General features: G+C 44.4%; 1 protein-coding gene across 2 annotated transcripts; it reads left to right on the forward strand.

Moving 5' to 3' along the window:
• The first annotated feature begins 11,459 nt into the window (after positions 1-11,459).
• Positions 11,460-38,401, forward strand: LOC110513298 (protein mono-ADP-ribosyltransferase PARP14). 2 transcript variants are annotated; one of them, XM_090194236.1, is made up of 17 exons: positions 11,460-11,799; positions 14,845-14,948; positions 22,047-22,080; positions 27,071-27,406; positions 27,529-27,753; positions 27,840-29,554; positions 31,215-31,445; positions 31,668-31,889; positions 32,052-32,127; positions 32,548-32,694; positions 33,578-33,640; positions 34,239-34,415; positions 34,650-34,922; positions 35,128-35,733; positions 36,053-36,192; positions 36,540-36,714; positions 36,996-38,401. In XM_090194236.1, the coding sequence occupies exons 1-17, from the start codon at positions 11,616-11,618 to the stop codon at positions 37,277-37,279; spliced, it is 4,992 nt and encodes a 1,663-aa protein (XP_090050362.1). In that variant the 5' UTR covers positions 11,460-11,615; the 3' UTR covers positions 37,280-38,401. The 2 variants fall into 2 exon arrangements, with proteins under 2 accessions (XP_090050362.1, XP_090050363.1); XM_090194237.1 differs by having other exon boundaries at positions 34,242-34,415.
• Positions 38,402-61,503: the final 23,102 nt, after the last annotated feature.

The raw sequence follows: 61,503 nt of genomic DNA on the forward strand, positions 1-61,503 counted from the left end.
ATTCTGACACTCTAGAGTGAATTTACAAACGCCCAGAGCACACTCTGAGTGCATTCTGACACTCTAGAGTGAATTTACAAACGCCCAGAGCACACTCTGAGTGCATTCTGACACTCTAGAGTGAATTTACAAACGCCCAGAGCACACTCTGAGTGCATTCTGACACTCTAGAGTGAATTTACAAACGCCCAGAGCACACTCTGAGTGCATTCTGACACTCTAGAGTGAATTTACAAACGCCCAGAGCACACTCTGAGTGCATTCTGACACTCTAGAGTGAATTTACAAACGCCCAGAGCACACTCTGAGTGCATTCTGACACTCTAGAGTGAATTTACAAACGCCCAGAGCACACTCTGAGTGCATTCTGACACTCTAGAGTGAATTTACAAACGCCCAGAGCACACTCTGAGTGCATTCTGACACTCTAGAGTGAATTTACAAACGCCCAGAGCACACTCTGAGTGCATTCTGACACTCTAGAGTGAATTTACAAACGCCCAGAGCACACTCTGAGTGCATTCTGACACTCTAGAGTGAATTTACAAACGCCCAGAGCACACTCTGAGTGCATTCTGACACTCTAGAGTGAATTTACAAACGCCCAGAGCACACTCTGAGTGCACTCTGACACTCTAGAGTGAATTTACAAACGCCCAGAGCACACTCTGAGTGCACTCTGACACTCTAGAGTGAATTTACAAACGCCCAGAGCACACTCTGAGTGCATTCTGACACTCTAGAGTGAATTTACAAACGCCCAGAGCACACTCTGAGTGCATTCTGACACTCTAGAGTGAATTTACAAACGCCCAGAGCACACTCTGAGCCCACTCTGACACTCTAGAGTGAATTTACAAACGCCCAGAGCACACTCTGAGTGCATTCTGACACTCTAGAGTGAATTTACAAACGCCCAGAGCACACTCTGAGTGCATTCTGACACTCTAGAGTGAATTTACAAACGCCCAGAGCACACTCTGAGTGCATTCTGACACTCTAGAGTGAATTTACAAACGCCCAGAGCACACTCTGAGTGCATTCTGACACTCTAGAGTGAATTTACAAACGCCCAGAGCACACTCTGAGTGCATTCTGACACTCTAGAGTGAATTTACAAACGCCCAGAGCACACTCTGAGTGCATTCTGACACTCTAGAGTGAATTTACAAACGCCCAGAGCACACTCTGAGTGCATTCTGACACTCTAGAGTGAATTTACAAACGCCCAGAGCACACTCTGAGTGCATTCTGACACTCTAGAGTGAATTTACAAACGCCCAGAGCACACTCTGAGTGCACTCTGACACTCTAGAGTGAATTTACAAACGCCCAGAGCACACTCTGAGTGCATTCTGACACTCTAGAGTGAATTTACAAACGCCCAGAGCACACTCTGAGTGCATTCTGACACTCTAGAGTGAATTTACAAACGCCCAGAGCACACTCTGAGTGCATTCTGACACTCTAGAGTGAATTTACAAACGCCCAGAGCACACTCTGAGCCCACTCTGACACTCTAGAGTGAATTTACAAACGCCCAGAGCACACTCTGAGTGCATTCTGACACTCTAGAGTGAATTTACAAACGCCCAGAGCACACTCTGAGTGCATTCTGACACTCTAGAGTGAATTTACAAACGCCCAGAGCACACTCTGAGTGCATTCTGACACTCTAGAGTGAATTTACAAACGCCCAGAGCACACTCTGAGTGCATTCTGACACTCTAGAGTGAATTTACAAACGCCCAGAGCACACTCTGAGTGCATTCTGACACTCTAGAGTGAATTTACTAATGCCCAGAGCACACTCTGAGTGCATTCTGACACTCTAGAGTGAATGTACAAACGCCCAGAGCACACTCTGAGCCCACTCTGACACTCTAGAGTGAATGTACAAACGCCCAGAGCACACTCTGAGCCCACTCTGACACTCTAGAGTGAATTTACAAACGCCCAGAGCACACTCTGAGCCCACTCTGACACTCTAGAGTGAATTTACAAATGCAAATCTCTTACATTACAAAATCTTCTCATTGTGTAGGAATTTTAGCATTTCATTATCACCTTTTAAGATAATAATCGAAATATGAATACATTTAGCCCAAGCTTAACCCTAATCAAAGATAATTTAATAAATGTTGCTACTTATATGGCAGGCAAAAACCTGAGAAAAAAATCCAAACAGGATGTGGGAAATCTGAGGTTTGTAGGTTTTCAAGTCTTTGCCTATTCAATATACAGTGTCCATATTGCACTTCCTAAGGCTTCCACTCAATGTCAACAGGCTTTAGAACCTTGTTTTAGACTTCTACTGTGAAGGGGGAGAGAAGAGCTGTTTGAATCAGGTGTCTGGCAGAATGCCATGAGCTAAGTCAGGAGTGCTGCTGTGAGAGTTAGCTGCGTTCCTTTTCATTTCTAAAGACAAAGGAATTGTCCAGTTGAAACATTATTGAAGATTTATGATAAAAACATCCTAAAGATTGATTCTATATATCGTTTGACATGTTTCTACGAACTGTAATATAACTTTTTTTTAACTTTTCATCTGAACTAAGTGATCACACATTGAGCATTTGGATTACTGGGATAAACGTGCAAACAAAAAGGAAGTATTTGGACATAAATGATGGACTTTATCGAACAAAACAAACATTTATTGTGGAACTGCGATTCCTGGGAGTGCATTCCGATGAAGATCATCAAAGGTAAGTGAATATTTATAATGCTATTTCTGACTTTTGTGACACCTCTCCTTCTTTGGAAAATGGCTGTATGTTTTTCTGTGGCTAGGTGCTGACCTAACATAATCACAAGGTGTGCTTTCGCCGTAAAGCCTTTTTGAAATCAGACACTGTGGCTGGATTAATGAGAAGTTTATATTTAAAATGGTGTATAATACTTGTATGTTTCAGGAATTTTATTTATGGGATTTGTTGTTTTGAATTTGGCACCCTGCAATTTCACTGGCTGCTGACGCTAGCGTCCCACATATCCCAGAGAAGTTTTAATGACTCCAACCAAAGCGTATGTAAACTTTAGACTTCAACTGTACATACCTATTTGAAGGTTTGTGTCGAATTTGAATCGGGTTTTTAGGGCGGTGCTAAAGTGATCTTCAGAAGTAAACAACGTATTTTGAGAGTCATGATAGCTTGCATTGATGATGCAAAAAATGACTAGGTATCCCCCTTACCCTGTCCCTGTCTTTTTCTTGTTTTTAAATGGTGAGAGAAGTGCTGCACCTGGTGGAGAGAGGCTGTAAGACAGAATTAGTTGCTCTATGCGTGCTGTACGTTACGCCATGACACGTCACGATGTAACATACATCGTTGGAGGGGTCAGTTTTTTTCAACTTTTCTCCAATACTATAGAGCCATTACCATGTTAATCAACGCTTGAATAGAAACATAGAAACCTCAGATTTTGATGTCAACATAGTCGCTACAGTCCCATTAGTTTTCTTTGCAGCCTAGTTTGAATGTCGCGGTTGCGCACATTTGTACGGAATGGGGTTAGCGGATGTTACTGAGTAAGAGCAAGCGTAATTAGCTATACAGCCTGATAGTACCAGTGATGGTGTAGACCTAAATCAGCATGTTGTTTGTGCAACAGTATCTTCTAAATTAAAGAGGTAAATGCAAAGCAAGTATATGTTAACTACATGTAGCCAAAGTAGCTAAGAGAAAACATTCAATGTAGCCAAAGATTATCGGGTCCCTTAGGAAACACTTATCAACACTTTAGTTCCTACCCTGTCACAATAACTCCTCCCTGGCATTTTCATTCGTTGTCATGTCAAACAACACTGTATTAAAAGTGTCCACTATTATATTCAAACTATATAATTAGAATATACATTCTATTTTCGTGATTCCAACAGTTAACCCAAGTGTTTTGCTCTAAATCGCAAGTCAAATTGCAACATTTGGTTAAAAATAAGGCACAGATTGCTTGCCCATATCGTGCAACCCAACCCAAGTGTAGAAATGATCTCATATGCAGAAAATGATGAAAAGTATGACTTTTTGGGGTTGAAGTTGAATTGAACAGTATGAAACAATCAGAATGGAGAAACATCCATTGAAATCACTTAGAATGTATGTGTTGCCACCCTAGGGTCACGCACTACTCAGGGCAGATTTAGAAATGTTATTATTAAAAAACATAAAATACCATCATACCGTAAAAAAAAAAAAAATACTGTGATATAATATTTTGGCCATATTGCCCAGCCCTAGTACTGTATATAGTATCTATGTCTCTAAACCTCTGACCATTGATAATATTCTTAATTGATTCCAAAACCTTTACTTTCAATTGACCTTTTGTTTAGCCCACCACCTAGGTTACTGTTGCAACCTCTGTCTACATTTTACCAGGAAGCCCAATTCCCCATTCAAACCACTGGAGAAAACCCCAAACAATGATCTCCAACTGGGTTTTTAATACACAATGAAATTCATTACAGTCTACCCGTTGCTAATCAGGCCAATCTCGGGTATGTTGTGGTGGATTGTCATCATAATTGCTTCACGGGAACCTGGTAAATTAAGTTTGTAGTGTAGCTAGCCACTAGCTGGCTCTGAATGCACTAGTGTAACCATCTAGCAAACAATGTGTTGTGTCTTTGGCTATGCCGGATTAAGTGATATGACATGCTATTCTATAAAATAATTTCTCCGTAATTAATATTACCTGATTAAGCTAATCATGTAAATGTAATTAACTAGAGAGTCGGGGAACCATGAAATAATATTTATAGAGCTGTTATCTTCCGAATAAACTCTTAAAGGCCTAGTAATATTTGACATCAATAGCAGTCAATATTAATCGTCATCTTAATTCAGTCTCATCTGAAAGTTGTAAATTCTTGGTTATCTGCACGAACCCTGGCTCCCAAGTTGAATCAGCAATACAAAATTGGGTTTAATCATTTATTTACTAAATACCTAACTAATCACACAGAATTACACATACACATAATTAAATCATAACTTGATTACAAATTATGCCATAAAGGAAAACGTCCCTAGCGGGCGGAACAGAGATGACAGCTTGTTACACAAAAGAAAAGGGGCTGGGTTTGAGTGAAAGAGCGGGAACACTGAGGAACAAAATGAAGAAGCTGTGCTATCGTAAATACAGTATCTTATGCATTCTAAATTACCACCCATTTGGAAAGGAAAATGCAATAAATATTTACTCTGAGCTGCGCTTCGGTAGGTTGGTGGTAGATGGAAGGCCGTGTTGCCCAACCGAGTCCTTTGAAGAATGTCTCTGGTGGTCAATTGGATACGTTGTAGTAACGTCGTTGTGTGATACCATTCGCAACCAAAGCTCACGCTGATATTGGCTTCATTCTGTAGGTATTATCTGAACCATTCTGACATCAGACCGTCGTCCTCACATCTTCGGAACAGGAGGTTATATTGTCGTCAAGGCTTTATATAGGAAGGGAGAAAAGGAGTGTGTTTCATAGTTTACAAACGATGTCTCTTCACATGGGCGGGCCACTGAGTGAGCAGAGCCCTATCTTATCATATCTCACATTTTAGAAGCTAAAATCACATTTCAACCCATCACAAAACATTTCATATTCAAGCATTTAAGTTGAACAACAATTCCACGTGAATCTGATAACTCTGATGTGTAGACTTTCCACGAACTGACATCATATTCATTAAGTACCACCGCATATGTTCAATTGGTCTGATTACCAGAATATAGTTCATTTCCCCCCACCTTCTGATGTTCCCAGAATCTCTATGTTAACCAAGGGTTTTGCAAATGTAACATCAGAAGGGTAGAGAGAGGAAAAGGGGGGGAAGAGGTATTTATGACTGTCATAAACCTACCCCCAGGCCAACGTCATGACAGTGGGTTCAATCTTGCAATTAACCTGCATGTTGCAAATTAACCTGCATGTTCGCAGAAACCCTGGTAGGCAAATTAAGTCCACTCCATGGCTGGACAGCAGATGTCCAGTTGGTGATCGCTGTTGCAGTCCCCCCTCTGGTGTGGTCGACCCTGGTAGGGTGTCTGCAAAGGAACAAGTCAGCTCCATGGCTGGGCAGCGGATGTCAGGATTGGGATCGCCGTTCCGGACCCGTCGTCTGGTCGTCCAGACTGGAAGATCTGGGCAGTAACTTAGGCAGATGTTAACAACGCACACTCATGAAATATATCATTACATTTCCTCCCAAATGAGTGGCATTGTGGCACTAACTGATGGTTGTATGGGGAAGTTGTTTATGGCTCTATCACTTTCTATGTGCCGAAGAAAATGAAACAAAATGAACGAAAGCATAAACAAAACAAAATATAGTTATGCCCCCTTAATCATCTAATTGGACTGTATTCTATCTACGTCCATGGTCTTGGCAAAATGACCCTATCATGGCATTGTCTAATGTCATATCTAGGGCTTTCCTAATTTGCGGGTGTTGCTTAGGGTACTATTCTAAGTTGATAACTTAGCTGTAAGGCATTCGTTTTGGTCAGTCTACAGGGATGACCTATGGACTTCTGGGAAGAAAACTGGTGAGTGCTGTAGCTGTAGAGTTAACGGCCTCAAAATAAATGTTCAACTTTACTAAGGCTGGTATTTTGCTCGGACCCTTAAGGCAATCATACAGATATTATCCCATGTATCCATGAATAAAGAGCACTGACATTATTTTTGCAGCTGAGGTTTCATTGTTGGTTGGATCTCGTCACCGTTTCTGTCATGCACCAGTTCACCACCGGCCTGTAAAGAACCCTCAGACTGGGGCCAGGTCTTTAATCTACAGATATTTCATGCACCCATGCACGGTTTTGGTGTCTCTGTCACGATCGTCGTAATGATGAGACCAAGGCGCAGCGTGCATAGAGTTCCACATATTTTAAGAAACTGAAACTCACTGAACAAAACAACAAACAACCAAACTAGACGTGAAGCTACTGGTGTGCACTAAGGCAACTATACATAGACAAGATCCCACAACACAAATTAGGAAAATGGCTACCTAAATATGATCCCCAATCAGAGACAATGATAAACAGCTATCTCTGATTGGGAACCATATCAAGCCAACATAGACATACAAAAACCCCTAGACATACAACAACCCTAGACTTACAAAAACTAGAGTACCCACCCTAGTCACACCCTGACCTAACCAAAATATACAGAAAAGCAGAGATATCTAAGGTCAGGGCGTGACAGTCTCCATGGAACGACAGAAAAAGATATTGAGATCTGGACCAAACTGTCACAAGAACTTTCAATCCCCATGATAATAACTAACACCTATTTAAGCTTTGACCAATCCCCGAGGTTTGTAAGACCCTGGGTTTAATAATAATTAGGCAAAGACTCAGTTTATGCAAAAGGTCCGTAAAGCTATTCACGAGAACGTTCTGAAGTCCAAAATACAAAGACATGCCGTTTTATAACTCACCCTCTCCCTACCTCCTACACGCACATACAGACACACAAACAGTAGGTGGGATGTATCTTTCCCCATAGTTCTCACCATTCGTTTATCACTACAAAGCTGGCAGTTCCATCCTCCCGAGATTAGAGGGACCTTGACAGGACTCCCTTTCCTGACGTAAGTTTCTCAGAGTTCTAACCAGGTCAGGTCATGCACAGTTTAATTGTTCTCTGTATTTTCTTAGTCACACACACATTTCTACTTGTCTCGACCAAACCGTATTAGACTGAAGTTTATCATTCTAATTCATTATACATATTACATAATCGAATAATTACTAATAGTTAAGTTTGTCTAATTATTCATTATACATGTTACATAACTTGTTATGGCTGGGGGCAGTATTGAGTAGCTTGGATGAATAAGGTGCCCAGAGGTGCCCAGAATAAACTGCCTGCTACTCAGTCTCAGTTGCTAATATATGTATATTATTAGTATATTTGGATTGGAAACAATCTGAAGTTTCTAAAACTGTTTGAATGATGTCTGTGAGTATAACAGAACTCATATGGCAGGCAAAAACCTGAGAAACAATCCAAACAGGAAGTGGGAAATCTGAGGTTTGTAGCTTTTCAACTCATCCCCGATTGAAGATACAGTGGGAAATTGGTCATCTTGCACTTCCTAAGGCTTCCACTAGATGTCAACAGTCTTTAGAACCTTGTTCTTTAGGTCCTTTAGAACCTTGTGAAGGGGGGCCGAATGAAAGGGGAATGAGTCAGAGGTCTGCCAGCAGCCATGAGCTGACCATGCGCGTTCATGTGATAGTTAGCTTGCTTTCCATTGCATTTCTACAGACAAAGGAATTCTCCGGTTGGAACATTATTGAAGATTTATGTTAAAAACATCCTAAAGATTGATTCTATACTTCGTTTGACATGTTTCTATGACATGCAACGGAACTTTTTGACTGGCCGTCTGCTCACGCGTCATGAATTTGGATTACTGGGCTGAACACACTAATAAAAAGGAGGTATTTGGACATAAATTACGAACTTTATCGAACAAATCAAACATTGATTGTGGAACTGGGATTCCTCGGAGTGCATTCTGATGAAGATCCTCAAAGGTAAGTGTAAGTGAATATTTATAATGCTATTTCTGACTTCTGTGGACTCCACATGGCGGATATTTGTTTGGCTGCTTTGGTCTCTGAGCGCTGAACTCAGATTATTGCATGGTATGCTTTTTCCGTAAAGTTTTTTTTAAATCTGACACAGCGGTTGCATTAAGGAGAAGTTTATCTAAATTTCCATGTATAATAGTTGTATCTTTTATCAATGTTTATTATGAGTATTTCTGTGAATTTGTGTGGCTCTTTGCAAAATCACCACGTTTTGGAACTACTGAACATAACACGCCAATGTAAAATTAGATTTTTGGATATAAATATGCACTTTATTGAACAAAACATACATGTGTTGTGTAACATGAAGTCCTATGAGTGTCATCTGATGAAGATCATCAAAGGTTAGTGATTAATTTTATCTCTATTTCTGCTTTTTGTCTGGAAAAATGACTGTTTTTTCTCTTTGGCTGGAAAAATGGCTGTGTTTTTCTGTGACTTGGCGGTGACCTAACATAATCGTTTGGTGTGCTTCGCTGTAAAGCCTTTTTGAAATCGGACACTGTGGTGGGATTAACAACAAGATTACCTTAAAAATGGTATAAGATACTTGTATGTTTGAGGAATTTTAATAAAGAGATTTCTGTTGTTTGAATTTGGCGCCCTGCAATTTCACTGGCTGTTGTCATATCGATCCCGTTAGCGGATCTCAGCCATAAGAAGATAATCTAATAATTACGTTTCAGGGTGGAATTCTTTAGTCATTACCTTAAACATATAAATTCCCTTATCAACAACCCCCCCCAAAAAAACAATTATTTAAAAATATATTTTTTAATTTTCTAGCAAAACAAGTGGGGCTCAAAACAGGTGGGTCTCTGCCCCACCTGCCCGGAATAACGGGTCGCCACAGAATGGCAGAAGCATAATTATTTTCCGTGCTGGTTGAGCTCGAAAAAAATCCAGATTTTCGTAAACTAAAAAACAAGTTGGTTAAATATTTTCAAAGTAAAAAGTCATCCAACGTCGGTAATTGTCTAGTTGAATATGAAATCTCAAAAGGACAAGGAGCAGTTGTGCAGTTTCGGACTGCAGAGGGTAAGTTATAAAAAGTCAACAAAAGAAATTATACAAATTAGGTTATGATGCTTTATCATAGATATTCTAAATGATGGAAAGTAAATACAAGAGGCTTTAATGAAAGTAAAGTATGAAATAATACAAAGTAAGAAGCCCTTGATTCTCATTCAATTCAAATGGGAAAATCTTATATAAATCTGCATTTTTGTATTTGTTTTTTAAACTACTGTACTTGTAAATAAAAAAAAGTATGTGGACACCTGCTTGTCGAACATCTCATTCAAGGCCGAGACTGAAGCATGAAAAACAGCCCCAGATCATTATTTCTCCTCCACCAAACTTTATAGTTGACACTATGCATTTGGGCAGGTAGCATTCTCCTGGCATCCGCCAAACCCAGGTGAGGCGTGATTCATCATTCCAGAGAATGCGTTTCCACTGCTACTGAGTCCAATAATGGCGAGGTTAACACCACTCCAGCCGACGCTTGGGATCACGCATGGGGATTTTAGACCTGTGTGTGGCTGCTTGGCCATAGAAACACATTTCATGAAGCTCTAAATGAACCGTTCTTGTGCTGACGTTGCTTCCAGAGGCAGTTTGGAACTCGGTAGTGAGTGTTGCAACCGAGGACACACCATTTTTACACGCTACGCGCTTTAGCACTCTGTGGTTGTAACGGAGCGCAGGCATAGGACACACTGCACCCTCCCAGTGCCCTGGAGACACAGCACGCAGCGCCGGCGCAGGATACGGGGACGAAACGGCGTACTGGAGACCAAACACGCTGGGCTGGCACAACACGCCCTTGCTGGATGCACACTCTCGCTTGGCACTTGTGGGGGGCTGGCCGACACCGTGCGCTTGACCGCATAACATGGTGCCTGACCAATACTGCGCTACTTTCAGTAAGCACGAGGAGTGAGCTCAGGTCTCCAACCTGACTCTGCCAGACTCCCCGTGTGCCTTCCCCCCAAAAAAATATTGGGGCTGCCTGTCGCGCTGCCGTGCTGCCTCCTCATATCGCCGCAGCTCAGCTTTCCCCAGCCTGTGCCCAGGGTCCTTTTCCATCCAAAATCTCCTCCCATGTCCATGAGTCCAGAGATTGCTGCTGCCCGATACAACGCTGCTTGGTCCTTGGTTGGTGGGTTATTCTGTAACGGAATTCTTAGTCCTCCTCTGAGGAGGAGTTTGAAATGTCGGACCAATGCGCAGCGTGGTATGTGTTCATGATGATTTATTATACTGAACACTGAAATACAAAATAACGTGAAAATAAACGAAAACCGAAACAGTCCTGTAAGGTGCGTAAAACGCTAAAACAGAAAATAATCAACCACCAAACACAGGTGGGAAAAGGCTACCTAAGTATGATTCTCAATCAGAGACAACGAACGACACCTGCCTCTGACTGAGAACCATACCAGGCCAAACACATAAACACAACATAGAAAAAAGAACATAGACTACCCACCCCAACTCACGCCCTGACCAAACTAAAACAAAGACATAACAAAGGAACTAAGGTCAGAACGTGACAGTGTTCCCATTCTGTGAACATGTGTGGCCTACCACTTCACGGCTGGCTGAGCCATTGTTGCTCCTAGAAGCACTTACAGTTGACAGGGGCTGCTCTAACAGGCCAGAAATTTGACAAACTGACTTGTTGTAAAAGTGGCATCCTGTGACGGTGCCACGTTGAATGTCACTGAGCTCCTCAATACGGGCCATTCTACTGCCAATGATTGTCTATGAAGATTGCATGGCTGTGTGCTCGATTTTATTCACCTGTCAGCAACAGGTGTGGCTGGAAAAGCTGAATCCACTCATTTGAACGCGTGTCCACATACCTTTGGCCATGTGGTGTTTGAATGACTTGCGCTTTTGTAACATTTTGTTCTCATTATGAATAGAGCAAGAAGCGAAAGTGAAACTAGAACCAAGACACCCACCCTGCAGTAAATTTGTTCAGTTCGTGTCCAGCAGCAATGGCTGAATCATACTTATTTTCCGTGCTGGTTGAGCTCGAAGGAAACCCAGATATTCCTAAACTTAAAAACAAGTTGGTTAAATATTTTCAAAGTAAAAAGTCATCCAACGGCGGTGATTGTCTAGTTGAATATGAAATCTCAAAAGGACAAGGAGCAGTTGTGTGGTTCCGGACTGCAGAGGGTAAGTTATAAAAAGGCCAGTCATTTTTTCCACAAATTAGGTTATGATCTTTTATCATAGATATTCTAAATAATAATGGAAAATAAAAACTGTAGGGCATGACACTGTTCTTGTAAAACAAAAGTTTTTCATTACACACTAACATTTTGCACATGATTTCAAATAGAAAGTGAAACTGTATTTGCATGTTCTTTCTAGTTTCACTTTGAGCATACTTGGCAGACCTATACATCATGAGCTCAGCTTGTCTATCTTTAAGAAAACCATGATAAACCTGAAAAACAAGTTAAGATATTGTATAATGTTATATTGTTAATTAGTAAGCGAGCTGCTCTCTATTTTAATTGTATTTATTTACTTGCATGCCTCTTTGTTATTTCCTTTTAATATATGTTTATTTTGGGTCACGAACTCTGAACAAAAAATGATCTGCTTGAACTGGCCGATCAAGAAGGAGCTGGCTCAGGACCAATTTTCTAAAATATTTAATGAGATTAGAGAAGACATTAGGAGGGATCATAGACCATTCCTCGATATGGAGTCTTTCCAGATCCTTGATATCCTTCGTCTGTGCCTATGGACTGCCCTCTTCAATTCAAACCACTGGTTTTCAATAGGTTTGAAGTCTGGAGACTGAGATGGAATTCTAATTGGTCTACCACTGGCTAGGGTTGGGTTATAAACTACATCCTGTCTCTTTGTTCAAAGGAGAAACCATTGAGGACAGGGAATAATAAACATCTACCATCTGCTTCCCAGCATAACAACTATGATTTGATCTCTTTGAACAAACCTATTTTTCTCCCCCTGATTTGCTTTAGGGTCTGTGTTATTGAAGAATAACATCAACTCCTAACAGGGTTATGAAAAAATATGATCTTTGGCACTAAAATCACATTATGTAAATATACTGAATAAAACTATAAATGCAACATGCATCAATTTCAAAGATTTTACTGAGTCTCGGTTCATATAAAGAAATTACTCCATTTAAATAAATAAATTAGACCCTAATCTATGGATTTCACATGATTGGGAAAACAGATATGCATCTGTTGGTCACAGATACCTTAAAAAAAGGTAGGGGTGTGGATCAGAAAACCAGTCAGTATCTGGTGTGACCATCATTTGCCTCATGCAGTGCGACGCAGCTCCTTCGCATAGAGTTGATTGTGGAACGTGGAATGTTGTCCCACTCCTCTTCAATGGCTGTGTAGTTGTTGGATATTGTCAGGAACTGGAAAATCCTGTCGTACATGTCAATCCAGAGCATCCCAAACATGCTTAATGGGTGACATGTCTGGTGAGTATACAGGCCATGGAAGACCTGGGACATTTTCTCCTTCCAGGAATTGTGTACAGAACCTTGCATGGGGCTGTGCATTATCATGCTGAAACATGAAGGGATGGTGGCGGACGAATGGCAGGACAATGGGCCTCAGGGTCTCGTCACGGTGTCTCTGTGCATTCATATTACCATCAATAAAATGCAATTGTGTTCGTTGTCCGTAGCTTATGCCTGCCCATACCATAACCCAACCGCCACCGTGGGGCACTTTGTTCACAACGTTGACATCAGCAAACTGCTCACTCAAACAACGCCATATCTGCAGTCTGCGGTTATGAGGCTGGTTGGAGGTACTGCCAAATTTTCTAAAACGACCTTGGAGGCAGCTTATGATAAAGAAATTGACATTACATTCTCTGGCAATAGCTCTGCTGAACATTCCTGCAATCAGCATGCCAATTGCACGCTCACATCTGTGGCATTGTGTTGTGTGACAAAGCTGCACATTTTAGTGGCTTTTTATTGTCCCCAGCACAAGGTGCACCTGTGTAATGACCATGCTGTTTAAGCAGCTTTTTTGATAAGCCACATCTTTCAAGTGGATGGATTATATTGGCAGAGGAGAAATGCTCACTAACAGGATGTACAAAATATGATAGAGAAGCATTTTGGCATATGGAACATTTCTGGGATATTTTATTTCAGCTCGCGCAACATGGGACCAACACATTACATGGTACTTTCCAGTGAAGAATGTCCTTGTACTTGGTAACATTCATTATTAATAATAATAATAGATGTTATGAAATGGGGCGGAAGTTTAGTTTTAGGACATAGACAAGAAGACTACCACACACTCAGGTGACACTCAGGTCAACACTCAATCCCCAGGTGACAGCACCAACCAGGTCACAGGCTGTGCTCTGCCAAGAAGCCTAATAAGCATAACAGCTGGTAGCATCAAGATGATTGGCATTCTGTGGCCAGAGGCCTCTCGTCCAGCCAGTGTTGGTGTTGTTTTTTTGTTACTTACCCTCTTTAGTTTAGCCTCTTTGTTGTTTTGTTTTTATATGTCTTTGTTTTGGGGTCACCACTTTGAACTAACAATAATCCACTTGGATTTGCTGACCAAGAGGCTCTGAGGCAAGGTTGTTGTCTCCTGGGTACATGCATTCATCACCTGGTCGCATACGCTTACCTCTCATTTATGCACACACCAAATCAGGTTACAGACCATGTAGTTAGGCTTAATATTAATAATAATGACAATAATAATAATATAATTTCAATGCAATTATAGGTTGCATCCTTAATGGGTTAATACCATATACACAAAGATAGTGATCAATAAGACATATATTATTGAATTGTTTAATACAGACTATAATTCCCTTGTATAAACAGTGATAAAAAATCTTTCAAGATATCCCTCATTCTACATAATATTATAAACATGGGTAATACTATCTGTTGGATGACTCTGTCTTTGCATATAGAATGCTGTCTATGAATTTGAGAGGGGGTACATTTGGCCCCATTGCTCATCTTTATAACAAAGCAAGTGACATGGACACCATTTTGCTCTTTTTCAAATCTCAGAATGTCTTTAATCTGAGGGGAATTGCTACAAATTCCTCTCCCCTGAAGTAACAATTTGATATTATACTGAACAGTCCCACGTCTGTGATTTTTATTTACTAGTTTCAAACTTTGAAGCTTTAGTACAAGGCAAAAGTAATTTTCTTTTCCACACACAGTGAGGCAGATGGTTCTTGAAAAGCAAGAACACAAGATCAAGTTGGATCAAGGTGTGCTTAAACTGAATCTTCGTCTACCATCAGATGAGGTCACAATTGCACAGGTAAGCTTGGCCCCTCCCTGATAGTGGTTGCATTCCAGGCAGACAGTATTGCAGACATCATCTGCACAGTCAGGCATCAGATTGCTATATCATATGATGTGGTTACTGGATATGTTCATCCAAGATGGCGTAGCAGTGCAGATGTGTTTTGTTCATCCTCTCGTGTACTTGTGTATTTTTCGTCTTTTTTGTATATATTTCAATTTTATTTTCAATCTCTCTTCCATTTTAGTTCAATTATACCTTCCGGTAACCTGCCTCACCCAATGTGATTCGGAACCGCTATTATTTTTTATTTTTAGACCTTATAGCAAGAACCACCTAGCCATCAGAAGCTAACCAGCTAATTAGTGTGCAAGCTATTTAGTCATTGTTAACCGCTACTAGCGGGCTTTACCTGCTGCACAGATACCAGCCTTTTTTTTTGCCAGCATAATACTCGCCAGCCTACCAGTATCGGACTGTCTCTCCACTACAACGCCGGATTACTGCCGTAATCCCTGGACGATTACTCCTGATCTTCACAGCTAGCTAGCAACCTCCGAGTTACCCAGTACCGAAGCTATCCCTGAGGCCCACCTCACGGGCCTAATCAGTTGTTCACCTTTGGCCAGAGGCCTCTCGTCCAGCCAGTGTTGGTGTTGTTTTTTTGTTACTTACCCTCTTTAGTTTAGCCTCTTTGTTGTTTTGTTTTTATATATCTTTGTTTTGGGGTCACCACTTTGAACTAACAATAATCCACTTGGATTTGCTGACCAAGAGGCCAAGAAGGAGCTGGCTCTGAGGCAAGGTTGTTGTCTCCTGGGTACATGCATTCATCACCTGGTTGCATACGCAAAACACGGCTAGAACACACTACTACACCGGATCCTTGCCTTAAGCTCTGGACCTTGGCACCGGATCACCGCTGCTACCGAGTGGCTAAAGTGGCTAATGCCCCTGCCCCGAAGCTAGCACCAGTTAGCCGTGAGCAGGGCGCAAACTAAATTACTACAACACCTCTTTCGCCATCTGGCTTGGATCCTTTGTCAACACGGCGCCCCGCCGCACCACCACGACTGGTCTGCCGACGAATACTCCATCCGCTGTGCCTTCAACCGGCCTCCGTCCGACCTCGTAGCAGACGCTTCTACTAGCCCCGGGCTACTAACTTTAAACGCCTTGTCGCCCGCGTGCTAGCGACTACTCCACTGCTTCCCTGTTCCATCTATTGCTGCCCCCTGGACCCTGTGATCACTTATCTACGTAGCTGATGCCTGCTGGACTGTCCATTAATCACGGTACTCTATTCTGTTTATTTTTTGTTTATCTGTCGGCCCCAGCCGCAAACTCAGGCTCTTTGTGTAGTTAACCGACCCTCTCTGCCCAGTCATCGCCATTTTACCTGTTGTTTTTAGCTGATTAGCTGTTGTTGTCTCACCCGTTGTTGTCTTAGCTAGCTCTCCCAATCAACACCTGTGATTACTTTATGCCTCGCTGTATGTCTCTCTCAAATGTCAATATGCTTTGTATACTGTTGTTTAGGTTAGTTATCATTGTTTCAGTTTACAATGGAGCCCCTAGTTCACTCATCATACCTCTGATACCTCCTTTGTCCCACCTCACACACATTCGGTGATCTCACCCATTATAAACAGCATGTCCAGAGATACAACATCTCTTATCATCACTCAGTGCCTGGGCTTACCTCCGCTGTACCCGCACCCCCCCATAACCCTGTCTGCACATTATACCCTGAATCTATTCTACCACGCCCAGAAATCTGCTTCTTTTATTCTTTGTCCCCAACTCTCTAGGCGACCAGTTTTGATAGCCTTTAGCCGTACCCTCATCCTACTCCACCTCTGTTCCAAAGGTGATGTGGAGGTAAACCCAGGCCCTGCGTGTCCCCAGGCACCCTCATTTGTAGACTTCTGTGATCGAAAAAGCCTTGGTTTCATGCATGTCAACAGCAGAACCTGAATCCGTAAACATGGGCACCCTCATAGACATTATCCTGACCAACTTGCCCTCCAAATACACCTCCACTCCATTTTGTCCGGACCTCTGGCAGTCTCTATGGGGGTACCACAGGGTTCAATTCCCGGGCTGACTCTTTTCTGTGTATATCAATGATGTCGCTCTTGCTGCAGGCGATTTCCTGATCCACCTCTACGCAGACAATACCATTCTGTATACCTCTGGCCCCTCCTTGGACACTGTGCTAACTAACCTCCAAACGAGCTTCAATGCCATACAACATTCCTCCCGTGGCCTCCGACTGCTCTTAAACGCTAGTGAAACCAAATGCATGCTTTTCAACCGTTCACTGCCCGCACCCGCCCGACTAGCGTCACCACCCTGGACGGTTCCGACCTAAAAATATGTGGACAACTATAAATACTTAGGTGTCTGGTTAGACTGTAAACTCTCCTTCCAGGCTCATATTAAACATCTCCAATCCAAAATCAAATCTAGAATCGGCTTTCTATTTTGCAACAAAGCCTCCTTCACTCACTCCGCCAAATTTACCCTAGTAAAACTGACTATCCTACCGATCCTCGACTTCGGCGATGTCATCTACAAAATAGCTTCCAATACTCTACTCAGCAAACTGGATGCAATCTATCACAGTGCCATCTGTTTTGTTACCAAATCACCTTATACCACCCACCACTGCGACCTGTATGCTCTAGTCGGCTGGCCCTCACTACATATTCATCACCAGACCCACTGGCTCCAGGTCATCTACAAGTCTATGCTAGGTAAAGCTCCGCCTTATCTCAGTTCACTGGTCACGATAACAACACCCACCCGTAGCACACGTTCCAGCAGGTATATCTCACTGATCATCCCCAAAGCGAACACCTCATTTGGCCGCCTTTCCTTCCAGTTCTCTGCTGCCAGTGACTGGAACGAATTGCAAAAATAGCTGCAGATGGAGACTTATTTCCCTCACCAACTTTAAACATCAACTATCTGAGCAGCTAACCGATCGCTGCAGCTATACATAGCCCATCTGTAAATAGCCCACCCAATCTACCTACCTCATCCCCATACTGTTTTTATTTTATTTAATTATCTGCTACTTTGCACATCATCATCTGCTCATTTATCACTCCAGTGTTAATCTGCTAAATTATAATTATTCGCTCCTATGGCCTATTTATTTCCTACCTCCTAATGCCTATTGCACACATTGTATATAAACGTTATTGTTTTCCTACTGTGTCATTGACTTGTTTGTATTATTGGCTTGTTTCTTGTTTACTCCATGTGTAACTCTGTGCTTTATCTTGGCCAGGTCGCAGTTGTAAATGAGAGCTTGTTCTCAACCAGCCTACCTGGTTAAATAAAGGTGAAATAAAAAAGAAAGAAAATAAATGTTCAACACCTATCCAGGAGTTGTGTGATCTGATAGGCGTCTGCAAAGTCGTCACACTGGAATGCGGCCACTATTCAAGCATGCATTTCCGACCCTCTAACAGCTTCAAGGCCACATTCACTGCTGCTGTCTTTTGTTCTGAATCGTATATACAGTAGTGTGATATTGACAGTAAATGTGTTTTACTAAAGATTTGCTGGATTACATGTACAGTACCAGTCAAAAGTTTGGACACATACTCATTCAGGGTTTTTAGTTTTAATATTTTCTAACTGGGTAGAATAATAGTGAAGACATCAAAACTATGAAATAGCACATATGGAATCATGCAGTAACCAAAAAAGTGTTAAACAAATCCAAATATATATATTTGAGGTTCTTCAAATTAGCCACTCCTTGGACTTGATGACAGCTTTGCACACTCTTGGTATTCTATCACAACTCAGGATATGACCCATATGCAGACACAGGAGGTGGATAGTACAGTTCTCAGATACTTTATTATAATCACGGGGCAGGCAAAGGGCAGGTTGAGGACAGGCAGAGGTTCGTGATCAGGTCGGAGTCAGGCAGGTACAGAACGGCAGGCAGGCTCGGGGTCAGATCAAACAGAATGGTCAGAAGGGAAGAACTTGAGAAACGGGAAAGCATGCTGGTAAGAACCTGACGAGACAAACTGGCAACAGACAGAGAACACAGGTATAAATACACAAGGGATAATGGGACAGATGGGTGACACCTTGAGGGGGCTGGACACAAGCACAAAGACCGGCGAAACAGATCAGGGTGTGACACATTTTCTCAACCAACTGTCTTGAAGGAGTTCCCACATATGCTGAGCACTTGTTGGCTGCTTTTCATTCACTCTGCAGTCCAACTCATCCCAAACCATCTCAATTGGGTTGACTTCACGTGATTGTGGAGGCTAGGTCATCTGATGCAGGACTCCATCACTTTCCTTGGTCAAATAGCCCTTACACAGTCTGTTGAAAAACAACCAGATGGGATGGCGTATCGCTGCAGAATGCTGTGTGCCTTGAATTTAAAGAAAAATCACTGACAGTGTCACCAGCAAAACACCATCACACCTCCTCCTCCTTGCTTCACGGTGGGAACCACACATAAGGAGATTATCTGTTCAACTACTCCGTGTCTCACAAAGACACAGCAGTTGGATACAAAAATCTCAAATTTGGACCAAAGGACAGATTTCCACCAGTCTGGTGTCCATTGCTTGTGTTTTTTGGCCCAAGCAAGTCTCTTCTTTATATAGGCGTCCTTTTACTAGTGTTTTTGTTTTCAGCAATTCGACCATGAAGTCCTGATTAATGCCGTATGCAGTCTTCTCTGAACAGTTGATGTTGACATGTGTCTGTTACATTCATTTGGGCTGAAATCTGAGGTGCAGTTAACTCTAATGAACTTATTCTCTGCAGCAGAGGTAACTATGGGTCCTCCTTTCCTGTGGCGGACCTCATGAGAGCCAGTTTTATCATGGTGCCTGATGGTTTTTGTAACTGCACTTGAAGAAATCTTAAGTTCTTGAAATTTTCCAGATTGACTGACCTTCATGTCTTAAAGTAATGATGTGCTGTCATTTCTCTTTGCATATTTGAGCTGTTCTTGCCAATATGGACTAGGTATTTTACCAAATAGGGCTATCTTCTATATACACCTTAGTATTTGGTAGCATTGCCTTAAACAATTTCAACTTCAAACATTTAAATTTCAAACATTTCGGGTAGCCTTCCACAAGATTCCCACAACCAGTTGGGTGAATTTTGGCCCATTCCTCCTGACAGAGGTGGTGTAACTGAGTCAGGTTTGTAGGCCTCCTTGCTCGCACACGCTTTTTCAGATCTGCCCACACATTTTTCTATAGGATTGAGGTCAGGTCTTTGTGATGGCCACTCCACTACCTTGACTTTTTTGTCCTTAAGCCATTTTGCCACAACTTTGGAAGTATGCTTTAAATTCCTAACTGATGTCTTGAGATGTTGCGCCTTCTTCACCACGCTGTCTATGTGGGTGGACCATTTCAGTTTGTCTCAAAGCACTCCATGATGATGGAAGTGAGTGCTACGGGGCAATAGTCGTTTAGCTCAGTTACCTTAGCTAAACGACTTACCTTAGCCTTTTGGGAACAGGAACTTTGGTGGCACTCTTGAAGCATGTGGGAACAGCAGACTGGGACAGGGATTGATTGAATATGTCCGTAAACACACCAGCCAGCTGGCCTGCGCAAGCTTTGAGGATGCGGCTAGGGATGCTGTCTGGGCCGGCAGCCCTGCGAGGTTTAATACGTTTAAATGTTTTACTCACGTTGGCTGCAGGGAAGGAGAGCCCGCAAGTTTTGGTAGCGGGCTATGTCGGTGGCACTGTATTGTCCTCGAAGCGAGCAATGAAGTTGTTTAGTTTGTCTGGGAGCAAGACATCGGTGTCCGCGACGGGGCTTGTTTTCTTTTTGTAATCCGTGATTGACTGTAGACCCTGCCACATATGTCTCGTGTCTGAGTCGTTGAATTGCGACTGTACTTTGTCTCTATGTAACAGTAGAACTTTAGACAGTCCCCTCGCCCATACCCGGGCGCGAACCAGGGACCCTCTGCACACAACAGTCACCCACGAAGCATCATTACCCATCGCTCCACAAAAGCCACGGCCCTTGCAGAGCAAGGGGAACCACTACTTCAAGGTCTCCGAGCAAGTGATGTCACCGATTGAAACGCTATTTAGCGCGCACCACCGCTAACTAAGCTAGCCGTTTCACATCCGTTACATCTATACTGACACTTAACTTGTTGATTGCCTTGCAGAGGGAATAGCTACACTGTTTGTATTCAGTCATGTTTCCGGTCGCCTTGCCGTGATTAAAAGCAGTGGTTTGCGCTTTCATTTTTGTGCGAATGCTGCCATCAATCCACGGTTTCTGGTTGGGGAAGGTTTTAATAAAATCTTGGCTGATTTCTTTTGATTTTCCCATGATGTAAAGCAAAGAGGCACTGAGTTTGAAGGTAGGCCTTGAAATACATCCACAGGTACACCTCCAATTGACTCAAATTATGTCAATTAGCCTATCAGAAGCTTCTAAAGCCATGACATAATTTTCTGGAATTTTCCAAGCTGTTTAAAGGCACAGTCAACTTAGTGTATGTAAACTTCTGGCCCACTGGAATTGTGATACAGTGAAATAATCTCTGTAAACAATTGTTGGAAAAATTACTTGTCATGCACAAAGTAGATGTCCTAACCGACTTGCCAAAACTATAGTTTGATAACAAGAAATTTGTGGATTTGTTGAATAACGATTTTTAATGACTCCAACCTAAGTGTATGTAAACTTCCGACTTCAACTGTACCACCCGTACCTTGGCACAACACAACTTATTTGCTCAAACGCATTAAGAAGGAAAATATTCTCACAAATTGAAATGCATTCCAGGTGACTTCCTCATGAAGTTTGTTGAAAGAATGCCAAGAGTGTGCAAAACTGTCATCAATGCAAAGGATGGCTACTTCGAAGAATCTCATATAAAATATATTTTGATTTAACACTTTGAGTTACTACATGATTCCATATGTGTTATTTCATAGTTTTGATGTCTTCACTATTATTCTGCAATGTAGAAAATAGTAAAAATAAAGAAAAACCCTTGTCTGTCCAAACTTTTGACTGGTACTATATATTCTGTGGACAAGCCCCATCAAACTTAACACATGATTTTTATGTTTAGGAAATACCATCTGCTGTCAACTCAAGCAAACAACGTAAGTACAAAACATTTAACTTTAGGTCAATATGGAAGAGGGTTAGGGTTATTATAAATGATTGTATTATAAACTGGGTGGTTTGAGCCCTGAATGCTGACTGTTGAAAGCCGTGGTATATCAAACCATATACCACGGGTATGACAAAAAATGAAAAATAATTATGTTGGTAACCAGTTTATAATAGCAATAAGGCACCTCAGAGGTTTGTGGCTATTTCACGGCTAATGACTGTATCCAAGCAATCCCTTGTGTCAAGCTTAAGAACAATCCTTAGTCGTGGTATATTGGCCATATATTGGGGGCGGCAGGGTAGCCTAGTGGTTAGAGCATTGGACTAGTAACCGAAAGGTTGCAAGTTCAAATCCCCGAGCTTGAAAATAAGAATTTGTTCTTAACTGACTTACCTAGTAAAATAAAATAAAAATATATACCACACCTTGAGCCGTATTGCTTAATTAGAAATATGTGTTATTGCAAGAGAATGTCATCACCTTTTACAAATAATTAACATGGGATATTATGGGAGTGGTTGCCTTTCTGATATGCCTGTTGCCTTACTGATATGCCTGTTGGCTGGAATGTAAGGTCTGTCCACTTAGATTTTATATCAGTCAAAACAGATTGATCCAAGGGTTATTCAATAGATCTCATTCAACTTTGGACATATATACGGATGCCTAGTGTAATATTCATGCACACTGAAAGCATTTGGAAGTTCAGTCAACTTTAAAAAATCAAGGCAAACAGCCTTACTGAACTTTGTGGAAGGAAAAGTCTACAATAACACATTCCTGAGTTGTCTCAACACATTTGCCAAAGTTGAGAGAACTAGAAAATTATTTTGCAGCTGGTTCCATAGATCTTTTTAAAAGTTGACTCAACTTTTTATTTCAAGTCCTCTCAACTTTAAATATGTAAGGATATCATCAGCTTAACTATACATTTTAATTTCCATGAATGATGATATAGATGTTTTTCAACTATGGAAATTATTTTGACAGATGGCAGCAATATATATTTTTAGGAGGTTTTATAACAAGTATGTTAATGTTAGAGTCCCCTCTGACTCATCTCCCATTTCAGTCATGATTCAATTAATGGACCAGACATCTAGAACCTGTTTTAAACCAACATTCCACTCCATGTGCTCTGTGTCATTGCAAAACAATGAAACAACGTGTTGGGCATCTTTCTTTTGGTGTGTTTCAGAGTCAGTAGAAAGGCCTCTTTAGTGTCCTAAGTTTTCATAACTGTGATCTTAATTGCCTACCATCTGTTAGTGTCTTAACGACTGTTCCACAGGTGCATGTTCATGAATTGTTTATGGTTCATTGAACAAGCATGGGAAACAGTGTTTAAACCCTTTACAATGAAGACCTGTGAAGTTATTTGGATATTTACGATTTATCTTTGAAACACAGGGTCCTGAAAAAGAGACTTTTCTTTTTTTTCTGAGTTAATATATTGTGGTAAAATGTGAGGTGTTGGGTTGAGCGTGCAGAGATTGCCACAGAAATGGGAGGCTTTCTTCCGCAAAAACAACTTTACTAAAACAGAAAATGGTGTCGGTCTCTCCACATTCTCTCCCACGGTGTGTCACCATGCTCCTTTTATTTGGCCTCCACGGCTGGTTGGCACTTTCCTCTAATTACCTCCACTTAGAGCTGTCCATGTCGGGCTGCCCAGCTCCCGTATTCCCAGCAGAGGGAGCCAACGTCACCTCACGTACCTCCCCTCTATTACCATTTCTACCTCCCCTCTATTACCATCCCCCGGGGTAGACCTCCTGGTCGCTGTAAGGACAGGAACCAGCGGGTGACACGGTCATATGTGTCCTTACCTCTTGCCATCCACACAAGGGGGGCATGGTCAGTGATTAGGGTGAATTTTCTCCCAAGGAGGTAATACTTGAGGGTGTCCAGTGCCCACTTCACGGCGAGGCACTCCTTCTTGACAATAGAGTATTTATTCTCCCTCGAGAGGAGCTTCCTGTTGACATGCATGATGGGGTGCTCCTCACCTTCCTGCTCCTGGGACAAAACGGTCCCTACACGTGTGTCAGATGTGTCTATCTGGACCAGAAGGTTTTTTGAGAAGTCCAGTGTGACGAGTACCGGGTGCGAACATAGCGCATCCTTCAGGGTCTGGATGTCGCCTCTGTGTCCTTCATCCATCGCACTGTCTGGAGTAGTCGTGCCTTTTTTCAGTCTGTGAAGGGAGAAGCAATTGCGGCAAAGGTAGATACAAATCTACTGTAGTACCCTGCTGACCCCAGGAATGACCTCACCTGCCTCTTGGTTCGGGGGACCGGCCATCCCCTAATAGCAGCAATTTTATTTTTTTTCCTTGGGGTTTCACATTTCCCCTACCGATCTGATATCCCAGGTACTCCACCTCGGCGTAGCCAGGCTTGCACTTGTGGGGGTTCGCGGTCAGGCCTGCATCCCTTAGCGCATCAACCACGGCCTGTAACTTACAAAGAGGTGACTACCAACTGTCACTGTGCACAATGATGTCAGCCAGATAAGCAGCTGCGTACTCCATGTGCTGCCACAGGACACGGTCCATGAGTCGCTGAAAGGTCGCTCGTGCCCTGTGGAGCCCGAAAGGCAGAACCCGGTAGTGGAGAAGGTAGTCTTCTCCCAGGAGGTCGCTGCCAGTGGCACCTGCCAGTACCCCTTCGTCAGGTCCAAACACATATACAGTGGGGCAAAAAAAGTATTTAGTCAGCCACCAATTGTGCAAGTTCTCCCACTTAAAAATATGAGAGAGGCCTGTAATTTTCATCATAGGTACACTTCAACTATGACAGACAAAATAAGGAACGAAAATCCAGAAAATCACATTGTAGGATTTTTAATTTATTTATTTGCAAATTATGGTGGAAAATAAGTATTTGGTCACCTACAAACAAGCAAGATTTCTGTCTCTCACAGACCTGTAACTTCTTCTTTAAGAGGCTCCTCTGTCCTCTACTCGTTACCTGTATTAATGGCACCTGTTTGAACTTGTTATCAGTATAAAATACACGTGTCCACAACCTCAAACAGTCACACTCCAAACTCCACTATGGCCAAGACCAAAGAGCTGTCAAAGGACACCAGAAACAAAATTGTAGACCTGCACCAGGCTGGGAAGACTGAACCTGCAATAGGTAAGCAGCTTGGTTTGAAGAAATCAACTGTGGGAGCAATTATTAGGAAATGGAAGACATACAAGACCACTGATAATCTCCCTCGATCTGGGGCTCCACGCAAGATCTTACCCCGTGGGGTCAAAATGATCACAAGAACGGTGAGAAAAAATCCCAGAACCACACGGGGGGACCTAGTGAATGACCTGCAGAGAGCTGGGACCAAAGTAACAAAGCCTACCATCAGTAACACACTACGCCGCCAGGGACTCAAATCCTGCAGTACCAGACGTATCCCCCTGCTTAAGCCAGTACATGTCCAGGCCCGTCTGAAGTTTGCTAGAGAGCATTTGGATGATCCAGAAGAAGATTGGGAGAATGTCATATGGTCAGATGAAACCAAAATATAAATTTTTGGTAAAAACTCAACTCCTCGTGTTTGGAGGACAAAGAATGCTGAGTTGCATCCAAAGAACACCATACCTACTGTGAAGCATGGGGGTGGAAACATCATGCTTTGGGGCTGTTCTTCTGCAAAGGGACCAGGACGACTGATCCGTGTAAAGGAAAGAATGAATGGGGTCATGTATCGTGAGATTTTGAGTGAAAACCTCCTTCCATCAGCAAGGGCATTGAAGATGAAACGTGGCTGGATCTTTCACCAAACACACCGCCCGGGCAATGAAGGAGTGGCTTCGTAAGAAGAATTTCAAGGTCCTGGACTGGCCTAGCCAGTCTCCAGATCTCAACCCCATAGGAAATCTTTGGAGGGAGTTGAAAGTCCGTGTTGCCCAGCAACAGCCCCAAAACATCACTGCTCTAGAGGAGATCTGCATGGAGGAATGGGCCAAAATACCAGCAACAGTGTGTGAAAACCTTGTGAAGACTTACAGAAAACGTTTGACCTCTGTCATTGCCAACAAAGGGTATATAACAAAGTATTGAGATAAACTTTTGTTATTGACCAAATACTTATTTTCCACCATAATTTGCAAATACATTCATTAAAAATCTTACAATGTGATTTTCTGGATTTTTTTTCTCATTTTGTCTGTCATAGTTGAAGTGTACCTATGATGAAAATTACAGGCCTCTCTCATATTTTTAAGTGGGTGAACTTGCACAATTGGTGGCTGACTAAATACTTTTTTGCCCCACTGTAATTGTGGTCCCACTTTACTAATTAGTGTCCCATAATACCTAGGCCTATGTTACCTATACACATGGCAGTTACATAGGCAGGTAAAGTGTAATTTGGGCCTACATGGTGGGTGGCAGCATAGCCTAGTGGTTAGAGCGTTGGGAAATACATATAATTGTGGTCCCACTTAATTGTGGTCCCATTTAATCAAGGTTGCAAGTTCAAATCCCCGAGCTCACAAGGGAAAAATCTGTTGTTCTGCTTCTGAACAAGGAAGTTAACCCACTGTTCCTAGGCCATCATTGAAAATAAGAATTTGTTCTTAACTGACTTGCCTAGTTAAAAAAAAAAAAATTCACTATATGCACATTGTTATATAATACTTACAACCTTTATTGAGATTGTAATCACACAATCTTAACTTTTTATAGGTGCCGTGCTTAATCTGCAAAAACAACAAATTTATTATGGCTAACTTCATCTCATTTGGGAGAAAACCCAAAGTCATCTTGTTTGGGCAATATCAGATACAGCTACGGTAGCTACAACCATCTGTCATTAATATTGTTGTTGATATTCAAGTACAGCAATGCCACATCCTATTTCCATGTTTCCTTTTCCTACTGTCTGTCAGGTTTCCAGGGCTTAATGTTGCTATTTAACTGTGCCCACTTTTGTTTGTCCACATTGCATTGCTTACATTTCATCCTCAGCTGCTGTTGTTCCAAAAGACTTACCTGAGAGTGGGGATGGAGAAACGGCCTGTCCTGAGGACAGTGGGGATGGAGAAACGGCCTGTCCTGAGGACAGTGGGGATGGAGAAACAGCCTGTCCTGAGGACAGTGCAGCAACAGATAAGACAGAGCTGCAATCCACCTCAGCAGTATTGGGAAACATTCAGGAGAGTATGAACCAGGCATTTCTGGAGATGTTGGTAGAGAACATCATGAATTCCCAAACCTCAGCTTCTCCTACTGCATCACAGAGATTCAGTCTGGAAATCCTGCCTGACATCAGTATGGCTGTAGTGATTTTCCAAAATGTAAAAGGTAAACCATAAAACTGGGGGCTGGGGGTGGTGTAGTGTCACTGTTATTGTCACATCTTTGTTCAGTCATTGAAACCTAAGCAATATCTTAAGCGTATAATCTACCCTTTTCTTATTTGGCAGATACTGAGTACTTTATCTCAAACTGTATCAGCCACAAGATATTCAAGCAGAAAGAATTATCAGTAAAACTCCTGGAAATCACAGCAAAAGTGAAAGTTGAAAACATACCTCCAAATTACAGTTCAGACCATCTCCATCTCTACTATGAAAAAGAAGGTGAAGTTGTCGACATTGAAATGTGTGAAGAGGACCAATCCGCTGTCATCACTTTCCAAGATCCACACGGTAAATGGTCATTCTTATTCTCTATGTTGTGACAGAGTTTTCCATAATGCGGGATGATATATTGATAGATGTTTCTGTGTAATTAGCTGTTCACAGAGTCACAAAAAAGCACCACGATGAGAAGCAGCCTATCAAAGCTTTCCCATTTTATGAATCTCTGGGAACGGCCCTGTATGACAAAGATCAACCCACATTGAAACTCCCAGCTGCCTTCACTGAGAACATCGACCAGGCCATTTGGAGATACCTTTGTGACAAGCAAGAAGCTACTGCAACCATCAACAAGATTATGGCCGAAAACTTCTGCAAAGTAGACCTGCAACACCATACTGTCCTGTTAAGGCCCCTACCATCTCTACTCAAACAGAAAGATGTCAAAGCCAAGCATGTCTACCAGTGGAAGGACACTGTCAAGACTACCTTCACTCAAGCCTTGTCTAAATTCAAATCCTTGGAGCTGAATGTACAGGACTGTGCATGGGAGGAGTCTGAACAGGAGATCTGCAAGGCAATGTCTGGTGAGGCAGTGGTTGTAGTCCCTGATAAGGCCAAAGGTGCACTCATAGTGGTGGGCTTGGTAGATGAAGTGGATAGGCTCAGTCAGTCACTAAAGGAAATCATGGACAAGATTGCCAAAATAATTGAGAGGGAGAAGACTAGCAAGACAGAGGAGCTCCACCTAGCTCCATCTATCTACCATGTCATTTCTCAAGATGGTCTGCAAGGCAAGATTGCAGGTGAATACCCAGAACTGAAGATGGCATACAACCGTGAGAGCCAGAATGTGATCTTAACAGGCTTAATGCAAGAGGTGTGGGGTGCTAATAGGAAGATTATAGATGGGGTGTCGGCACTGAAACGGAAGAAGGTGGAAGTGAGCAACTATGTCCTTGAGTTTCTGCAGGAGGAAGACCAAGAAAAGCTTAGCAACTCTCTTTTCACGTCACAGAGTGTTAATGCAGCACTAGAAATAGATAGAAATGGCTTGGAGCTCCTGGCTGTCTCAGACCTGGCCTTGAGTGAAGCAAAACGCCAACTTGAAAAATGTTTGGTTTCCAAGTACATAGATGTTGAAGACTCCAATGTCCTGGAGATGTCAGGGTGGAAGGACCTTACCTCCCGTTTGGAAAAAACATACAACATTTTGTCTAGGACTTTCATGGTGAAGACGTCTGGTGTCCATCCAAATATAAAAGTGGTAGTGGCTGGCAATATGGACATTGTCAATTCAGTGCAAAAGGAACTTGGTGGCTTCTTATTTCAAAATGCTCCAGTTGATGAAATTCTTCAGATTAAGTCAAACGCCATTGTCAAATTCATCCAAGAAAAAGAGAGTGCTTGGTCCGATATAGTCAAAGGTGGAGTAAAGGTTTCTTTCAAGGATGAGGCCATTTGCTTTAGTGGCATCAGGGTTCATGTCTCTGACTGCCTGACCTTATTTAAAGACCTGGTATCATCAACATACTTTGATACTTTACAAGTCCCCGAACCTGGAGCAAAGAAGTTCTTCCAGGACGAGGAGGCCATGTATGTTGAAGCCGTTAAAATGAAGACAGCTTGTGTAGTCCAGCTGGTGGATGAGATGCATCTGGTGAGCAATGACAAGACAGTCCAGGCTATGGAGGAAATGGTGCCAAAAGAGTTTGGGAACCATGGGGGAAATAATCTGCAACAGCATCTGGCCATATCCACAGAGACCCAGCATTATAGATGGGAGCAGAGCACAAATGGGTCAGAGAGAGCGCAGACCAAAGAGGGGCTGACCATCACACTGATGAAAGGAAACATCCAAGATGCTTTGGTAAAATGTTATCATTATGTCTTTGCTCTCTTATAAATGTCAGTCTTACTAAAATCAAATCAGATAATTATTTTGAATAGTCTGGTATAGTTTACCTTAGGTATCATACATGTATTCAGAACCCTTGACTTTTTCCACATTTTGTTGTTACAAGCTTATTCTAAAATTGATTAAATATTTGTTTCCCTCATCAATCTATACACAATATCCCATAATGACAAAACAAAACAGGTTTTTAGAATTTTTTTCAAATGTCTAAATAAATATATAAATATATCACATTTACATAAGTATTCAGACCCTTTACTCAGTACTTTGTTGAAGCACATTTGGCAGCGATTTTTGGGTATGACGCTACAAGCTTGGCACGCCTGTATTTGGGGAGTTTCTCCCATTTCTTCTCTGCAGATCCTCTCAAGCTCTGTCAGGTTGGATGGGGAGTGATGCTGCACAGCTATTTTAAGGTCTCAGAGATGTCAGATCGGTACAGGCTCTGGCTGGGCCACTCAAGGACATTCAGAGACGTGTCCCAAAGCCACTCCTGCGAAGTCTTGGCTGTGTGCTTAGGGTCGTTCCTGTTGGAAGGTGAACCTTGGCCCCAGCCCCAGAGTTCTTGAGCGCTCTGGATCAGGTTTTCATCAAGGATCTCTCTGTACTTTGCTCCGTTCATCTTTCCCTCGATCCTGACTAGTCTCCCAGTCCCTGCCGCTGAGAAACATCCCCACAGCATGATGCTGCCACCACCATGCTTCACCGTAGGGATGGTGCCAGGTTTCTTCAAGATGTGACACTTGGCATTCAGGCCAAATAGTTCAATTATGGTTTCATGAGACCAGATAGTCTTGTTTCTCATGGTCAGAGTCCTTTAGGTGCCTTTTGGAAAACTCCAAGCGGGCTGTCATGTGCCTTTTACTGAGGAGTGGCTTCCGTCTGGCCAGTCGACTATAAAGGCCTGATTGGTGGAGTGCTGCAGAGATGGTTGTCCTTCTGGAAGATTCTCCCATCCCCACAAAGGAACTCTGGAGCTCTGTCCAGAGAGACCATCTCCCCAATCTCCCCAGATTGCTCAGTTTGCCGGGGGCGGCCAGCTCTAAGAAGAGTCTTGGTGGTTCCCAACTTCATTAATTTAAGAATGATGGAGGCCACTGTGTTCTTGGGGACCTTCAATGTTGCAGACATTTGTCGGTACCCTTCCCCAGATCTGTACCTCGACACAATCCTGTCTCGGAGCTCTACGGACAATTCCTTCGAACTCATGGCTTGGTATTTGCTCTGACATGCACTGTCAACTTTGGGACCTTATATAGGCAAGTGAGTGCCTTTCCTATTCAATTGAATTTACCACAGCTGCACTCCAATCAAATTGTAGAAGCATCTCAACGCTGATCAATGGAAACAAAATGCACCTGTGCTCAATGTAAAATCTCAAAGCGAAGGGTCTGAATACTTATGTAAATAAGGTATTTCTGTTTTTTATTTTTAATAAATGTGCAAACATTTCTAAAAAGCTGTTTTTCTCTTTGTCATTATGAGGTATTGTTTGTAGATTGATGAGGGAAAATGTTAATTTGTTACATTTTAGAATAAGGCTGTAACGTAATGAATTGTTGAAAAAGTCAAGGTGTCTGAATACTTTCCAAATGCACTGTATCTGTTACAGACTGAGGTTGTTGTGAATACAGTCGGTAATGACCTGATACTGGATAGTGGAGCAGTCTCCACTGCACTCCTTAATGCTGCTGGCCCCGAACTTCAGGAACTGATAAACCAACATGCCACTGCTGGCAAGGTTGGGGAAGTCATCATCACCAAAGGCTGCAACCTCAAAAGCAAGCTGGTCTTTCATACAATTGCTCCTAGATGGAGTAATGGACAAGGAGCAACACAGAAGGTAGAATGCTGTCTAACTCTGTCTACCTTTACTGAAACATTTACTGGAAAACCATGTGTTGTTCCTCAACTGAGAACTAAAATGAATATTTGTATTTCACATACCATGCCAATACAATGTAAACACACAATACTATACAAACATGCTCAATGAAATTACAAAGATTTAAACAACTTTGCAGCAATTCCTTTATGAAAAACATGTTTACCTGACATCTTGCAGACATTGAGTGAGATCGTAAAGAAGTGCTTGGTTCTGGCGGAGCAGCAGCAACTAATGTCAGTGGCCTTCCCCGCCATCGGCACAGGAAACCTGGGCTTCCCCAGAGACCTGGTGGCCTCTCTGATGCTGGATAAAGTCCTCAAATTCAGCAGTAAGATGAACCCCAAGCATTTGAAGGAGGTGGTGTTCATCCTCCACCCAAGTGATGTTTCGACTTTCAAGGTATAAGGCCAAACTGAGTGACTTGAAATATACACAAATCACGTTTAGAGTGCGTTTGATAACCAGGTGGTAATCAAATAAGTCATATGTGAATGCAGTTGAATTGGTCAAACGGTATTGCATTGAATTAGTATTTTTAAACGTTCTCTGTTTCCCTGTCAGGCTTTCACTGACGAATTTAACAAAAGGTTCATGACCCAGTCTGCAATTTCAAAGGGCTCAGCATCCACTCAACAAGGTAAAGGTGCAGCTCATATAATCCTCATAACAAGGGAGGATTTGCAGCTCTTAGCATTCAAACCTTGTAATTTACCAATTTGAGCGTGATGGTACGGAGCAATCTTAGCTTACCCTCAGTTTAGGAGATGACCATGCAGCTGGTCATTTGAAATGGGTTATCCCAGTCAATGAGTTTGGTTTGTGTGCACGCATCTTTTCTCAGAGTTGTAGAAGTGTCTACAGAGCTGAAAGCTTCTTAATGTTTAAATTCCAATAATTCAGTTGACTTTCGATATAAACACCAAGGTATTTCACTGTCTGACACAATGCCAACTTTCTCCTCCTTGATTTTTATCAGGAGGAGCTTGTTCTTTTCTGTCTAAGATGATTTATCTGCTATTATTTATCAGCTTGTACACCACTTATTTCCTACTGGTAGGTCTTTTCTCTAAGGTCACATCAAGCTCAGGGATGCATGAGACAAAGATGGGAGGGGTGGTTATACAGGTCGTCACAGGAGACATAACCAAAGAGACTACTGATGTCATCGTCAACTCCACCAATAAGACCTTCAACCTTAAGACAGGTACATCCAACCTTACCTCTGTCTCACCTGAGGTTCCATGTTTTAGGTTAAACGTTCAACAACAACAGCAGTTTTATTGGTTTTATCAGTAGGTTTTATTGGGGGATTTAGTATGCGTGGGATTCAGCAAGTCATTATTTGTGTCACCTCCCACTGGGCTCACACTGGTTGAATCAACGTTGTTTCTACGTCCATTAAATTACAACCAACATGGAATAGACGTTGACTTAACTTCTGTGCCCAGTAGGCTGTAATGTGCAACAATGTAGTTTATCTTAATGAGCCGTGTTAGTAATTGAGAATGAAGTCTCTCACACTTTTTTGGGACATTAGCCTAGAGATGGTTTAAGTTCAAATCAGCAAACTGTTCAACTGACTCTCAACAAACTGTTTAACTGACTATCAACTAACCTTAACCCTAAGTTGTTGCATATCTGCAGAGTTGCAGTTGATTGTTTGGTGATGGTAAAACTATCTATAGGGGATCATTCAAAAAAAACATTCAAAAAAAAGTGGGACCAAAATGTTTTTTTCCAATAACAACCTGGATGGTCAAGAGGAGAAGACACCAAGATATGTGACTCCAAAAGACAAGCTTGAATAACCTATCTTAATAATAATGTGATTTTCCAATAACAACCTGGATGGTCAAGAGGAGAAGACACCAAGATATGTGACTCCAAAAGACAAGCTTGAATAACCCTATCTTAATAATGATGTGATTTTCCAAATAATTGGCACTGCATACACAGTGTATTTGGTCATTGTAGCAAAATGTAGTGTAGCATCCCTTAGCTAGGAAAGATACGTCATGTATGCAGTCAAGACCGATACATGCAGAGGTGTGTACTTTTAAAAACATTCTTCTCTTATTCTTCTCCAGGGGTGTCGAAAGCCATTCTGGATGCGGCTGGTCCAACTGTTGAGGCAGAATGTCAACAACTCAGTAAAACCAGTTATAATGCTGTCACTTTATTTAGTTTAAGAACTTCTATCCCTGAATCTCTGCATATGAATGTGACCCTGTTGCAAAATTGTGACTGACCGGCTCAAATCGGTCTTGTGTAGCAAAATTTGAAATTCTTTTTTTTACATTGGTAAAAAAGTGGAGACTCAAAACTACAAAATGTTATATCATACACTGCATTTTTTAGGAACAATGGGAAAGTAATTCTGCTTTGAATGTTGATAAACTTGTAAACTCACTTTTGAGAAAAGGGCCGTTGAATATTTTGGCACCTACAGGAGAGCTCTCCTTTGTCTACACCCATTGGGTTATGGTATACTTCCAATTTTAGAAATTAATTTGCACTGCCGCTTATATGCTGGTCTGGGAAATGCTTGTCCCCTTATGAAATTCAAAACATACCCTTATTTTTCTTAAATTACATACACATAAGTATATCTAAATATGCAATTAAGGGATAGTGCAAGATTCTCGCAGTTAGGCTGTTTTTCTACTTACCGAGAGCAAGGTGAAGTCTTTGTCTCTGCGTGCAGTATGAAGTATGTGTAAATAAATAACCCATCAACTTTATTTCCAGCAGCCCAACCTATAAAAGATATGATTTTGACTGAGCCAGGCAACCTGCAGAGTAAGAAGATCCTTCACCTGGTTGGCATCAGTGACCCTCAGAACATCCAGGAGTGTGTCAAGGATGCACTTAAAATGTGCGCAAGGAAAGACTTCACATCCATCTCATTTCCTGCTCTCGGCACAGGTGAGTCACACAACCAGAGAACACGACTGACCGTATACAGAGTATAGGAGAAATATCAAATAACATTGATATTGCATTTGTTAGACAGAATAACACTTGACTTAAAGCCTAATATTATTATTTTTGTTCTAAGCATGTATGGACATTTATAAAGTCGTGTTATATTGAATCCCAATTCTAATTCAAACAGTCACAATTTCCATTTGAATTCCAATTCAAATATACTTTTTTAAGGCCAAGGCAATGTACAGGTGAGCCAGGTGGCAGACGCCATGTTCGATGCGCTAGTGGAAGTGGTGGCCAAGAAGTCAGTGAACACCTTGAGGCTGGTCCGGATTGTCATCTTTCAGACTGCCATGCTGACTGAATTTTACAACAGTATGCTGAAGAAGGAAAACACAGATGTTCAGGAAGAGGAGGACACTGATGCACAGGAGGCGGTCACTGACCTTCAAGATGAAGGCAGTCTGTTTAAAGCCTTTGAAAACATTGGCACCAGAATAAAATGTATGGGATGCCTTTATTAACTTGAGTATATATAGTATATAACATGTTTAAATTCGCTAGGTGTCTTCGTTATTACATGATAACTGAAACACTTTCAATGTCAATTTGTTCATTTTTTTTGTTTACAGAATTTTTTTACAGAAAGAGTTTTAGATAAACAGCTGCATTAACTGGGACTTATTACAATCTGTTCATATTCTTACAGCAATTTTCATTAGGAGTAAAGGTAATAAGCCACAAAAGCCTGAGAGATTTGTCTTCATGGATAAAGAAGTGGATCCGGCTTGCTTCCACATCTGTGGGGATTCTCAGGCTAAAGTAGATGAAGCCAAGCAGTGGGTCAAGGACCTGATCTTGAAGGAGCAAGACAGCTCCATCATCACTGACGATGCCATCATCAACTTAACCACTTCTGACCGCCAGCGCATTAGTAACATGATCAACACCATGGGAGTGAGAGTGGAACAGGAGTCATCTCAAGACAAGCTGACTATAGAGGGCATCACCAAAGACGTGCTCAAAGTTACTAATGAAATCCAGAAGATGCTCCAAAGGATCCGTAGTGAAGAGGAACTCAGTAGGAGTGCTGAGCTAGCCAGCACCGTGGTGGAATGGCAGTACCAGCAGCAGGGAGGGCAGTACCAAAGCTTTGACCTCATCCATAACTTCCGTCTGGAGCAGGCAAATGAGACCAAGAAGCAGCATGTGGAGGTCACTATCCAAGGTCGGATGTACAAGGTCACCCTGCCAAATGGGCCTGCGACAGATAACCATGGCAACAGCCTCGATATCAGACGCATTGACAAAGCAGGTACCTATCCTTTTGGCCTTCCATGTAAACTTGAACAACAATTTTCAAGAAATCAATGCACCACATTCACATTCTCTAAAGCGTTCTCTTGGGAGTTTATGATTGGCCAAGATTGATATTGATGCATGTGAATTCCAATAACTTTTATTTTGATATTGCTTGCTCATTATCTATGGTCCTCTTGGTTGGGAGTAAGCCATTCATACACATGAGGATAGCATTCCCACTGTTGTATTCCCATTATAGTACTAACAAGAATTTACAACAATGTAAAGCCTGTGTGTTTGTCTGACCTTCGTTATTCAACCGTATTCTCCAGCTCATGACAGTCTTCCTCAGTATTGGGATACCATGCCAGACAACTATTTATGCCAGTCCTTCCCCATCCAGCCAGGAACCTCTGAGCATGATGAGGTCCTAGGCCTGTTTCAGGCCACTTGCCAAAACAGCGTTCTAAAGGTATCTATCTCTGCTGCTAAATGTATTTCAATACAAGTTAAATGAAGAGGTGCAATTAAAAAAGACACAACACTCAGATCTCTCCATTGTTATATCACCAAGAATCACACACTCCCTTTCAATTCCACCCCTGGTTACATACACATTCTTGCTGGGCCTGCCAAATGGAATGGTTACAGTTGTTATAATGTAATCAATTGGCCATGTTCTTAATGGAATGAGTTGTGCTTTTTAATCCAGATCTAGGCTTAATCTGGGTTTTGAAAACCGGTCATATTAGAGTAGGACATCTAGCTGTATTGACAGTCTTTTTGCATATGAATGTGTGGTTTTCCCCCTTCCTTCAGATTGAGAGGATCCAGAACCCAAGCCTGTGGAGGAATCTACAGATCAAGAAACAAGAAATGGATTCCAAGAACTGTCACCAGAACAATGAGAAGAGGCTGTTCCATGGAACTTGCCCCCTAATCATAGATACAATTAACGCAAACGGGTTCAATCGGAGCTACGCTGGGAAAAATGGTAAGATGTACAAAATGACAAACACCAGAGTTATAAAGTAGTGCCAAAAACCTCCGTTTTTATATGGGTATTACAAAATCAGATCAAATGATCAACAGGTATGAGTATTAGGAAAGTGTACTCATTTTGGTTTTGCCACTAACGTAGCAACTACATCTGTAAGACTCACCAACGAAAGTTAGGCTAAAATAACAAACACTAGTTAGCCAGCTAGCTAAGTTCTCTGACCCCTCCTACCACTCAGCAGAAGTCTATGATAATAATGTCATCACTTTTTGCAGCGGCAGTGTATGGAAACGGCACCTACTTTGCAGTTGAAGCCAGCTACTCTGCCGATGACACATACTCAGTCCCAGATTCCCAAGGGCAGAAGCACATGTACCTGTGCCATGTTCTGACCGGAGATTTCACAGAAGGACAACAAGATATGATTGCGCCTCCAGCTAAAAGCAAATCAACTACTCAACTCTATGACAGCGTGACAGACGACCCAACAGCGCCATCCATGTTTATTGTATTCAACGACATTCAGGCTTATCCTGCATACTTGATCACTTTCATCTAGACAATTAAAGGAGCATTTACTATCTTACTATCTTATCTTATCTTATCTTAAAGTATAACTTTTCATATGCTTCTTTAAAAATGTTAGGCTTTCTCTATGGTTATAGTTATCTCTTTTACAGATTATTATATAGCAAATCAAGATTACTTTTTTCTCAATAAATCAGGGTTCACCTTGTTTACTTACAGTTTTGGTTTATGTACAGTATGTGCATTTTCAGAATGCTTAGTACAAAAATCTAAATAGATAATTTTTAAAAAGCTGTTTTAAGACTCTAAGCACATTTTCAATTGACTAAGTACAACACACAAAATCGTAGTAACTTTTTTGCCAAACTTAATCAGTTTAATCTATAATACATGTTCATAAGGTAATTACTCTTCGCAATGCTCAAATTTCTTGATATGATTGTCTTCTAATTTATTAAAACACAGTTTACTATTACTTAGTCTGACTGTTCTCACTTGATAATCACTTAACCGTTTGGTAAACCTATAGATTTTAAACTGGTTTGTCTTCTACAGACTTTGAGAACTACATAATGAGAATGTAGGTTTGTAAAGTAGAAACACATGAAGCATGATATATTGTAATGGACCGTAAGTAAGCATTTCACTGTTAGTCTACACCTGTTAACGAAGCATGTGACAAATAGCATTTGATTTGAAGTACTATTATGATGATGACTATAAGGATTTTACTTCACAGTAAATTTGACAAAATCTGATATTGACAAGATCAGAGATGTACTGTATTTAACAAATGCATCCTCTCATACCATCCTTTCATACCACTTGTCATGACTGTCCTGATCAGGTCAGGTTACAGGAGACCACCACCCTACAGATTATCTCTCAACCCCAACAGAGGAGGAGAGATCTAGGGGTCTGAAGATGTGGGGGTTTTATGACCCCTCACGCCCCTAGTAAATCTTAGACCACACAACATTCTTGTGTCCCCTCAATATGGAGAACCAGTCTCAACGTTAAACATGAAATAAAGGGACTTTGGAACAATGGTTTCCGTCAGGCACAATGGTGGTCATGACAATATATGGAATATGAAAATGTATGTCATTTTTGTTTTGTTATTAAAGGTTAATAGATTACGTTATTACGAAAACATTGTAACGTGAAGAGTTTTTTCCTAGTATATGTTTGATGTTTATACATTGTACGTTGGAAAATGTGGAAAATGTCCAAATCAAAGGGAATGTTTTGGTAAAGATGAAATGTAAAACCTAGACCTTGCTCTTAACTTGGTATGCCCAGAGAATTGCCCTAAAGGCGGTTACGCCCACTTCTGATCCAAGGGTATAAAACTTGTGAGTGAAGAATTAACAGTTATGACAAAGTGACCCCAGCTGCAGCCAAGGTCTAAAAAGTCAACAAACCCAAAACGCAACACAAGCTTGAAGACAAAGAAATTGTTTTCTATCCAAGCTACGGATGAGTAGCTGTGTCTAAGCAGATGAATTCAAGCCGGACCACCTAGCATCCAATCCCCATCGAATCGTGGTATCTAAAAGGTTTCATTCCTATGCTGTGAGCTCTGAGCTACAGAGTTGTCTGTCCTCAGAATACCCCTTCCAGAGCAAGGGTGAGGGAGCAGACCATTAAGCCAAAAGGACATTGACATCGTGAGGACGACCAGAGAGGTGCGCCGGAGAAATGCGTCATTAAGCAGCCTGAACGGTCCACGCAGAGAATCCACCTTCCCCACGTAATTACATCATTATATTCTGACCCATAAGAGCGGCAGTTTGGGGCAAGGCTAGGGTTAGAATAAGCATAGCTGACAAATTCACCCAAATGTATATTTCTCTCGGGTACTTTCTTTTTTCTCTCTCTCTTTGAAATCCCCATTTTGGGTAACACGCGCCATAGTGTGTTGGCCCGTTATACTAAATTCTAGTCAATAGCCTAAGTTCGCATCAATATGCAACGTTCAGAACGAGATTGTAGAGGTAACTGATTAATTGGCGGCTGTTGTAAAATCGATATTCTTTGAGTTTGGAAAATAGAAACTCAATAAAACTTTGATTTTGATTGCCTTGCTGAGGGAATAACTACACTGTTTGCATTTTTTCATGTTTCCGGTCGCCTTGCCCTGGTTAAAAGCAGTGGTTTGCGCTTTCAGTTTTGCCAGAATGCTGCCATCAATCCACTGTTTCTGGTTGAGGAAGGTTTTAATAAAATCTTGGCTGATTTCTTTTGATTTTCCCATTATGTCAAGCAAAGAGGCACTGAGTTTGAAGGTAGGCCTTGAAATACATCCACAGGTACACCTCCAATTGACTCAAATTATGTCAATTAGCCTGACAGAAGCTTCTAAAGCCATGACATCATTTTCTGGAATTTTCCAAGCTGTTTAAAGGCACAGTCAATTTAGTGTATGTAAACATTTGACCCACTGGAATTGTGATACAGTGAATTGTAGGTGAAATAATCTGTCTGTAAATAATTGTTGGAAAAATAGTATAGTTTGTTAGCAAGACATGGAGTGGTTGAAAAATGAGTTTTAATGACTCCAACCTAAGTGTATGTACACTTCCGACTTCAACTGTACACTACAATACTGTAAAATGCATCACATGATTACAATACAGGTGGAAGGTGTATGATTGTCATCCCCATAACTGTGCCATCCTCCTTCAAGCCATGGATAAGGATAACATAACATTAATCCAGACCTATGCCAGGATTGGATTCGCGCAGCCAAAAGGTTTTTCCCCAGGTGCATGAACATTGAGGACATTTACTACAATGGCAAAATGCACAAGACGGGCGTGATGCGAACTAGTGCCTGATAAACATTGTTTCTTTTATTCATTCTTTTTTTTTAAATGTGATTAAAGTACACCAACTATATGTCGTAATTACATCTGGACAATATATTTATTATGCCTGTGGAAACTAGATTCCAGTCAATTTTGATGGGTAGTGCAAGTGTATTGCCTAATGTGAAAACAATTTTATACCTTCATTTAATTAGGCAAGTCAGTTAAGAACTCATTCTTATTTTCAATGACAGCAGGTTAACTGCCTTGTTCAGGGGCAGAAGGACAGATTTTTACCTTGTCAGTTTAGGGATTCAATCTAGAATCCTTTCGGTTACTAATCCAACACTCTGACCACTGGGCTACCTGCCTCTGTAGCATATTACATTCAAATGGCAGTTTTGCTATTTGATTAACTGGTTATTAAAACAACTAAATTGAGAAGATACAGTATCATTATGTTGTGTTGGTATTTCCTACTAATGTATATTTTAGATCAATGGTTGTGTGTTGAAAGACGTCTGGAGACTAAATTAATGTACAGTAAAAGGTTTGCTGCATTACAAGTGTTACCAGTTTGGAGTTTTCTACTGAGTTTTTAAAACAGCATCAAAGAGATTTTAAAAAATGAACTCACCACAGGTTTGAGTGAGAATAGACACTAGGGGCCTTTAGCCTCAGTTACAAGTGCATCATTGTTGTGATGTTGTCAACACACCCGTCTATACTGCAGCTTGAGCTGTGTGTCCAAGGTGTGACGGTAGAGGGCAGCATAGTTCTACGTTTGAGCCTTTAACTTTTCTGCTTCTCCAATGACTGATAGGGATATTACAAACAACCCTCCTCTTGTCCACCCCCACCCACAAACACTTCCCTTAGATATCAGTCACACACACACACACACACACACACACACACACACACACACACACACACCATCAAACACATACTCTCCCCATCATTCCACATGCTGCCGCACTACAATCTGAGCTCAGGCCCGGTTTCACAAAGTGACCCTTTAACCCTGTACAGGGAGTTGCTGAGAGAGAGAGGGATGGAGGAGGGAGAGGACAAACAGAGGGAGGAGAGGACCACCCAGCACAGTGCTATGGAATACAAAGGGCATGGGGAGACGAGCTGTGTGTGCGTGTGCGCACGCACACACCCAGGCATGTAAATCTGTGTTTATGTGTATTTTTGCCCAGCAACTGTCCAATGCTGCTTACAGTTTCCCCCACTCTCGCTGCCCCCGTATTGACATAAAGCAGGCAGGCCCAAAAATAACACCAACACGACCAGTTTGGATTCGCCGGGGCAAATGATTGGTCTTAACAGCAGGTAGCCAGGTAGGAGGGTGCAGACAGACAGGAAATGGCCAGAGTCTTGTCTCCGTATGACCCGACAGTTTCCTATTTACAGTATGCATTTATAGGCAACCATTATGTTTCTCCACCTAGCTATTTTGTCCAGTAGAAATAGAGTACCTGGGCGTAACATGTTTGGATCATCTAAGAGGAAATAACTCAATATTCTATTTAAACTTTATGTAAACTCATTACAGGCAGACTCAAGCAGACAGAGATAATGTATTAGCATTGGAGAGTTCTGGAGATGGTGAGAATGAGAAGCAATGGGAGGAAAAGAAGGGTGAGTACGAGGGATGAATCTGTAAATCTGTCTTTCCCATAGACTTAGTTAGACAACTCGTCTTTCTATCTGTCCCATTATGGCGTCTTTGGGCAGTGCCATTGGAGCCATTTCTATATTGAAGTCGTCCATTTTCATCTTTTGTGTAAGAAAAAAGTGTAAAGCTAATATTGGTGATTTACCTGCAGTGCTGGAATCTTGTATGATGTTTATTTATTGTGGCCACTAGATGGCGGTGATATATCTTAAAGCCGTTTACAAACACTTCAGGTGGCCTAGGTAGCCAAGTGGTTAGAGTGTTGGACTAGTAACCAAAAGGTTGCAGGATCAAATCCCTAAGCTGACAAGATAAAAATCTGTCGTTCTGCCCCTGAACAAGTAAATCCACTGTTCCTAGGCCATCATTGAAAATAAGAATGTGTCCTTAACTGACTTGCCTAGTTAAACAAAGGTAAAAAAAAAATCTGAAGAAAAAGACAATGCTCTGTCATTGGCTGAGCACTCCCAAGCCACAGAATCCCCACCCTGTTGACAACTTTAAAATGGTGAAAGCCCTCAGTAGCCATGTCCATGCTAAAATGGGTTGTTTCCTAAATGAGTCCTCTAACTATCTCTATTGTCTGTCCTTTTTCAGAACTCACACTGCAGTTGATTGTGAGTGAGCAGGGAGAGGAGAAGAAAAAGGGAGAGGAGGAGCACAGGGGGGGATGATGGACAAAAAGAAAGACAGAGGGAGGGAGAAAGGGAGAGGAGGAGAGGGAGTCAATAAATGAGACAAAAGGAGGTATACAGACATGTCAAGGTGTATGATGAATGGTTGGAACCTGTCTGAATAACAGACAAGGTTCCACTAGCCATTTAAACAGAGCCCTCATCTCCTCCATCCAGTCCAGGGTTGTGTTCATTAGTCACTCAACGGAAGAAATGGACTAAAACAGGGAACTACCTGAATGGTCATTTTCGCTTTCCTTTGCAAAATGTTTTGCTACGGTGTGCCCTAATGAACATGACCCTGGCGATTGCTCAGTGTCTCTCTGCTGGTCATCTTGCTTCCCTCAGGCCCAGCTGACCTTTCCATGACCCTGGTCCAGTCAGTGGTGACACCCAGGAACACCCAGCGACCGCTCCCACTGAACAACAGCCTCTTTAAGATCCACAGCCCCAGACAGCCTTGACTGCAGGGACAGGGGGCTGAGGACCGGGGCTAGCCTGACTCAACCATCCCCGTCCGGGTGTAACCAAACCCCCAGGTCAGTCCCGACACAGCGGCCCCTCTATATGGCCCGTTTGTGTACCTGCTTGTTTCCCCTTATTACCACATGACCACATTACTCATTAACCATGAGCCTCAGGGTGTTTCTGGCTATATTTAAGAGTCGGATAATGCTGAATTTCAGGGGGATTTTTCCTGTCAGGCTATTGGTCTGATTCAGAAACTAAGTCCAGGAAAACAGACAGACTGACTGCGCCTCAGTGGTCAACCAGAACGTGTTAATGTGAGAATAAGTAGCAGTTTCATCAACACTTAAGAGTTCTTGAGGGGGGAAAGTGGCTTCCACAATAGAGAGGGAAGGTGAATGGTGTAAGTAAATAGATGGTGCAGCTGCGTGTGTGTGTGTGTGTGTGTGTGTGTGTGTGTGTTGTGGGTCTCAAACAAAAACCTGACCCTCGGTGCCCGTAGCACCTGTGTTTGCTCTCGCCTGTGTGTTTGCGTATGTGTGTGTGTGGTTGTGCGTGCACCGTGTGACCGTGGGTCTGACCTGACCACTTCCAAATCCACTGGGGTCAGTAACAGGTCTCTGTTATTGAGCGATCTGAGAATAAACTCTACTGTGCTGTCCACATATGACTCACGTCCTTACTGTTCCTCTCCTCTGCTTAGACTCAGCACTATTAGTGTCAAAACTGTTTGATATCACTTGGAGGTACTAATATGTAGAGAATAAGCTAAAACACAGATTTACAGTACACCCCCCCCCCCCCCCGCACACACACACACACACATACACACACACACACACACACACACACACACACACACACACACACACACACACACACACACAGGCATGCAGAAACTCACACACACCCTCACAGGCGATGTCATTCTTCTGCCAGCGTATGAATGCTGTTATTGTTCATAGTGCCCTTGATTTGTCCTCTATCCTCTTTTCAAGTCCTCGAACTTCAGATAATATTGTTTTGCACGAGCGGGACAGAGGACAGAGACCAGAAAGAGATTCAGCTTTCATTTTGCATAGTGACACAGTGGATATGGATGTGACAGACAGGCGGACAGACAGACAGACAGACAGACTGACACAGGCGCAAACACGCACGCACGCACACACACACACACACACACACACACACACACACACACACAGACACACACACACACACACACACACACACACACACACACACACACACACACACACACACACACACACACACACACACACAATGGGATGAGGGGAGAACCCTGGAAGAAACAGACTAGAAAATGTAAACAGCTTTAACTGCCAAATCTTCATTAAGTATTACAGACCTGCAGGCCAACCTGCTGCAAAGCAACCAGATTAATGACAGGACAAGTTTTAGGATTTAGGAATCTTGTTTACATCCATACAATTCATCAGAGGTGGTATGATGGAAGCTACAACTGACAGCATAAGTGCATATAACTCTTGGTAGGCTAGTCCCAGATCTGTCTTTTTGTTGTCTGGCCAACTGTAGGGTTGGTGACAAAGACGGCACAAACATATTCAGGACCAGGCAATACAGCAGAAACAGATCTGGGACCAGGCAATACAGCAGAAACAGATCTAGGACCAGGCACTACTGGGACCAGGCAATACAGCAGAAACAGATCTGGAACCAGGCACTACTGGGACCAGGCAATACAGCACAAACAGATCTGGGACCAGGCAATACAGCAGAAACAGATCTGGGACCAGGCAATACAGCAGAAACAGATCTGGGACCAGGCACTACTGGGACCAGGCAATACAGCACAAACAGATCTGGAACCAGGCAATACAGCAGAAACAGATCTGGGACCAGGCACTACTGGGACCAGGCAATACAGCAGAAACAGATCTGGGACCAGGCACTACTGGGACCAGGCAATACAGCAGAAACAGATCTGGGACCAGGCAATACAGCACAAACAGATCTGGAACCAGGCAATACAGCACAAACAGATCTGGGACCAGGCAATACAGCAGAAACAGATCTGGGACCAGGCACTACTGGGACCAGGCAATACAGCACAAACAGATCTGGAACCAGGCAATACAGCAGAAACAGATCTGGGACCAGGCACTACTGGGACCAGGCAATACAGCAGAAACAGATCTGGGACCAGGCACTACTGGGACCAGGCAATACAGCAGAAACAGATCTGGGACCAGGCAATACAGCACAAACAGATCTGGAACCAGGCAATACAGCACAAACAGATCTGGGACCAGGCAATACAGCAGAAACAGATCTGGGACCAGGCAATACAGCAGAAACAGATCTGGGACCAGGCAATACAGCAGAAACAGATCTGGGACCAGGCAATACAGCAGAAACAGATCTGGGACCAGGCAATAAAGCAGAAACAGATCTGGGACCAGGCACTACTGGGACCAGGCAATACAGCACAAACAGATCTGGGACCAGGCACTACTGGGACCAGGCAATACAGCACAAACAGATCTGGAACCAGGCAATACAGCACAAACAGATCTGGAACCAGGCAATACAGCAGAAACAGATCTGGGACCAGGCAATACAGCAGAAACAGATCTGGGACCAGGCAATACAGCAGAAACAGATCTGGAACCAGGCAATACAGCAGAAACAGATCTGGGACCAGGCAATACAGCAGAAACAGATCTGGGACCAGGCACTACTGGGACCAGGCAATACAGCACAAACAGATCTGGGACCAGGCACTACTGGGACCAGGCAATACAGCAGAAACAGATCTGGGACCAGGCAATACAGCAGAAACAGATCTGGGACCAGGCACTACTGGGACCAGGCAATACAGCAGAAACAGATCTGGGACCAGGCAATACAGCAGAAACAGATCTGGGACCAGGCACTACTGGGACCAGGCAATACAGCAGAAACAGATCTGGAACCAGGCAATACAGCACAAACAGATCTGGGACCAGGCAATACAGCAGAAACAGATCTGGAACCAGTCACAACTGCTCAAAACGATCTGGGAACAAGCTACCCAGCAAACATGTCCAAATTGGCACGATGTGGGTTAAAACATTGGACCCATGTAGGGTGCCTACATTGGGCCGATGCACATTTGCGCATTGGCTCTACATTGGCCCCAAGGCACGTAGTCCCAAGGGCAGCCCTCACTTCACCTGAAATCAGCCCACCCTTTTGGGTCAGCTGCACATTATATTGTATCAGAAAGACAAAGTTGCTACTATCATATACATGTTTTCACCAGACATACAGTATGTCACATGCACTTATCTAAGTCTTTTTACACACTTCATCATTGGCAGTATACAATGTTGTTTTCTGTTGACGTCACACTACAGAACAGTTCAACTGAAACGACACTCTCACTAATGGTTTCACAAAAATACCTTGTGAACTCGGAACTATAAGGTTCTATCTGGAAAAAAAGATGATTCCAAGATAATTGGCTTAAGTTCTGAACCCTCATTGGTTTGAATGGTGTCAGCAATTAATATCTTGTATTAATTATTTTACTTAACATGTTTTGGGCTTGGTATGGGCTAGCCTGTGTTGGACTGGTGTGGGCTAGCTTGTGTTGGACTGGTGTGGGCTAGCCTGTGTTGGACTGGTGTGGGCTAGCTTGTGTTGGACTGGTGTGGGCTAGCTTGTGTTGGACTAGTGTGGGCTAGCTTGTGTTGGACTGGTGTGGGCTAGCCTGTGTTGGACTGGTGTGGGCTAGCTTGTGTTGGACTGGTGTGGGCTAGCCTGTGTTGGACTGGTGTGGGCTAGCTTGTGTTGGACTGGTGTGGGCTAGCTTGTGTTGGACTGGTGTGGGCTAGCTTGTGTTGGACTGGTGTGGGCTAGCCTGTGTTGGACTGGTGTGGGCTAGCCTGTGTTGGACTGGTGTGGGCTAGCCTGTGTTGGACTGGTGTGGGCTAGCTTGTGTTGGACTGGTGTGGGCTAGCCTGTGTTGGACTGGTGTGGGCTAGCTTGTGTTGGACTGGTGTGGGCTAGCTTGTGTTGGACTGGTGTGGGCTAGCTTGTGTTGGACTGGTGTGGGCTAGCCTGTGTTGGACTGGTGTGGGCTAGCCTGTGTTGGACTGGTGTGGGCTAGCTTGTGTTGGACTGGTGTGGGCTAGCTTGTGTTGGACTGGTGTGGGCTAGCCTGTGTTGGGCTGGTGTGGGCTAGCCTTTGTTGGGCTGGTGTGGGCTAGCCTTTGTTGGGCTGGTGTGGGCTAGCCTGTGTTGGGCTGGTGTGGGCTAGCCTTTGTTGGGCTGGTGTGGGCTAGCCTTTGTTGGGCTGGTGTGGGCTAGCCTTTGTTGGACTGGTGTGGGCTACCCTGTGTTGGACTTGATGTGGGCTACCCTGTGTTGGGCTTGGTGTGGGCTAGCCTGAGTTGGACTGGTGTGGGCTAGCCTGTGTTGGACTGGTGTGGGCTAGCCTGTGTTGAGCTGGTGTGGGCTAGCCTGTGTTGGGCTGGTGTGGGCTAGCCTGTGTTGGACTTGATGTGGGCTAGCCTGTGTTGGGCTGGTATGGGCTAGCCTGTGTTGGGCTGGTGTGGGCTAGCCTGTGTTGGGCTGGTATGGGCTTGCCTGTGTTGGGCTGGTGTGTGCTAGCCTGTGTTGGGCTGGTGTGGGCTAGCCTGTGTTGGGCTGGTGTGGGATACCCTGTGTTGTGCTGGTGTGGGATACCCTGTGTTGGGCTGGTGTGGGCTAGCCTTTGTTGGGCTGGTATGGGCTACCCTGTGTTGGGCTGGTGTGGGCTACCCTGTGTTGGGCTGGTGTGGGCTACCCTGTGTTGGGCTGGTGTGGGATACCCTGTGTTGTGCTGGTGTGGGATACCCTGTGTTGGGCTGGTGTGGGCTAGCCTTTGTTGGGCTGGTATGGGCTACCCTGTGTTGGGCTGGTGTGGGCTACCCTGTGTTGGGCTGGTGTGGGCTACCCTGTGTTGGGCTGGTGTGGGCTACCCTGTGTTGGGCTGGTGTGGGCTACCCTGTGTTGGGCTGGTGTGGGCTACCCTGTGTTGTGCTGGTGTGGGCTACCCTGTGTTGGGCTGGTGTGGGCTACCCTGTGTTGGGCTGGTGTGGGATACCCTGTGTTGGGCTGGTGTGGGATACCCTGTGTTGGGCTGGTATGGGCTACCCTGTGTTGGGCTGGTGTGGGCTACCCTGTGTTGGGCTGGTGTGGGCTACCCTGTGTTGGGCTGGTGTGGGCTACCCTGTGTTGGGCTGGTGTGGGCTAGCCTATTCTTGTGAGTTTACGTCCTAATCTAATACTAACTAGAAGTGTCAGTGCTGCTTTCTCTCTCCTTGACTCTTCAAATTAATCTGAATTACACAGAGACAAGATTTGAGTGTAACGGCTCTCGTTGGTAGAAGGAAGAGTGGACCAAAGCGCAGCTTGGAAAGTGTTCATGATACTTTTTTCAAAAACACTCAAACAACAAAAAAAATAACAAACACGAAAACGTACAGTTCTGTCAGGCAGAAACACTAAACAGAAAACAAGATTCCACAAAACCCCAAAGGAAAATTAAAATGTATATGTGATCCCCAATCAGAGACAACGATTGACAGCTGCCTCTGATTGGGAACCACACAGGGCCAAAAACAAAGAAATAGAAAACATAGACTTTCCCGCCCGAGTCACACCCTGACCCAACCAAACATAGAGAATAAAAAGGATCTCTAAGGTCAGGGCGTGACAGTGAGGGATGATGCTCTACAGACAAACATTCTAAAAAAAAATATCACTCAACATTATTAACATTATTATCATGCTTTCTCTCTCTCTCTCTCTCTCTCTCTCTGTTATTGCAGACAGTACCTCCGGCTCTCTCTTTAATGTTGATTTACTGACGTCTCTCTGGCTGCCTGGTTACTTGTGTTGCGCCACACAATCCTTGTTCCTACTTGCCACCCGTTAGTGGGCGCCTCTCTCTCTCCCTTTCTCTCCCTTTCTCTCTGCCTCCCATCTCTTTCTCTCTGCCTCCCGTCTCTTTCTCTCTGCCTCACTCTATTTCTCTCTCCTTCTCTCTATCTCTCTCTTTCTCTCTCCTTTCTCTCTCTCCCTCCCTCTGTGTGATTGGCTCTGAGTAGTCTCCTGTGTTTAGGCGAACGGAGTGTGTTGGTATTTCGGGAAGCTGGTAAACATTCGGCCCTGGCCAAGAAAAGCTAGGGATGTTGTGTGTGGTGTTGACTTAATTGGAGAGGAGACAGGCCTCTGTCCCACAGAGAGCTTCCAGCTTAGAGTTTACTGTATATCCGACCTGGACCGTGTTCATCAGGCACCAAATGGAAGAAATAAGACTAAAATGGGAAGGGACTACATTGACTCGTCCAATAAGAAACTCAAATTTTATTTTCAATCAAATTTCCATCAAATGTATTTATAAAGCCCTTTTTGCATTCAGCTGATGTCACAAAGTGCTGTACAGAAACCCAGCCTAAAACCCCAAACAGCAAGCAATGCAGGTGTAGAAGCACGATGGCTAGGAACAACTCCCTAGAAAGGCCATAACCTAGGAAGAAACCTAGAAAGGAACCGGGCTCTGAGGGATGGCCGGTCCTCTTCTGGCTGTGCCGGGTGGAGATTATAACAGAACAAGGCCAAGATGTTCAAATGTTCATAGATGACCAGCAGGGTCAGATAATAATAATCACAGTAGTTGTAGAGAATGCAATAGGTCAGCACTTCTGTTGCAAAATGATTGAAACAATTTTCTATTGCTTGCTCTAATGAATACTATAAATAGTATATGTTTGTTTTTCTATCAAATAATATAGCTGCACTTGATTGAGCTTGCCTGGCACAATGGATCTAATACAATATTCCCAAAAGTGTAAACCCCACCCGTCTGGCACTCTGGGCAGGCGTCATCAAACTCTCAGGGTATTGAAAAGAAAACAAATACAATTTGAATCCAGGTCTGGTCTATAATATACACTGAGTGTACAGAACATGAGGAACATACTACTCTTTCCATGACAAAGACTGAACAGGTGAATCCAGGTGAAAGCTATGGTCCCTTATTGATGTAAACTGTTATATCCACTTCAGACTTTAGATGAAGGGGAGGAGACAGGTTACAGAAGGATGTTTAAGCCTTGAGACAATGGCTCATGTGTGTCTGCCATTCAGAGGGTGAATGTGCCAAACAAAATATTAAAGTGCCTTTGAATGGGGTATAGTAGTAGGTGCCAGGCGCACCAGTTTGAGTGTGTCAAGAACTGCAACGCTGCTGGGTTTTTCACACTCAACAGTTTCCAGTTTCAACTGTGGGAAGCATTGGAGTCAATATGGGCCAGCATCCCTGTGGAATGCTTTCGACACCTTGTAGAGTCCTGCCCCGGCAAATTGAGGCTGTTCTGAGGGCAAAATGGGGTGCAACTCAATATTAGGAAGGTGTTCCTAATGTTTTGCACATTCAGTGTACATACCAAACAAACAAGACGTTCTATACTCTGAGGGACTAGAGGCTCTGAGGGACCAGGGATTCTCTCTGCAGAAGAAGAGGTGAATTTCGGTGCGAGGCATGAATGGAATGATGTTACCGCAAGCTAAACGATCAGCATGGTTTAGGAGGATGGGTTGTTGAGAACGTTTCCTACTGTTAGAATATGTTAGGTTGTTACCTGGTTACCAAACACCAGCACATCAGACTCAGAAGGGATCCTTCCTTCAAATACAGGAAATACCAAAAAAGAAGGTGAAGAGGCATATCTTGCTCTCTCCCGTCTCTCTCTCTGTGAGACCGTAAAAGGCCAAGCAGCAGTGGGTGATGGATGGCAGAGAGAGGACAACCATCTCAGACTCCACTGTGAAGCCACCCTATAGGGTTCATTTCTCTCTCTCTCTCACCCCCCCCCCCCCTTCCCCACCAAACCACCACTTATTCACAGACAGGTCTCTTCCTCTTATCCACCCCTCATCCCCTCTTCCAGTCCCTCATTTCCCCCTGTCACTACCCCGACCCAGAAACTCTGCTGTGTTTATCACGGTACAGTACAAACTGCTCTCTAGCAACTGTCTCCAGGCTCGGCAAGGCAGGCGCCCCTGTCGTCTGGGTGCTGCTGTCACCACATCCTGGCAGCAGGTATCCCTGAGCCGGCAAGTTGACCCCACCCTGACCGTGACCCCACCCTGGCCGTGACCCCACCCTGGCCGTGACCCCACCCTCCGAGGGTGTCTCAGGGAGAGTTGGGATATGCAACAAACAAACATATAATCCTATTCAGACAGAGAGAGAGAGAGAGAGACGGACAATTCTACAAAATTAACAAACTTTTCAACAGCGATCAAGACGACACACTGAGCGTAAATATATATATTGATTGCAATTGTTCTCGAATGACTGAGCGTTCATGTGCTAAGGATTAGCATTTCAATTGTTATAATTATTAACTCTGTAGTGACTTCTCAGTTGACCCCCACTTCCCTTTTGTCTAACAAGCCACCATGCCAGTTTAGCCCACTAGGGGACATTTCCCTGTCATTTCTTGTAACCATATTTACTTTGTTTGTTTGTGTGTGCACTTCTGTGATTGTTTAGTTAGTTAATAAATAAATGATTTAAGACAATTGATGTATGGATGACTCATAGTGAAGACTGGGTTCGTGCAGATAACCAACAATTTACGACGTTTGGAATGAGACTAACGTGAGGTAAAGTAAATAATTCATTAATTCGAAGACTAATTGATCAGATATGAAATATATGAAAGGTTATATTAGGAAATTATAACTTTGTAATCTGAATATTTTCCCGACTTCCTAGTTAATTACAGTTACATGATTAATCAGTTTAATCGCATAATACTAATTACAGAGAATCTTTGATAAAAACTAAAAGTCTTCATTTAATGATAGTAAAGACACGACACCACACGACCTGCTTTGCTGAGGAGAATCAAGGTGGATATGGTCTCACAGCAGAACACAGAACATGGACCACAGTGTGAGAGCCCTACTAGGACAACATCCAAACAGCCTGTAGGCATACGTATCTCACATAGGCAGAGAGATAATCTCTCCTGTAACTCTCCCCTATCTCACTATCTGGCTTTCTGGGCCAGGGATTAGGGTTTGGCCTGGGGGATAATTGGACAAGTGTGTGTTTGCGTGCATGAGTGTGTGTGTGTGTGTGGTGGGGTGATGGGAAAAGGTGTTTTGTTTCTCCCAAAGACTAGTCCGGCCAAAATAATTCACAAGACACATAACAAAAACCACCAGACCCTTAAAAACGCTTGGTTCAACTTTCTATCTTGTAAATCCCCTCCTCTCTAGCTTCAACCTGGAGTTTACAGGACGTTGTGTAACGGCTTTCTTCGGTAGAAGGAGAGTCGGACCAAAATGCGGTGTGTAGATTGCGATCCATGTTTATTAAAAACAACGTAAATACAAATCAATACAAAACAATAAACGTAACGAAACCCGAAACAGCCTAATACTCGTGCACATAAACACAGAATAAGGACAATCACCCACGAAACACTCAAAGAATATGGCTGCCTAAATATGGTTCCCAATCAGAGACAACGATAAACACCTGCCTCTGATTGAGAACCACTTCAGACAGCCATAGACTTAACTAGAACACCCCACTAAGCTACAATCCCAATACCAACACACCACATACAAAAACCCATGCCACACCCTGGCCTGACAAAATAAATGAAGATAAACACAAAATACTTCGACCAGGGCGTGACACGCTGTTACTCAAGTTTAAGCCCCGCCTCTTCTCTGACACATCCAACCAAACTTAACGATGGAGAAGAGGAGTGTTTTTTTCTATGGAAAATAGAGTTTACAGGACTGTCATTCAATCCTAAACCCTGCCACCCCTAACATGCCTTAATGTGGAGAGGAGGGGGTTCATCTGGAGTTAGAGAGGAGGGGGGTTTCATCTGGAGTTAGAGAGGAGGGGGGTTTCATCTAGAGTTAGAGAGGAGGGGGGTTTCATCTAGAGTTAGAGAGGAGGGGGGTTTCATCTGGAGTTAGAGAGGAGGGGGGTTTCATCTGGAGTTAGAGAGGAGGGGGGTTTCATCTGGAGTTAGAGAGGAGGGGGGTTTCATCTGGAGTTAGAGAGGACTGGGGTTTCATCTGGAGTTAGAGAGGAGGGGGGTTTCATCTAGAGTTAGAGAGGACTGGGGTTTCATCTGGAGTTAGAGAGGAGGGGGGTTTCATCTGGAGTTAGAGAGGAGGGGGGTTTCATCTGGAGTTAGAGAGGAGGGGGGTTTCATCTGGAGTTAGAGAGGAGGGGGGTTTCATCTGGAGTTAGAGAGGAGGGGGGTTTCATCTGGAGTTAGAGAGGAGGGGGGTTTCATCTGGAGTTAGAGAGGAGGGGGGTTTCATCTGGAGTTAGAGAGGAGGGGGGTTTCATCTGGAGTTAGAGAGGAGGGGGGTTTCATCTGGAGTTAGAGAGGAGGGGGGTTTCATCTGGAGTTAGAGAGGAGGGGGGTTTCATCTGGAGTTAGAGAGGAGGGGGGTTTCATCTGGAGTTAGAGAGGAGGGAGGTTTCATCTGGAGTTAGAGAGGACTGGGGTTTCATCTGGAGTTAGAGAGGAGGGGTTTTTCCTGTAGAGTTAGAGAGGAGGGGGGTTTCATCTAGAGTTAGAGAGGAGGGGGGTTTCATCTGGAGTTAGAGAGGACTGGGGTTTCATCTGGAGTTAGAGAGGAGGGGGGTTTCATCTGGAGTTAGAGAGGAGGGGGGTTTCATCTGGAGTTAGAGAGGACTGGGGTTTCATCTGGAGTTAGAGAGGAGGGGGGTTTCATCTGGAGTTAGAGAGGAGGGGGGTTTCATCTGGAGTTAGAGAGGAGGGAGGTTTCATCTGGAGTTAGAGGAGGGGGGTTTCATCTGGAGTTAGAGAGGAGGGGGGTTTCATCTGGAGTTAGAGAGGAGGGGGGTTTCATCTGGAGTTAGAGAGGAGGGGGGTTTCATCTGGAGTTAGAGAGGAGGGGGGTTTCATCTGGAGTTAGAGAGGACTGGGGTTTCATCTGGAGTTAGAGAGGAGGGGGGTTTCATCTAGAGTTAGAGAGGACTGGGGTTTCATCTGGAGTTAGAGAGGAGGGGGGTTTCATCTGGAGTTAGAGAGGAGGGGGGTTTCATCTGGAGTTAGAGAGGAGGGGGGTTTCATCTGGAGTTAGAGAGGAGGGGGGTTTCATCTGGAGTTAGAGAGGAGGGGGGTTTCATCTGGAGTTAGAGAGGAGGGGGGTTTCATCTGGAGTTAGAGAGGAGGGGGGTTTCATCTGGAGTTAGAGAGGAGGGGGGTTTCATCTGGAGTTAGAGAGGAGGGGGGTTTCATCTGGAGTTAGAGAGGAGGGGGGTTTCATCTGGAGTTAGAGAGGAGGGGGGTTTCATCTGGAGTTAGAGAGGAGGGGGGTTTCATCTGGAGTTAGAGAGGAGGGGGGTTTCATCTGGAGTTAGAGAGGAGGGAGGTTTCATCTGGAGTTAGAGAGGAGGGGGTTCATCTGGAGTTAGAGAGGACTGGGGTTTCATCTGGAGTTAGAGAGGAGGGGTTTTTCCTGTAGAGTTAGAGAGGAGGGGGGTTTCATCTAGAGTTAGAGAGGAGGGGGGTTTCATCTGGAGTTAGAGAGGACTGGGGTTTCATCTGGAGTTAGAGAGGAGGGGGGTTTCATCTGGAGTTAGAGAGGAGGGGGGTTTCATCTGGAGTTAGAGAGGACTGGGGTTTCATCTGGAGTTAGAGAGGACTGGGGTTTCATCTGGAGTTAGAGAGGAGGGGGGTTTCATCTGGAGTTAGAGAGGAGGGGGGTTTCATCTGGAGTTAGAGAGGAGGGAGGTTTCATCTGGAGTTAGAGAGGAGGGGGGTTTCATCTGGAGTTAGAGAGGAGGGGGGTTTCATCTGGAGTTAGAGAGGAGGGGGGTTTCATCTGGAGTTAGAGAGGAGGGGGGTTTCATCTGGAGTTAGAGAGGAGGGGGGTTTCATCTGGAGTTAGAGAGGAGGGGTGTTTCATCTGGAGTTAGAGAGGAGGGGGGTTTCATCTGGAGTTAGAGAGGAGGGGGGTTTCATCTGGAGTTAGAGAGGAGGGGGGTTTCATCTGGAGTTAGAGAGGAGGGGGGTTTCATCTGGAGTTAGAGAGGAGGGGGGTTTCATCTGGAGTTAGAGAGGAGGGAGGTTTCATCTGGAGTTAGAGAGGAGGGGGTTCATCTGGAGTTAGAGAGGACTGGGGTTTCATCTGGAGTTAGAGAGGAGGGGTTTTTCCCGTAGAGTTAGAGAGGAGGGGGGTTTCATCTAGAGTTAGAGAGGAGGGGGGTTTCATCTGGAGTTAGAGAGGACTGGGGTTTCATCTGGAGTTAGAGAGGAGGGGGGTTTCATCTGGAGTTAGAGAGGAGGGGGGTTTCATCTGGAGTTAGAGAGGACTGGGGTTTCATCTGGAGTTAGAGAGGACTGGGGTTTCATCTGGAGTTAGAGAGGAGGGGGGTTTCATCTGGAGTTAGAGAGGAGGGAGGTTTCATCTGGAGTTAGAGAGGAGGGGGGTTTCATCTGGAGTTAGAGAGGAGGGGGGTTTCATCTGGAGTTAGAGAGGAGGGGGGTTTCATCTGGAGTTAGAGAGGAGGGGGGTTTCATCTGGAGTTAGAGAGGAGGGAGGTTTCATCTGGAGTTAGAGAGGAGGGGGGTTTCATCTAGAGTTAGAGAGGAGGGGGGTTTCATCTGGAGTTAGAGAGGAGGGGGGTTTCATCTGGAGTTAGAGAGGAGGGGGGTTTCATCTGGAGTTAGAGAGGAGGGGGGTTTCATCTGGAGTTAGAGAGGAGGGAGGTTTCATCTGGAGTTAGAGAGGAGGGGGGTTTCATCTGGAGTTAGAGAGGAGGGGGGTTTCATCTGGAGTTAGAGAGGAGGGAGGTTTCATCTGGAGTTAGAGAGGAGGGGGTTTTCATCTGGAGTTAGAGAGGAGGGGGGTTTCATCTGGAGTTAGAGAGGAGGGGGGTTTCATCTGGAGTTAGAGAGGAGGGGGGTTTCATCTGGAGTTAGAGAGGAGGGAGGTTTCATCTAGAGTTAGAGAGGAGGGGGGTTTCATCTGGAGTTAGAGAGGAGGGGGGTTTCATCTGGAGTTAGAGAGGAGGGGGGTTTCATCTGGAGTTAGAGAGGAGGGGGGTTTCATCTAGAGTTAGAGAGGAGGGGGGTTTCATCTAGAGTTAGAGAGGAGGGGTTTTTCCTGTAGAGTTAGAGAGGAGGGAGGTTTCATCTAGAGTTAGAGAGGAGGGAGGTTTCATCTGGAGTTAGAGAGGAGGGGGGTTTCATCTGGAGTTAGAGAGGAGGGGGTTCATCTAGAGTTAGAGAGGAGGGGGTTCATCTAGAGTTAGAGAGGAGGGGGGTTTCATCTGGAGTTAGAGAGGAGGGGGTTCATCTAGAGTTAGAGAGGAGGGGGGTTTCATCTAGAGTTAGAGAGGAGGGGGGTTTCATCTAGAGTTAGAGAGGAGGGGTTTTTCCTGTAGAGTTAGAGAGGAGGGAGGTTTCATCTAGAGTTAGAGAGGAGGGGGGTTTCATCTAGAGTTAGAGAGGAGGGGTTTTTCCTGTAGAGTTAGAGAGGAGGGAGGTTTCATCTGGAGTTAGAGAGGAGGGGGGTTTCATCTGGAGTTAGAGAGGAGGGGTTTTTCCTGTAGAGTTAGAGAGGAGGGGTTTTTCCTGTAGAAAAAGAAGTAAACAGAGGTAAATCCTGTGTCATAAGTTGTACTGTGACTTCTTTACTCCATGCTGCTCTGGGATCAACAGCTTCAATTCGTCAGTTTGAATTTGATCTGGGTTGAACCCCTTCTACATTACTACTACTTGTATCATATATTCTTTATACGAAACAAGCATATAAATCTGAGTGGGGATGATTGTGTGTGGTTGACCTCCTGTGTTTCCCAGAGTGGAAAGCAGCTCTCGCCACGCGGCAACAAACACAACCACACACATGCTTTGTACGCACACACACGCATGTTGATGGAGCCGTGGTTCTCCCACACTTCACAGGGTTCTAGGAAAACCCACAATCCCCTCCTTATATCCCCTCACCCCTCCCAGCTTCCACCTAACTCGCCCCCCCATCCATTCCCCCGCCTTAGCTTCTACTGCCTAACACCTTCCCCACATCAATCCCCATTATGACACAACTCCCTTAACACACATCAGTACACACACACACACACACACACACACACACACACACACACACACACACACACACACACACACACACACACACACACACACACACACATACCAGTGAAGGCCATTAGCATGGCTACCTGAGCCAAGACCAGGAAGGGAGGGTGTGAGAGGTACAACACACACACACACACACACACACCCTATACCCTCCCACCCACGTCATCCATCCTCTATCCCACTCCCAACGTCTGGTCTCTTCGCTGCCTGCCTACCTCCCTGTCCATGAATAAAGACACTTGTTTCCCCTCTTTCTTTCCCTCCATGTGTTTAATGTCCCAGTTTATCCTCTCTAACATGCTAGCTGCCTCCCACTCTCAGAACACTGGCCAGGCAGTATGGCACCAATCAGGCAGAGAAAACACTTCTAACACACTCAGGAATCCACTCACTCCCTACGCTCCTGGTGTGAGGAGGTTATGTTACATGATGTCGTCAGTGATATTATGGATGAAAGGCAGAGATGGATACCAGTGTAGCTCCATGTTATATAGTCTAGTGTAGACTCCTGTTGTTGCTGGGGCCCTGTGTGTGTGTCCAAGGCTCTGCAGTGTAGCTCCATGTTATATAGTCTAATGTAGACTCCTGCTGTTGCTGGGGCCCTGTGTGTGTGTGTGTGTGGGGGGGGGGGCTGCTGCCTGTGTCTTCTCAACGTGGGACTGATGCAGGCGATGGCCTCGGTGAGTCTCGACAGAACCGGGCTCACTCAGCCGGTTACCATATCCTTCCTCCCGCCTTCCTCTCCCCCGTCTCTCACCCCAGCACCGTCACGGCTTCTTCACATGTGGTTCAGGAACCCCCATAGAACCTCCATGCCAAAACGTTTAAAGACACCTTCCAGCGGTACATTTTAATGTGGCTCTGCGCTCAGTGTGTGTGTGTGTGTGTGTGTGTGTGTGTGTGTGTGTGTGTGTGTGTGTGTGTGTGTGTGTGTGTGTGTGTGTGTGCCCCTCTCCTGTCCTACTCCATCTCTACTGTATACCTTCCTCTTTCCCTCCCTCTCTCTTTCTTCTTCTTTCATTTAAACTAGGCCCTCCTGGACTAGAGTCCTGGACTCCTCTGCCTCAAACCCTCTCTCCCACCCTCCGTCTCTCTTCCTCAAGTTCTAGCTAGGGCTTTCTGTGTCAGACCCCCTCTCCCTACCTTGCCCCCTCCCTCCATCCCTCTTTCTCTCCCTTGCTCTGGGTTTTTGATATCCCTAAATCTGTCGGTGAGGAATTTTAATTTGTAACTTGGCTGATGTGAGTGTGACGGAGGGTATGTGAGGAAAAACAGGTGCAGCCGGGTAGAGTTCCCCTCCAACCAGGCACAGAGACAGACTCAACTGACTTCCCCCTTCTCCGCATTTTATCTGACAAAAATTTCAGAACAAATTGTCTCACGTGTGACCCCCAAAAAGAAGGGCTTTGGGCCTGGGGCTTTCTTGTACAGAGCGGAGGAGTGTGTGTGTGTGTGTGTGTGTGTGTGTGTGTGTGTGTGTGTGTGTGTGTGTGTGTGTGTGTGTGTGTGTGTGTGTGTGTGTGTGTGTGTGTGTGTGTGTGTGTGTGTGTGCGAGAGAGAGAGGGAGTTTGGGTGTAGGGGTCTTTTTTAACACAGAGAGAGAGAGAGAGAGAGAGAGAGAGAGAGAGAGAGAGAGAGAGAGATTTGAGTGCCACGCCTGAGTAGATGGAAATCCCCTTCTTCTCTCAGTGCCTCAACACAATGCTGCAGGGCACAGCTAAAAAGAGATGTCACTCCACCTCAAGTGTTTCCTGCTCTAATCTAGTAGCTCATCTAGATACGTCCCTCCTCATAGACACGTGCACCAACACACACAGAAACAGTGAACACTTTCCCTCTTGCCTTTCTGTTTCGAGATTTGTTAGAATTTTTGCTGGTTAAAAGGAACGTGCATGAATCAACAGAATGACGATATAAACAACATCTGAATAATGTCAATAATATACAACACGTATATACTGTATGATTTTGATGTGGGATTGATCCCCCTCCATTGATATATTGCATGGTCCCATGCAGGGCTCTATTTGTTTGTTTGTGTCTTACACCTCTGACAGGAGACTGAAGGGGGACAAGGGAGGGGGGCACTCAGACAGGTTGACCCCCACGAACGTTAACACCCCTCCTTTGACCCCTGCCTGCCCCCCTCTGAGTGCGCTGTCAGGTGGATCTGTGTCAACAAGGTAATAGTATCAAATTGACTGCAGGGGCTGGAGGGTCAGGGGGGAAAGGTGGACACCATTTGTGGAAGGGCTGGGGGATAGTGGTGGTGGTGGGGTGGAGAGGGTCAGGGGCGAAAGGTGGACACCATTTGTGGAAGGACTGGAGGATAGTGGTGGTGGTGGGGTGGAGAGGGTCAGGGGGGAAAGGTGGACACCATTTGTGGAAGGGCTGGGGGATAGTGGTGGTGGTGGGGTGGAGAGGGTCAGGGGGGAAAGGTGGACACCATTTGTGGAAGGGCTGGGGGATAGTGGTGGTGGTGGGGTGGAGAGGGTCAGGGGGGAAAGGTGGACACCATTTGTGGAAGGACTGGGGGATAGTGGTGGTGGTGGGGTGGAGAGGGTCAGGGGGGAAAGGTGGACACCATTTGTGGAAGGACTGGAGGATAGTGGTGGTGGTGGGGTGGAGAGGGTCAGGGGGGAAAGGTGGACACCATTTGTGGAAGGGCTGGGGGATAGTGGTGGTGGGGGGGTGGAGAGGGTCAGGGGGGAAAGGTGGACACCATTTGTGGAAGGGCTGGGGGATAGTGGTGGTGGGGTGGAGAGGGTCAGGGGGGAAAGGTGGACACCATTTGTGGAAGGACTGTAGCTAGGCGATCTGGAAGTGTAACTCCATATCTTAATGAGTCTGCCCTGAGGGCTCATGTAGTGACAGAGGAGACAGAGGAGGGAGGAGGGCAGTGACAGAGGAGAGAGAGGAGGGAGGAGGGCAGTGACAGAGGACATAGAGGAGGGAGGAGGGCAGTGACAGAGGAGAGAGAGGAGGGAGGAGGGCAGTGACAGAGGAGAGAGAGGAGGGAGGAGGGCAGTGACAGAGGAGAGAGAGGAGGGAGGAGGGCAGTGACAGAGGAGAGAGGGGAGGGAGGAGGGCAGTGACAGAGGAGAGAGAGGAGGGAGGAGGGCAGTGACAGAGGAGAGAGATGAGGGAGGAGGGCAGTGACAGAGGAGAGAGAGGAGGGAGGAGGGCAGTGACAGAGGAGAGAGATGAGGGAGGTGGGCAGTGTCAGAGGAGAGAGAGGAGGGAGGAGGGCAGTGACAGAGGAGAGAGAGGAGGGAGGAGGGCAGTGACAGAATAGAGAGAGGAGGGAGGAGGGAGGAGGACAGTGACAGAGGAGAGAGATGAGGGAGGAGGGCAGTGACAGAGGAGAGAGATGAGGGAGGAGGGCAGTGACAGAGGAGAGAGATGAGGGAGGAGGGCAGTGACAGAGGAGAGAGAGGAGGGAGGAGGGAGGAGGACAGTGACAGAGGAGAGAGATGAGGGAGGAGGGCAGTGACAGAGGAGAGAGATGAGGGAGGAGGGCAGTGACAGAGGAGAGAGAGGAGGGCAGTGACAGAGGAGAGAGAGGAGGGAGGAGGGCAGTGACAGAGGATAGAGAGGAGGGAGGAGGGCAGTGACAGAGGAGAGAGAGGAGGGAGGAGGGCAGTGACAGAGAGAGATGAGGGAGGAGGGCAGTGACAGAGGAGAGAGAGGAGGGAGGAGGGAGGAGGACAGTGACAGAGGAGAGAGATGAGAGAGGATGGCAGTGACAGAGGAGAGAGAGGAGGGAGGAGGGCAGTGTCAGAGGAGAGAGAGGAGGGAGGAGGGCAGTGACAGAGGAGAGAGAGGAGGGAGGAGGGCAGTGACAGAGTAGAGAGAGGAGGGAGGAGGACAGTGACAGAGGAGAGAGATGAGGGAGGAGGGCAGTGACAGAGGATAGAGAGGAGGGAGGAGGGCAGTGACAGAGGAGAGAGAGGAGGGGGGAGGGCAGTGACAGAGGAGAGAGGAGGGAGGAGGGAGGAGGGAGGAGGGCAGTGACAGAGGAGAGAGAGGAGGGAGGAGGGAAGAGGGCAGTGACAGAGGAGAGAGAGGAGGGCAGTGAGTGAGTGACGGCCTCTCTCCTCGGCTATGGTCTGCTGGGCAAATTTGAGTTTTTCTTATTTCTTCTTGTTCTAAGGGCAGCTCTGAATCAAGTTTAGGGTTAGGAGTTTGTGTAAGGTTGGAGCTGGGGCTGGAGGCTGGAGCTGAGACTTGGGACATGGGTTATTACTGGGGCTGGGATGCTTGGGAATGCTTGGGATAGGCAGGACTAGGCCGCTAAATCAAGCCAGCCAGACAATGAAAAGCTTCCCTGTTGTTGTCAGCCTGCTGGCCTCTTCTCAGGCCCTTCTGATTGACGGGTTTATTAGAGTTATCCACTGGCCAAGCTCCTGGAGAGAAGGAGA

The sequence above is a fragment of the Oncorhynchus mykiss genome, chromosome 12 (assembly GCF_057628025.1).
Source record: "Oncorhynchus mykiss isolate SJ-2025 chromosome 12, ASM5762802v1, whole genome shotgun sequence".
NCBI lineage: Eukaryota > Metazoa > Chordata > Actinopteri > Salmoniformes > Salmonidae > Oncorhynchus > Oncorhynchus mykiss.

Excerpts from the sequence above, each read along its gene's own strand:
- LOC110513298 (XM_090194236.1), top strand. The coding sequence starts at position 11,616 with ATGGCTGAATCATACTTATTTTCCGTGCTGGTTGAGCTCGAAGGAAAC. Across the intron at positions 27,407-27,528 it reads GATTTTCCAAAATGTAAAAG|ATACTGAGTACTTTATCTCA; the intron begins GTAAACCATAAA and ends CTTATTTGGCAG. Across the intron at positions 29,555-31,214 it reads GAAACATCCAAGATGCTTTG|ACTGAGGTTGTTGTGAATAC; the intron begins GTAAAATGTTAT and ends TATCTGTTACAG.